Below are 62,330 nucleotides of genomic sequence, written 5' to 3'. Positions count from 1 at the left end.
TTCTCATAAATCCTAATTTACAGCTTGGATAACTATACATAAAAAAATCCTAATGTTTAACTAGGTGTGCTATAATTTTTAATCACAAATCAACAGCAGCTGAGAGATTCATCTCGCTCATGGTCCACTGACTTATGAATCATCTGTATATATTAGATGTCTATCCTAACCTGAGCAATGTATCCGTATGTAAACATTTCTTGGAAATATACAATATGTTCAGGACAGTGGGCACAGTTGAAATATTTGATGGTGCATCTGCGTGCTTTCTTATGCATGCTTATACAGTTCAAGTGTTGCAATACAACATCATGTTCTAGCACAAGAAATCCCTAAAAAGTATTCCCTGACGGGCTTTGTGTCAGGGATATGAGCCCAATCGAGATTGTTATGACTTGATTGAAGAATTTTGACCTCAGATGCCATAACATATTGCTTTTCTAGTTCTATGTCAGTGCAATTAATTTTCTTTAGCAATGTTTAAAGTTCAGCACACAATATGACACCACTGACAGGCATGATGGTTCTTGTGCAGCTCTTTGTTACATTAGTGAAATCTCTAATTTATGTATGCCTTGATTTGTCCCAGAGGCAGATTAAGTATCAGCACAGGCAGACAAAGTGTTAATAAGAGAAGTGGAAAGAAGAGTGTACTACATCAGTGGAAGGGAGGTGAGTAAGCCTGTGTGGTGGCCAGGTAGAGTAGATAACACAATAAAGGTGCATTAAGAGATGAAAGCAAACCAAGGGAGGTTTTAGCTCATGCAGTATGTGTGTGTGTGTGTGTGTGTGTGTGTGTGTGTTGGGAGCAAATGGTTAATCACTAGTAACAGGATTCTCATTATACAGGGTGTGCCAGCGCTCAATCCTCTTGTCCTTGTTCTTCAAACACTCATACCAGTGCTTCAGCCTCTCTCCTTTGGCAGTGATACCCAGCTGACACCCACCTGTCAGGGAGGAAGTGAGGAGTGAAAGGCAGCTGTTGGTGAGCAAGGGGCAAGTGGCAATTGTACTTTTGTTTCATCAAAGCAATTATGATAAAATATTTACCAATGTAGTCGTTGGACTTCCCAATATCGTAATCCCAAACAGAGATATCTAAAGTCTTCTTGGCTAGGTCACTGTGTTTAATCTCATAGCCAAATTCCTGAAATTTGATCAAGAAATTAAATGTTGTTGTTTTTTTCAGTCACTTACTAACATTTTTCATATTTGAGTCATGAATATATATATAAATTATATATATATATATATAAATAATTTGGGGATGTGGTCATTTTTATGAACTCTCTTACGAACCTCATTAAACTCTGGGTTTAAAGTCCTCTTCTTGATTTGTGTTTTGCACTTGGCCTTCTTCCCCATGTCAGGCTTCAGACATCTGGAAATGTAATATAATTAATGTATGCCATTTCTAGAATCATGCATTGACAATGTAAATGTACGTCTAATCCTGCTCTACTTACATTTTGACATATGGGTCAGAGTAGCCATTGGCATCCATGGCAGCCAAGTGGACACAGCGTACAACACCCACGAGGAGACGGTTCTGCTGGGTGCTGTACATGAGGGAGATCAGAACCCGCCCGCGCTCCTCTACCTCTCCGCCCTCTTTCCCCTGCTAAAATAGGGGAGTGAAAATAGTTCAGCAGGATGTATGAAAAGGCATTGCAAAAATTCTCTGGAGAAAACTGTCATGTTCAGGCATGCTTGTAAATAAAAGCATTACCTCATCTTCGTAGAGAGCGATGCCTCTGGCTCCCCCGGCTGTTGCAGTTTTCTTTGTCTGCGAGGGGGGAACGAGATTACAGCAGGTCACAACCCTGTATCCCAAAGATTATCTTTGGGATACAGGGTTGCAGGTCAATAAGAGATTCTGACAAGAAGAACAAAGCATTGTTTGAATGCAATTGACTCTCACTCACAGGGATAACTCTCTCCAGACACACGTTGAAGTTTTTCTTCTGGTTCAACTTCAGTTTCTTCAGCGCCACTCGGGTTTCCCCAATAAACTCATTATGACCAAACTTGTCCTCATCACAGACAGACATCCTGAAATAAAAAGAGAATCTAAATCACACAGACCTCTGACCCCTTTAAAAGAATCAACTAAGGGTACATTATGTTTGAAACATAAAAACAGGGTAAATGAAGACCGTCCGAGGTGTAGTATTCACCTGAGGGTCTTACGCTGCATGTCTTCATCTGTCAGGCCATGGTAAGTGAGTGTCTCATTCCAGGCAGGGTTGCGGGTGTTTCTCAAAGTCTTTGTGCGCAACTTGTTAGACTGTTAAATGCAGGTTAGATCAAGACAAGGTCATGTAAATATCTCTAAGCATGTTAGCGCAACGCAAGATCTCACACATCGGTGGTTTGTGCTGTTTTATCGCGGGAATAATCCATATGCTGCCGCTTCCCATCAAAAGCTGTTTTTCAGACGTGCCTCATTCTCCATTACAGCACGGTATAATTACACCACACTAACAATGTACCTTCATTACAGCTTTTGCAGACATTTTATTTACAATGTCTCCATATCTGTTTCTAGAGATCATCCACATGCCGATTTTATGTTGTCGTCAATTCAGACCACAGGGGGTCAGCCTTGAGCTAACAGAAAGGGCTGTCATCAAACCTAAGGGGTCTAAAATCACCCCCTGGTTTTGTTTTGCTTTGCAGGATATTAAAGTAATATAAATCGATAAAAGGAAGTAAAAGTCCTAATGTAGGAAATGTGCATATTGTACCTTACTAGCCCCAGGCAGCAGATGAAGTTTGACATAAGGATCTGCCAGTCCATTTGAGTCCATGGGCTTCAGTCCCTGAGGAGAAATGGAGCACCATGTCCATCACATCATCACGAACAGCAGAGAGCAATTAAGCTAAAGTGCCATTCAGGAGCCTTTTAGCATAAACCACTTGATTGTAATTGTGCTTTTGTGTGAGAGACTGCAAGGGATTGTGGTACCTTTGCTTTGAGAATGCTACAGTGGAGGCTGTTGCTTTCCTGTTCATAGAGCAGACTGAACTCTAGAGAGCCCAGGGTTGCTGAAAGAGACCCAGAGCAGTCATTACATTAGATTACAGAGAGGTAGAAGCTGTGTGCTTGAATCATTAAGAGTATAACTACAGAAAAATATTCTCTTGAAAATAAACAACACTTAACTTGAGAATAGAAGTGAGAACAACTACTAGCCCAGAATGGACAGAAAGGTGAAGTCTTGACCCTCACTCATGAAACATTCACACTCCTCTATTTACCTTAAGTTAACAGCACACACATCTCATTACAAAGCAGGGGCATATAATATAAAATAAACATTCAACTCTCAAAGGAAGGCGTTCCGAAAATAAGGTTCAGGGTAAGAAAAAAAAGACTGAAATGCTGCCCACACAAATTTCCATTTGCCTAGCTGTTGGGGACAAAATGATCAAATGTCATTTGTTAATTTCTCTTATATAACTGTTAATTTTTCTGGGCTGAGATTCACCCTCAACTTGATGCTCCAAGGACACAAATAACTACTTCCAAAACTAAGAGTCTACAACCATAAAGAATAAGCTGAATTAGCTCAACCACCTTTATCTAATGATCAGATACATGTAGTGATTGAATTCAACATCAAAACACACAATCCATAAAACCTCAAATTATGATGATCGAACTTATTACATTCAATTAGCGTAAGTTATACACAGCCGAGCAGAGTGACTGAAACCCATCAGCACCACAGGACCAAACTGATCTCACCATCACATCTCTCTAGAGAACAGGCACATACAACCATTTTCACTCCCTACACAAGGGATTGAATCAAACACAAGGGGCATCTATATCCTGTTAGCCCTGTTGTATCTCAAATTATTTTCCCAGCTCCACATTCCCGGACCTCAATAAAATAAATTAACACCCAATCCCCCAGAGAGAGAATAAAGGCCATCTGATGCTGCAGGCGCAGAACATGGATGGCATAGCACCATTCTTATCATTCAAATGGGATATGGGATATATGGAAAAAAAACAGTACAATTACATAGCTTATGTATCACTATTGGTTTTTCACATCTTTCTCTGCTTTAGTTCAATTCAATTCACTTTATTTTGTATAGCCCAATATCACAAATTACAAATTTGCCTCAGAGGGCTTTACAATCTGTACACATACGACATCCCTGTCCCAGGACCTCACATCGGATCAAAAATAACCTTGTTAGTTCCTTGGATAGTGAGCATCATGCCTTGATAACACATGATGCTTATCATTTGTCATTTTCTACCCAGCTCAATAGACGCTGCCAAAATGATACATCCTGTAAGCAAAGACTATTGGGCAATTTATAGATATGAATTATTACCAACAGACATAAAGGCAGAAATCAAGAAGACACAATACTGCATGGAAAAAAAACACCCTATCAGTAGCTGAAATTAAATGAAATAAATCACCTATATGTCAAACTGTGCATGAGTTGAAATTAAACTAGACACACCATCCATTGTATTCTATGAGAAGAGTGAGCAGGTGGTGTACTCACTGGCTTCATCCGAGTCATAGTCGTTGGCCTCCTCCTCCTCCTCAGCTGGGGGAGGTTGCTGTCGGGCAGGAGGAGCGCCGTAGGCAACGGGCTGCCTCCTGTCCTCTCTTGCTGCAGGAGGTGCTCTCTGCTCTGGAGGAACTGCACCAGAGGAGTAGGCCCCTCCATCTCCTGCCACTGGACCTACAACCACATTCAATTATCTGTGATTACAAAAAATAACACCACTATGGTTGCAATATTTGGTTAATGCCTGGGACTCTTTATTAGGACGTAAAGAAAATATAGTGTCCTCGCTGTCTCTCACCCTGCTGGGCCATGGTGGCTGATGCAGCAGGCTGTGGTCTGGAGCTCTGGACAGGAACCATCTTCTTCATCGCCACTGGGCTGCCCTGTCCCCCCTCTTCAGGGCCAGCACCGCCCGTGGCCATGCGAACAACTGATGGTTTAGGGGCCACAGGTGGGTAACCAGCACGGCCCTGTGGCTCTGGTGCTAAACATATGAAAGAATAGCATAATACAGTAAACCCACAGACACACACTATGCATGGGGGAGACGCGCATAATCACACCAAATCAGGCTCTTACTGCAGTGGAATCTGTAATACTCCCAAGTCTCTCTGGATACTTTTGATGTTGCAGCTTTTTCGTTGCAAAGGCATTGACCTACATACAGTACACTACAACAAGCTGTGGCAGCCTACAACTGTACATGCGGCAGCTATATACAGTAGTCTGCTCATCTGCTCTTCTTTTCTTATGCGGGAATCACATTGAAAGTGTAAAATGATGTGACCCATCATGCCGGCACCACCTGGAGGCTCATCCCATGTCACAGCATGCACCTTCCGACAGCTTAATTGAGCTCTTCATCCCCCTCCTCTGCAACAGTGGGCGGTACTGCCAAATTTGGGAAGCAGATAAAAGGTTTGAAAAGAGCAATGAGAGGCGGGTTGCAAGAAGACCTGTGTGCAGAAGCTGATCTAATGAGACTGAAGAGGTGGTGCTTTAACAATGCTAGTTGGTAGCTTTAGGAGTGGAATACAAATTAACTGCACGATGGGTCTTCCCAAATGTTGAATGTTGTCCCATTGGGTTTTTGTTGAGAATACCAATGTGATGCTAACTTCCAGGGTTGTCCTACCAAAATAATGTAATCCCTGCAGCACTCTCTACAATATGCCATTATACTATCAGTGACACACCATAGTTAACCACAGCATGTCTCCTAGCAACACAGGTCACCAGATGTCAGTCTGCCATGGGAAACGCCCACCCAGAGGCTTGAAGCGTTCATGTACAAAAATGGGTTTATCCCCTTTTGAAAATATCCTATTGTGTAAAATGGAAAAAAAATATGAACAATAGCTGAAGGGTTTATTTGTATCTCAAAAACGTGAAAGCATTCAAATTTCAGTTTGACTAAAAAACAGTCAACAGGCAGCACTGATCTCACAAAAAAATCTCACAAGCAGCTCGAACAGAGTGGCAGATCTTCTTTTAAAAGATTTCTAGATATTTAAAACTTGAAAACCTGAAATTTGCTGCAGAGAGGAAGGAGACTGACTCTGACTGAGGGTGATAAGGATCTGCATGTTCCCGAATGTCAACATTCAGAATAACTAAAAAGGCTTTAGCTGATCTACCTGGTTGGGTGACTGCCTGCCTGGGCTTAGAAGCTTGGGCCTCCTTAGGCTCTGCCGCTTCCTGGGCTCCTGGCTCCCTTGCTTTAGATAATGGCATTGGCGATGGCAAGAAATGTTTGGGAAAACCTTTGAAGAACCAGGCACCAGACCTCTTCCACACCTGAGAAATAAAAAAGATGTATGCGCGTTATAGACTTTCCACAAGACAGTTGAATTATTTGATTAGTTTACTGGTGTAAAACACTCACCTCTCGCTGTTCTCTGCAGATCTTGCAAAGCCACACAGCACGTGGCCGACTGCTACACTGTGTACCACACTTGGTACACATGTTCTACACGACAGGAGAACATTAAGATTTCCACCTGCTCGCCATTTACAATGGTTTTATAAATAGTCAGCTCATAGACCATGACCTATTGTGTTTCCTCAAGATTTGTTTGATGTGCAGCAGGGAAGCTGTTTTTTCTTTTGCTTGTAATAATTAGTGGACTCATTACCTACCTTTTTGCAGTCCTCACACACCACTGAGCTGACCCCAGGTGACCCAAACTGCTCCCCACACAGCAAACAGCGGGACTGTCCATCCCCACACACAGTCTTCTTCATGTCGTCCAGGCGATGTATCAAGCGCCTGCGACAACAAAGAGTAAAAGTATTTAAAATGTCACTGTTGGAGCTGTTTATTTGATATTCGTATTTAGTTATTTTATTGACAAGTAGTATTGTTTAATCATTCAGGTTGTTTGCTTATTTAGGTTAGATGTTTTGATATATTAGATTAGCGTTAGTTTTTTTAACAATAGTTTTGAGTTTTTAGTTTAATTCTTTGTTGTTGTTGTCTAGATATATTTGGTCTTTTGGTTCATTTGTTCGTTAATTGGGTAACACAGTGGGCACCTGTGGTTATATGTAGGAGTAGGCAGGTACAGGACCAGCATGCAGCTGGGTAGGCCTATGGTTTTTACCAGCGCAGGAGAGGCAGCGTTAGGAGTTCCTTTGTTCTTTTGTTTGTTTGCTTGTTTTGTTTAGTTAAATAAATTATCAGAAAAACGGAAATCCTGAATGGACAATGCTTTCTTTTGGCTGCGTAAACCACAAACCCATGGTGCGTCAGTGGCAATTTGATTTATGTTTGTTTTTGATTTATTGGACGGCCACTACAGTCACCGTTAATCATCCCAGGTATAAATGTATGCATGTCCTCAGTCTCAACAGACGATTTTTCTTTTTATACACGCACTTCGGAGAAACCACTGCATGTTTTACAATGTCTCACCCAATTCTCTCCTGCTCCATGGCCTCCATTTTCTCAGCACGGACAATCACACTGTTTATGATCTCTTTCTCTTCATCTGTCAGGTCTGGACCAGGACCAGGACCTGGCTGCACGGTCCAGTTCCCCCTGCCAGACAAACATGTTCTCCAGTTGATGTTACGCTGCTTCTGATGATTTTACTAAACGATAACCAATCACACATTTGCATACACGCAGCATCAACATATTACACTGCTTTCTGAACAGTTACATATCAGATATACATGATGCAGATAAGGGAGGTGGAGTAGGAGTGTGTCTACTTACTGCTCTTTATCACTGTGTCAAAGATCACGCATCAGAGGAATGCAAGTGAAACAAAGGAGAGTACAGCACGGGTTAGTAGACTCATAGTGAAGGTTGACAATACGAAAATGCTCTGACAATCATGCTTACCTAGCGTGCATAGTCCTCTGCCTGTCGTTGGACTGCCAGCGATCCGAACTGCTGCTCATCACTGTGTCCGTCATGCTGCCCAATCACAGTCTGCAGATAGACAGACACAAAGACATCAATTCAGCATGGAACAGCAGATTTTCCTGACATTAGTTTAAGAGCTCTTAATTTGGGTGGGAAAAGATGTTTGTTTTAATTATTTTATAAAGTTTGACTTGCGTGTTGTGTTGAGTCCACATTTGTAGCTATCCTCTATCCTTATCTCATACTTATATAGCACTGACATAACTGCCACTATGGGCGTCTCTCTCATCAAAAAGGATGTTGTGTGCAAATTTGTGAGCCACAACAATGCTGACCGGGAATTGGCAAGTCATTAGATACACTTCCTTTAATTGCTACACAGTGATTTAGTGCTAAATAAAATGCAGCCGATGAAGACCTCATGTTAGTGGCCATCTTAAGTCAAACAAACTAATAAATAACAAAGACATCTTTTTTTTAAAAAGTAATAAATCTTCCCTTCATCTACTTGTGTCCTATGAATTTAAGCCTTAAATATCTACAACATATAATTTACCAGTGGCAATGCAAGCACATGTCCTGGTGCCAGATTTACAGCCTAATCAGTACCATCTTCTCCTGCCAAGCCTGTTTTAATCAAATTCGTTCCACAGACATATTTAAGCAAGTAATGGACAGAGGAAAACACTGCATAAAAATATCACAAACGAAAAGGATCTGTCAAATACAAGCCTAAGCTATGCTTGGTTCTAACAGGGTTAGCGTCGTGGAGTGTGAGTAAGGGAACAAACCCCTCCTGTGCATTAGTGACCAGAGTGAAATTACACTGAAGTGGGTGGTGTGATTTCTTCCAGTTTGTGACTCCACACATATCAAAGAAACAGATGGTTCCATATCGCAGGCGTGGCTCAATTATGCCACGATACAGGAGGAGGAGGAGGAGGAGGAGGAGGTGAGTTTGTACTGACAAGGATGACTAAGAGTCTTTGTCTCCAGCATTTGTGATTGTGCATGATTGAAGCAGAGGCTTTTATCCAAAGTGATGTATTCACAGTTGACAACCACCTCTACTCTTTCTCTTAGGATGCTGGTAGGACCGGGTGTGTTGTCAGGTGTGATGGGGAGGGATGATGATCCATTTATAAGATCTGGGATGTTTGTGTCGTCAGAGTATGTGAAGTACTGGTGCAGGCTGAGAACTCAGCCCAGTACAAACGATGACAGGGGGAAACAGTGAGCTGTCAACTGGTTTTATTTCCCACAAAGCCCTTATCCATATGTTACACCAGCAATGTAATTTAATGTCATTCAATTATCAGATTGACATAATACAAATGATGTCAACACAAATCACTGAGGCGATTGCGTGTGTGTGTTTGTGTGTGTGCGCGTGTGTGTGTGTGTGTGTGTGTGCCCCTGTGTAATAGTCTTCAAGCCTCTGTCAGGCAAATCAGGGGAGTGATGCTGCAGCAGCCGCAGTCTGGAGGATAGAGCAGTGTATGTCCTGGGGGTAAGTGCTAGCAACTAGAGAAGAAAAAAGAGCGACAAGAGGATATAAAAGTCTCTCTGGAGCTTCACATGTCCAGAATTATGATGGTGCAGGACGGGGAGAGGGCAGGTTTTGGAGAGATACCGTAAGGAATGCTTAATGATAAGGCTAAAAGGAAAATCAATACATTTCACTTGTCCTCAGCTTTTCACAGCACTATAGAAGCTCGGGGAAAGTGAAGAGGGAGCGAAAGGGAGGGGTACACCGCCGTCTCCTTCATTCAGCTGCTCGTATTATGCTGCGTAACGACGTGGTACATACCTTTTGAGCTCTAATCTGTTGCTGCACTGCTTGCAGTATTCAAAGAAAATAAGCAAATGTGATGTGCTATCAATAGAATCTCTGGGTGTGTTCTTTTCTCTCTGATGCTGCATGCATCCAGCCAACAGTGGCAACACAGTCTTCAGGGAGCATTTTTTCATTTTCCACTTTTCCAGCAGTCTGATGGTTCAGACACTATGACTGTACTGCATATATCATATACACTGAAGTTCTCAAGCTTGGTCCTCACTTGCCAAAAATGTATTAGCATGCAGGAAATAGTCTGAAGGATTGTAGCCACAATCAGTAGGCTTTGATTCTTACAACATGGACAGGCTTGGTTTCACTTACTGTGCAGTCAGAAAGGGTTTAAATATCAGAAGTATTCGTATATGGGCGACTGTGGGTCAGTGGTTAGCATGACCGTCTTTCAATCAGGGGGTTGGCGGTTCAATCCCCACCCTAGTCGATGTGTCCTTGAGCAAGACACTTAACCCTGCATTGTTCCCTGTAGCTGTGTCTACAGTGTATGAATGTAACATGATTGTAAGTCGCTTTGGATAAAAGCGTCAGCTAAATGACATGTATTGTATTGTAAAGTATTCAAAATGTATCTAAAGTCAATTATAATGGAAAATAATGTCAGATTGAGTCTTGCTATTCTGCAGATCTGACATCACTGTGACCCTCAGACGATGATCCTCGATGCTCTTGAGTATATAAATGCAACTAATCTGCATCATCTGTGACTCTGACTTGGCGCAACAGTCATCTTGTACATATTTTCCTCCCATATAGGATGAGTCAGTCAGGTGGTTGATTCTTCTCTGGAGAGCAGCAGATATTTTCTTGTGGGTTTTGTATTTTCCAAAATGTCGTGACGCCTCTATGACTTGATGATGCTTTCAGCCGTGGCTGCAAAGTAGTGCCAAACAACCACACAACAATTTCTACAAATATACCGGGCATGAATATAATTAGATTATGAGTGAGATGACAACAGGAAAGACTGGAGGGAGAGCATCGACTCAAGCTAGTCATCTGTCCAATCATCATAAGTCATCCACGCAGCAGGATCTCTCCTCTGTAGAGTTTCTTATGAGGGTGGAGAGGACCAATATACAAAGCTGTGTCTCCTCCTCGGGCCCTTGGAGGATAGTCAATACAAATCTGCATCCTTACATCTTCAGGGATGTATGCATACACAGCTCCCAGAGCACACCCTACAGATTATACATCCATTTTTAGAAACCCAAACAAGCATTCTCCTTGGATACTTGAAGTAAATGCTCAGTGCGAGTAACTAGTCGTATGCAGAGACTAATGTTGTTATGTGACTTTTGATGGCAGGTGTATGACTCATTACTGCAGAACATATGACTAGGATAGGAGTAGACCTGAAAAAGAGAACGTTGGTATGGCTGACATCCTGTCCATTTTTCAAGATTTTGTTAATTTTGTTAATTGCATGTGGAAACAAGAGCTGAAGAAATTAAAGAGAGTGACAATGAGGCAGCATGCAGGACGTTGATGGATTGATGGTGAGCATCTCCTCTGTTCCGAGGGCAGCAAAAAACAATACGTAAAAACAAGGTTTTAATACTAAAATGCATCCCAAAAAGCAATTATTACTGTAGTGTGACTTTGTTGACTCCACCTGTACTTAGTAACATATCTAACATATTGTTATATACCCTCTTTTGGGTCTTATTTGTCAATGTATTGAATATACTGACATTGGAACACAACGTGGTACTGCACTTCAATTCCAGGGCAACAATTCCCTCGGCATCCTCCAAGAAGCACAATTAAAAAATGGGTTAATGAGAATAATAGATCAATGCAAAGTCCCACACTTAGTTTCACTTTAATTTATCTTTCATCAACCCTCCATTCGTATTTCCATGCCTTGGGCTACAACATACTTATGGAGATCGGATGTCGTCCTAAAGCTCTGCTGTACCCAATCATCCCCCAACACCCCTTATCGTTGACCAGCAGAGTCCCTGCAAGTTTACATCAGCACTTTCCTCCAAAACATTTTCCAAGGTGCTGATTCTAAGTAGATGTCAGAGTTCATATTCATGTCAGCATAGCATATCCACCCTACCAATGATCGAATACTCCTGGTGAAACCATGCATGTTCTTTTCAGGTTACTGTGAACATTAATGTTTCATCAGCGGTAATACGCCCTGCTTTTTCCCATTAAAGATCCAATAAGCTTGAAAACCATACACAATTTTTCACAGTGCTGCAAGAAAACTCGGCTATGACATTTTTTAAAGTTAGCTATTACTGGGCATGTATTGCCCTGTGTGACTTTATATTCACAATTTATCATGTTATGAAACACGGTTAAACCAAGCAACATTTATTTTTCGTTAAGCCTGGATGTTTGGTGTAACATTTATGTGATACTATGTCTTCTTCTTTTTATTATCATGCCAACTGTTTAAAAACATACATTTTCATTTTTGCTAAACAAATCTAAATAGCTGAGTTAAAGAAGAGAAAGAAAATAACATATTTAATTTCATCCAAATTTTTCTTCTTTTACCATCTGGTCTGGCATTAATTCAGATTGTATTATGTATTATGAAACACAACACAGGCGGAGATCCTCAGACAGGAGAATCTTGGCCGGTCTACAGTTTCAACTCAAGTCCTGTGGTGATCTGGGACATCATGCCTAATCAGGGAAGACTCTTTCATTAAAATCTCTTCTTCAGTCACATCTATAAATACAGACTTTTATGGGAACCGATCAAAAGTCAAATTTACCAAAATCTTTCGGACAGAGATAGGGCAATATTAAATAAAAATGTACATCATTTGCAATCATACTATGTCAACTTAGAAAGCAACATCTTATTGATAATTAAAAGGCGCAGGGCTTTTATCATTAAGAATGTAATGCAAAAATGCAATGCTCATTAATGTGTACTGTTATGCATATTGTTGACTTAAGAGTCATATACAGACCTTCACTAAACGTGAACTAGTTGACAGGCTACATGTCATCAAAAAAAGTACAACCAGCTGCTGGTGGTATGTGGCTCTACTGTCAAAAAGAAATTCAAAGTCTGTGCAGTTTTCAAACATATAACTGGTACCACCACACAGCTGACAGGGCCATAAACACAAGTAGTTCACTATGGATAATTGGAACACACCCAACCTAAATGGTTAGGAGCGGTAATTGTCACAAACATGTTTCACTTGGTAAACTAACCAACTCTTGTCAGTATTTCCGTTGTTGGTAGCTAATGCTTACACACCAGGCATGCAGGGCAAAAGGGGAGTTACGGTAGGAAGGACCAAATAACCACGAGGTAGCCTCCCACTCCCAGTTGCATGGCACAACTACATCCATCCCCCATAAGGGGACTGTGAGCCTGGACCTGGGCAGGATTGTAAAGCACTGCACCAAGAAGCCCTCCACTGCAGGAAGAAAACATCACTCAGCATTTCTTAATTATTTAAAACTCCGACCCACTATTGCCTTTCTCTGTAAGTCCCCTCTTTCCGGTATTAGTGCACGCTTTCTGTACTTGGGCCTGTATCAGGCGATATGTACAGAACAGTGGATTTGGGTAGGGAAAAAATTGACAGAAATTATTCCACTCTATTTTGGGAAACAATAAGGAAGCTTGTTGATCTTTTAGGTCTGTGTCATTGACAAATTGTTCATGTTTTCAGTCAGACAGTGGCGTTGACAGGGACCATCTGTGGAACCACCTGTGAGTGCTTTTCACCACTTGAATGCGTGAGTGTTGCACCGTTTCGAAAAATACACACTCTTGGCAGGCATGTCTGCAGGTCCCGCATCGCTATAGAACAAACAGGAAAGACCCTCCAGTGACAAGCATGCTGTTATCCTGCTAACACTGTTGGCCATGTCGGACCTCAACAGGGTGGGGGCTGTGTTTTTCATTCTTAAACAACTCACTGAATTAGCAGGCTATAATATGAGTCTCACGAGTAATCATCCTCAAATTTAGAAGGAACAAATGTTCCTTTAATCCATGCCTTATTTTAGAACTACAGAAGTAAACAGTTATATCGAACATGGATCAATCCAGCAAGAGTTTGCAGTAAGGCTCAAATGTGGTTGGCTGATGAGGATTCATCCCAGTAAGGCTGAGGACTTTGAGATCTGATATATTGGCCAGTCATGCTCCTTCAATTACCTCCCATCTTATCTCGGGGGATAAAGCACGACCAGACTGGGTCATTATAGTCACACTCACTATGCGTCAATTTCCTACAAACCAGAAGTGGCCTGCATCTGGTGGTCTGTTGAGATATGGTTTTTAACAGATCTCCTATCAATCCCTCAGTGTGACGGCTATTATTCTGCCTCTTTGTTGCTCTGCTTTGAAGATCTGGCACGGTTCAGCAGCTGGATATCTGACCCTCCCTCTTGTCCTACCAGCAAACGACAGGTACAAGGCCCCTGGGTGTTTTTAGAAAATCTCTGTTGGAAAACGAAAGCTTGTTCTAGTCTGAAAACACTGCACCACTAACAATAAGCTTCGGTCCAACTTCTGAGACAAAAACCCTGATAGGAAGCTTGTCTATGTAACTAAAAAAGCAACGTTTGTTTATTTAGACTTCACCCTGCAGCTTCTTGGACAATAGCATTATAGCTACTCTTTATAGATTCGACCACAACGCAAATGTATTTTTGTTTTTTAACTCCTTGCTCTCTTGACGGAACTTTGCTTAAAGGCTACATTAATTACAACTGTCTTTTCCAATATATGCCACAGTGTTTAGGCAGATCTAATCACCTGTTTCAGAGAGGATGGTGAATCATTTGTCATCGATCAGTGGATGAGAATTGACTCACCACATATACTGCTCGGGTTAGAATTTGAAGATGAAGCCACTCCCTTCTGAAGCTCGGCCACAAACGGTAGTATAATCTCTCTGATGGAAATTATTTTTTAAATTGCTCGAATGTAAGGCACAGAAACCAACATGTATTTTTAGTATAACATTTGATTTGGGTCCTAAGCTCCAAATATGGATTGTGAAGAGCACAGAGGAACATAGAGTCATACACCTTTACCAACTGTGGCCATGGTAACGGAAAGATCAGAAGATGAGAATCAGAATGATTAAAAGCTGCGTGCGTGCATGTGTGTGCACCAGTCTATATGTTTGTAGTAGACGATACAGTACCTGTGCCAAATTTCAAAGCTCATGCAGCGGAACGGGTCATTGTTGCAATAATAGTGTCCGTAGAGCATCTCAATTTGCAATCTTGCTTGGATGGTTGAAAATACAGAATGTTTAGAGAGGAAGACAAGCTGAAGACATGGGATTATGGGTACAGTCGCTTTGTATCCTTCAGTTTTAAATTATGCAGTTAGCGTGCAAAGCACTTACTCCATTCCTCCATCTTTTTTCACCTTTTCTCTTGACTAATTCCAGTCTTATATGGACAGAAAACAGTGGGCTGGCAGAGAGACTGAGTAATACACAGAGAGAGAGAGGTACCAGCAGAAGGGTGTCGTCCAATCACTACTGTGGTTGCTCATGTGAGAGAAGGCAGCTGCAGATATCTACCGTTCATTCAGTCTTTTCTCCCCTCCCCCATCTAATCCCCATGCTTCAGGTCTGTAGGAGGAGTTGGAGATGGTGGAACCAACTGAGAGGTGGATTCCCAGCTTCTTTTTTCTGTCCTCCTTCCATATTAACACCAAAATCAACACTCACTGCTCTGACCCACTACGTGTAATAAGCAGGATGAGATAACACCACAACAAGTATGTGACTGAATCACCTGTGCTATGGCACCGCTGGAGTTGAGATCTGCCCTGCCCACATCAGCATTTAGAGGCATAACTGATGTTTTCCTCTTAGTCTGCAGGCACATCAAGCCCCAGTGTACACTCCTAAAAATCCTGCAGCAACGCCCAGGGACCGCAACCACACAATGTCCCACATTATTTACTACGTCTGTTTTCTTATGTCAGATCTATAACAAGGAAGCACGCGTGTTTTAGGATTGCAGCCAGCAAAATGTCTTGTTTTAATTAATGTTAAGAGGGATTTAGCTAAACCTATCGAGCTACACCAAGAGTTATATTCATTGGCCATTCATGAATAAACTACTAGTACATTAGAGCATGCCGTAGTAAATCAAAGCAACAATTATAAATAAGGAGGTAATCAGCTCTATTAACACGTCTGTATGAATGACAGGAGCATTCTGCTGCAGAGCAATGCATCCAGTTAGACATGTTTTCACTAAAACAAAGGACTCAATCAAATGTTAATTTACATAATGTGTACCTCATATAGGTTAACAAGCAGCAGCTCAATTCGTTCTGAGTTGCAATGCATGCAAATGTTTCTTTTTTCATTCAAATGACTCAAAGTAACCGGCTCATAAAGGCATTCCATCAAATTAATAAATACAGGCAATAAAATGTGTTCCCTCATAAGAAATAATGTCATGCCCCTCTCTATTGTGAATGAAATGCTGCATTCATTCAACTTGTAAATGAGAATGTTCTAATGCACTGAGCACTAACCAAACGCAATAACATCACAGAGATTTTAGGTCAACGATGCAATGTTTCAAAAACCTTCGAAGAAGATCATACAGCCTACCTGAAAATCCAGCCCTGCTTTTCTCTCTCCTCCCTCTCGGGGAGCTGTCAGGGAATGATGCGGACTAAATGTCTGTGCAGCGCCTGGATACGACCACAGAGTCAGTCATTGCGCATGGTGCCTGTCACCAAAACCCGTGTTTTTATTTTTTGCCTGGAGTAGTAGTCTGTTGCTCGAGGCACAGCGGATCACCACAATGCGTGGGAACCCGTATTCTATCCTGCGTGGTGGATGGAAAGTCCTTGGTACCCTGGGAAGGAAACCCCTGGATCTGAAGTGATAACACTAATGCTCAAGTGGGCAGTCATCACCTGATCCGATTGTCTCTTTATAAAGCGCATAGTGTCTAAATATGTCCCATCATCCATGCTGCCCGATTAAGTCATTTTCTATGAGATTATTTATATGCCCTGTGGTGATTTGTAACTGCGCTTTATGGTATTTTAACATGCACACAATTATATGGTTGTTCCAAGTTTAACTGGGATTTAAATGGAACGGTATTGATTTCAAATGAGCTGTTGTCCTATTTTTTTCCTTAATTTTCCTTTTTATTTTGTGTTTATTAATAATAAACAAAAACAAAAAGAATAACGACATTTTAGTGATATTTAAACGAGGACACTAACATGTCGTTATTCTTCCTACACCACGATGAAAGGTGCTGGCACTTTCCTTCCAGCAGCAACTATTACATTTCCAAATGTAACCGCTGATATTCTAACACCAGCGTCTCAATTACGAGAGTGTATCGCCTTGATTGTTACTGTGCAGAGATAACGCCATCTATTGGATTGAGTGAGTACTGCACCAGAGAAAGGATGAAATGGACCTCTTTTGCTGAATAACATAACATATATGTCTGTGTAACATGGGTGCACTCGGCACCCAAAGTGCCAAAACACACTCACTGTCAAATACTTTAGATTTACATAATTATAGTAAGTGTTGTTTTCATTTACGATGCATATGTGCCACACCTACACATAGGAAAAGACTGGAGGCAAAGCAAGAGGCTACTCCTCTCGTACTTCCGTATTCGCCTCTCACTTAGAATACTCAAATTGTGAACGTTTTACTCTGATACATGTGGTCTACGCCATAGACTGCATATACAAATAAATATATGATTAATCTACCGGTATCTGTGTGTATGTGAGATACAAATATTTCTCAAAACTGCCTTTTCTCACGTTGTTTAACGAGCACCTAATACGCACGCGTAACATACATTAGCTGCCACTTGCCTAAAGTGGATCGCGAACCTGCCGTTATTTGTTCGACCGTTTAGATTTTACGTAGCTAAACTGGAACGTTGCATTTGAGGGGAACTATCTTGATATCGTGTCATCTTTTGTCACGTGATTGAATTTTGCCGCTGTAGTCACCTGATCGGTTATGTTGTTGCTGATAGAGAAACATGGCTGCCCACCTATCGTACGGTAGAGTCAATTTAAACATTTTGAGAGAAGTAGCACGAAAAGACCTTCGAGAGTTTTTGGACAAATGTGCGGGAAGCAAGGTAATGCAAACACAACACGTGAAACATGTTCGACGCAGTGACAGTTATGCACCCATGGATCAGTTCAGCTCGCCTCTTGTAGCGTTAGCTGTCAATGGTCGACACTCCTTGCAAAATACATTCAGGTTATTTTAAAAAGTAGTTATGTTTTGAGTGTGAATATCATTTAAACACTACATCTGATAATAGTTACAGGTGTATCTCCATGTCAGTTTATGTTTTCCTTTATGCTACAATTAGCTGAACAATTAGCTTACAGCTAAATCATAGGTGACACTGACAGCAAACCTTTCCGCATACAGGGGATTTTTCAGGATGTGCTACTGAAATACGTGGCTTTATGTTCCTTTGCTTGCAGGCCATCGTTTGGGATGAATACCTTACGGGACCTTTTGGATTGATAGCACAGTACTCTCTACTGAAGGTGAGAGCTTTCTGTGCACAGGTTTTGTATTGTGAAAGGAAGCCAGATCAAAGACACAGTAATTAATGTACCATCTTTAACACTGCTTGTTTTTTTTTTGTTAATCGGAGATCAAATGCATGCTGTATGTTTATTACTGTGTTTTTCAGGAACATGAAGTGGAGAAGATGTTCACCCTCAAGAGTGGCAGGGTCCCCCCTGCTGACGTCAAAAATATCATTTTCTTTGTTCGTCCAAGACTGGAGCTCATGGACATCATTGCTGAGAATGTATTCAGGTCTGTTTTTGTGTCTCGTTTTCAAGCCCCACAGTTTTTAACAATGCTTTAAGGGAAATCATTTGTTTATGGTATTTAACACCTTTCTCCTGGATTGTGCAACTTCAGTGAGGACAAGTTGCAGTCGTCACGAGACTTCCACATTTTGTTTGTGCCTCGGCGGAGCGTGCTGTGTGAACAGCGGCTGAAGGAGCAGGGTGTGTTGGCCTCCTTCATCAACATTGACGAGTATATCCTGGACCTGATCCCCTATGATGGCGATCTGCTCTCCATGGAGTATGAAAGTGCTTTCAGGGTGAGTTTAACTTGTACATTTTAGATCAACCATTGTGCTGCTCTATTAGGTATCTATGTGTTGTTATTCAGTAGAGATTAGATTTCAAATCAGCAGCAGTTCAATATCATGACATAATAAGAAGTACTGTTCAAATATGTAAGATCTCTTGAACTACATTTTTTAAATGTCACCCTTCTTCCAGATTTTTGAGCTGCGGTTTATTTTTTAACTGCGATAACCTTTAGTTTTTCTCCCTCATTTCTCTTACAGGAGTGCTACTTAGAAAATGACCAAACAAGCCTTTACCACACAGCCAAAGGCCTCATAAACCTACAGGCACTGTATGGCACCATTCCACAGATATATGGGAAAGGAGAGTGTGCTCGAGTGAGTATTGTTCCAAGTGGAATCATTATTTTAAACTGTTAATTGCACAGTCTCAGCTGCAACCAGGAGTTTGTTTGAGAAAGTAATTATCTGCTTGTTCTTAGCATGTTGCCAACATGATGCTGCGAATGAAGAGGGAGTTTGCCGGCAGTCAGAATCAGATCCTTCCAGTGTTCGATACTCTGCTCCTCCTGGACCGTAATGTTGACCTGCTCACTCCTCTGGCCACACAGCTCACCTACGAGGGTCTCATTGACGAGATCTATGGAATAACTAACGGTCAGAACAAACCTTTTGTTGACACCTCACTTTGTGTGAATGTCTGATATGAATGCACTGTCATAGTTATCTTAAGTCTGCTTATATTTGTGTGTTTATTGAATATCCTCTGCTTCTATTTTTTATCGACAATCCTTGTTTTTACTCCCTCTGACTCAAAGGTTATGTGAAGTTGCCTCCTGAGAAGTTTGCGCAGAAAAAGCAAGGTGAGGCGAGTAAAGATTTACCCACAGAGCCCAAGAAGTTACAGCTCAACTCGGCAGAGGAACTGTATGCAGAAATACGGGACAAAAATTTCAACGCTGTCGGAGCGGCGCTCAGCAAGAAGGCCAAAATAATTTCAGCGGCCTTTGAGGTTGGTCTTGCCTCATCGTTGCATATTTTCCTGCTCTAAAATTATTATAGTGTAATATTCATTACTATAATGTAAAAAGATAAAAGTTGTTGCAATGCCACATGCTTTCAGGGAGCTCCATTGGATTACCTCCAGACATCTCAGCTGATCTGGTTGTAATCTCTCTGGCCTTTTACCACAAAGGTCATAACAGAAATCCATGATGTTAGGGAAATGATGACAATCGCCTCAAGATAAGATAAAGTACTAGATCGATTAAGCCTTAACGAGACCAAGCAAAGTGCCATTCTTCCGATATTTTGATTGTAATGCACGCTATATTAGTACAGATAATCAAAGTTATGCACCATCGGAGGTGTTTCACCCTGGAAAGCAATGAGTATGAGCAGGCTCCTCTTTGCTGATGGAGGGTAAGACGCTTAGAAAGTAAGTAAGTAAGTAAGTAAGTAAGAAAACTGTAGTATCCAACTTATTATCGCCTCAGCAGGTAAAGGGATATTTTTCCTGTCTTTTTCAGGGGCGCCACAATGCGAAAACAGTGGGAGAAATAAAGCAGTTTGTGTCTCAGTTGCCCCACATGCAGGCAGCTCGAAGCTCGCTGGCCAACCACACTTCTATAGCTGAGCTGATCAAGGATATCACCAGTATGCAATAACCCCTTTCTTTTCCCCTTAAACTGCTTTATATTATATTCTGTTCGCATTTTAGACTCATTCTCACACCATATTTTAATTATGACCTAATAAAGCCTAAAACCTTCACACAATCTTTATTTGAAAAAAACATTTATTTATTTATTTGAAAAAAGTAACAATTACCATTTTTACTCAGGGCACTGTCTTTAGAGTAATGATTTTAATTCTCCATGGTTTTAAGAATCCCGTATTTCTTTGTTCTTACACCATTGTGTGTTTGAGGTGTCATCTAGGTTAGGTATAATGTCATAAAATCTAACTATAGTCTCATGTTTCAGCATCTGAGGCATTCTTTGATAATCTAACAGTGGAGCAGGAGTTTATGACTGGAGTCGAAACAGACAAGGTATTCTTCATCTATCTGTATATTGTTTTTCCAAAGGTAATCTGGCACATCAGCATGTGCAGAGATATACCATGGTTTCATTTGGTTTCACTACAGTTTATTGAAATCCTCAAAATAATAGGAAATATATCTGTTATTCAAGTTTTGTATCTTCTATAAAAGAGAAGTGATTTATATACTTTATCTTTGGGTGCACAAAGGTTCTGAGAAATGCTGTGTTACTATCCAGGTGAACCCATATATCGAAGACTGCATTGCCCAAAAGGATCCACTGATCAAGATACTGCGTCTGGTGTGTATGCAGTCTGTCTGCAACAACGGCCTCAAGCAGAAGGTGTTCGACTACTATAAGAGGGAGATTCTCCAGGTGAAGTCAAAGACACAAAGATTTATTTTTGGTGCTGGTGTTTTTTCTTTTTTGCAAATAATGTACATTTATTTTGCATCAACAAAGAAAAATATGTCACAAATGCAGTATATTGTGGCTTTATTCTTCAAAAATGACTTAAATGAAACTGGTAGTTGACGATTTCTTTAATAATACCTTGATCTTGTCTGTTCTGAAGACCTATGGTTATGAACACATACTGACACTGAACAACCTAGAGAAGGCAAGTCTGTTGAAGCCACAGACAAGCTCAAGGAATAACTACCCCACCATAAGAAAAACCCTCAAACTGTGGCTGGAGGACGCCAATGAACAGGTACACAATTTTAAAAAACGAGGATTAAACCCATGCACTTTTAAGAAGTACCTTGACCTCACTGCCTTTTGTTGTTGATTTCCTCAGAATCCCAACGACATCTCCTATGTGTACAGTGGCTACGCTCCACTAAGTGTTCGACTGACTCAGGTCTTGGCCAGGCCCGGCTGGCGTAGCATCGAAGAGGTGCTGAAAATGCTTCCGGGCCCACACTTTGAGGAGAGACAGCAGCTCCCCGCCGGCCTTCACAAGAAACGTAAGGACAAATGCAAACTGGGTCTGCTGTTTGTCCTGCTGCTCGGCAAACAGAATACAAGTTAATGACCTCCAACCTGCTCCGTGTAGATAAGACACAGTCTTTTGTTTTTTGTCAAAGTCAAACGCTGACCAGCAGCAGATTGATGGCACAAAGCTGACAATAGCACAGACACGCTGTTTGTGTCTGTGTTGAAGAGAAGGCGAGATGAAAAGCATGCTGTGCTTCATTTGTCAGTGACCACCAGGGCTTTCCTTCAGTTTCCTCCCATCTTTTCATATTGGCAGTGGAAGGTGTTACATTGATGTGAATAATGAATTTAATTATACACTCAGTTTGAAATGTGCTAATTAGAACAGCGAGTTTGGGCTTTAGACAGTTGACTTGTTTCTACATGCTTGCCTCACATTGGATATTAAAAGGTGATAATAAAGGACTGTAATCTAGGGGGAGAGTGAAGACTAAATTAGTGTTTTTACAATTTGGTGCTGTAATGTTCAGTTTAATTCTTGTTAAAGTAAGACATTTGCTGACAGTAATACTTAAATTAACGTTTACCTTTTTGTTTTGAGTGACATGCGTCTCCTTTTACTGTCGTACAGGTCAGCAGGGGGAGAACCGGACAACGCTGGTGTTCTTCCTCGGCGGAGTGACGTATGCAGAAATAGCCGCTCTTCGTTTCCTCTCTCAAATGGAAGACAGTGGGATGGAGTATATTATAGCCACCACAAAACTCTTAAATGGTACAACTTGGATCAAATCTCTCATGGACCGGCCTGAATCCCAGATCTCCTGAGTCACCTGCATGTACACCTGGCCACATCAAACAACCCCTCCAGCCATCAGAAAAACTCAGCAGCTGTTTTTTTGTATCCATATCCGTGTACTGCAGGTGTTGCATTGATGTCTGAGGAACAACAGGCTCTGTAAAGGTGCCCTGTGGAGTTTTCTTTACTCTGTGCTACTCACCAAAATGTGTTGTGTATCCTTGAGCACTGAAAAACCTGTTCAGTGCATTTGAAAGTTGATTTATTGAATATTTTGAATAGTGCATTGTTATATCCATGTTTTCTTGCTTGTCTTTGCTGGTGCTTTACTACGCTTTAACCACAAATCAGTGGAATAGTGTAAACCTGGCACCTGCAGCCTCGTGCATGTGCATGATACAAACACAATGTTGACCCACTTGTGAAAACATTGCTCCATAGTGCTTCTAGTTGTCAGAAGCACCACATGGTACCAAGATTATGTTTTTCCTGTCCTTGATTGGCACACAGACAATATAATATAGAGCTGGTTTAATGCAACTGTTTATCACATCCCTTTGTTCTCTGGCTATGTTTCCATGACTGAGGTCATTGCTCTACCTAGGAGGAACTGTAAATATGTATGTATGGTTTAAAACATTTTTGATGCTTGAGATGCTGTCATGGATAAGATAATTAAAGGTGCACTTCTTCAATGTTTGAAGGCTTTTGTAGGTAGCTTTCTGTGGCTTTTGCTGGGCTAATAATAGGTAAATAAAGTCTTTACTAACTGAAATTTGTCTTAAATGACCTGATCTTTTAGGAAACCATTTTCCTTATTTTTTACTAGATAATTTTCAGAAAGCTAATTGTGATAAGGGAGAGCAGATGAGGGGCAGGGATGGGGAGTGTATTCGTCAGCAGCGGTCCAGCTCTCTGAAGGAGCAATTAGCGCAGTAACAGGCCCCTGATCAGCCGATAATGGCCCTGCACTGTCTAGAGAGCTCAGCCCACGGCAGCCGATGATTTGACAGTGCAGGACACTGATTGAATTAGGAGGCCATTTGCTCCATGTTCCGGGAGAGGGAAACTGTCCTACAGGAGGGTGTTTGATCTCTGTTTCAGTCAATACCTTTTCCGTGCCTTACACTATGAACATAGGGAGACCTGCTGACAGCACTCCGATGTTTTGGTGAACGATTCTTGAGTAAATCTATGTTAATTTCCTCCATGTTGATTGGCTAGAGGACTTGGGAACTGCTTTGATTCAATGGATTTAAAATTAATTCTGTGTTTTTTTTGCTTGATGGAAAAAATCTGACACTAAAACCCCTTTGTGTGAGGAGCAGGTGCACTGAAGACTTAAACTCCCATTAGATCAATCCCAAGGGATTCTGATCTGTGATCAGTTATTGCCTTTGGCTCCTCCTCTGCCACAAGGGCTTGAAACGCTCAGGGCTGAACACACAAACTTGGACTTCAGGGCTGGAAGCACAGGAACCCACTTTATAATCAGTTCCTGTCTCAACAACACCAAGGTATGATTGGTTTAAGTTTGTATTACTTTATTTATTATTTCATATGAGATGTCTTTCGCTTGTTTTTCATTCATTCATGTGTGATTTAGTTTAGTTTTATATCTGTTAAACCTTTACCAGGACAAGACAACACATTTTTGAAGAAAACCGACTGCCTTGTATTAACATTATTGTAATGCTTTTGTATTAGCATGATTGTATTGAATATGATGAATATGATATGCTCATTTATTTGCAGGCTGCAACTTCTGTAGTCCGAGGAACATATGCTATTCAATGTTAGTCAGCATGTTATAGCTTCCACAAGTCTCCCTAAAAATAGCTTGAGAGTTTAAAACATCGTAGACGTGGATGTTCAATATTCTGTATTGTGTGTGACTATCCACAAACAAAGCAGATCAATACTGCATCCACTTAGTACAATTTACAGATAAATTATTAATAGTGGTCTTGTGACTATGCTGCCTCCTCAGCTTCTACAAGGCGAGGAACAAATCAACAACTCTCATATAAATAAACTTGAACACATTTAATAATACATAAAGCACTAAAATGAAAATATTTACAACTTAAGGAAGCATGGAAACAAAGAACATGTTTTAATGTTTTTAGTCCTATTTCATTTAATAAGTATTCATACTGTTAGTCTTGTCATGTGCTACATATTTTTTTAATTAACTTTCAAATGGGCCACCCTGTTGGACATTACAGTTTTTTATTTATTCTAAATTTGACAAACGTGTGTGTTTGCAGAATGGGTCGAGGTGGGGACATGGGACACCTGGTTCAACCTGGTCGCAGGCAGAAGACACAGCAGGAGCCTTTGGATGTGGACCCCTTAATAATCCGCTTCCTCCGGACGTTCAGGGAGGTCCTCAAATTTGTTCTATTCAGCTACACCGTGCTGTTTGGTGCTTTGCTCCTCGCCAGGTGGACCACTTACTTTATGGTGGGAAAGTGAAAAGGAACTGACTGTTGAAGAATAATCTGGTTTTCTGACTGAAGTTTACCAGGCAGACCTTGGGATTTGTATGCAGTTCCTATAAATGAATGTATCCACATACAACAGCTATACAGTTTGAGGGATCAGCTGGAGTGATCATGTTTTTGATTTGATTTGATTCACCCTCTGCAGTAGTGCTCACGGCTTTAGTGTATTTTTGTTGTTGTTAATAGTTCAAACAGACTTTTGCCGGCATATCTATCAACCATGTAATTTAGAAACTGTGATATCTGCTGAGTTGCAAAAATGACCACAGTGAAGCTATATAAAACATGTTTGTATGGTTGTGTACCATACAAAACCAGTATTGTGTATTCTTGATTGATAAAAGCTTGAATTGTGTGTTTTTTTCCCCTGGGAAGCACATATGAAACTTGAAACAAAACATCTTTATGTAAATAAGGAATATGAGCACGACAGTGACTAATATCTCCTAAATGAATTAGTGAATCAAAGTTGTCCCTTCTGATGGGATCTTGTGTGTTTGGGAAAGCTGAATCACCAGAAAAGCCCCAGGTTCCCAGAGGGCCTTAAAGTTTACTGCATGTGAATTCATTAATTTAATAATGTTGCAATTGTGTTATCGATTTTGTCAGCACTAGCACAATATAAACAGAAATGTATTGGGTCTTAAGAAAATACCTGCATTTTTTTCTGGTAGAGTTAAAATGTACTTAAGGCCTTAATCATTTCAATCCATATTGTCCACAAGGTGCATATTCCTAAATGCATTTGTGAATAGTCAAATTGTCCAAAACTGGGGTGCTCCCACGACTTTGGAGATAAAATGCCATCCAACAATGTACCCAGTTTTTTGCATCTCTCTCTCTCTCTCCCTTGTTTCCTGTTATCGATCTGCTGGCACTATCTTATAGTAATTATATGCCCAAAACAGTTATTACAAATGATTTGCCACATACCATAATAATGCACACAAAAGGATGGACAAAGAGTGGGATTGGGAGAGGGATGTGTCAATAGACCTTCTTCATGGACACAGAAGACATTTTGACATATCACAGGGGGAAAAGCAAAGGTGTAAATGATCAAAATGAATATTAGCTGAACTCCATTTAGCTGCTTCACTTGGGTCAAATTGGACATGCTGTATCATTGTCACACTGTCATGGTGGTTAAACACCTGAGCTTTTCTAGCTTTGAAAACTAAAAATGTCTCTTGTGACAAAGGTTGACAATGTGTTTGCTCTTGCTCCCCATTGCAGGTATATGTGCCTGAAGTTCTGTCTGCACAGGAGTAGTTAGTTTGTCATTGCTTTTACATATGCACCGAGGCGCCCTTTTCAGAGTGGCATCTTCTAAAACGGAAGTTCAGCAAGTGCTAGAAATTGCGGCAGATCCATAAATCCAGGAAGCTCATTGGTGGAAGTTGCAGGTAGAACCGGAAGTGCTTGGTTTTTTAGGGTGTTTTATGGGTGCAAACCAAACATGCAAACGATCGGATGTTGTAAATCTTCCGGAGCAGCACTCCAAAATGTATTTTTAATTATTGACATAACTACAATAGGCTATTTACTTTTCCACTTTAATTTTATCTTTTAAAAACAAAAACAAAGTCTAATATACCAAAGTCTATCTAAAATCTCGTTTTTTCTTCACTTTTGCTGTTAAACCAAAAATGAACCCTGCGTGCGCGTGTTTGTTCGATTTTATTAGTGGAACAATCCACACGGGCGGGGGTAAGACATAGGGGTTTTGGAGAAATACAAAGTCCTTATAACTTTTAATAAAACATTTAACGCGCTATAAATACATCAACAGTGTGCTATCCGGAGACAAGAAAAAGACCCACGTCGTTGACGGCTCAGGAGTCAGACAGATTAATATTTCATGGTGCACCCTCGGCGCTCTCTGTGTGATGCCCGATGAACGCCGCCCGCGTTGCGCCATTTTGAAATGCTGGGAGAGGCAGAGGCGAGGGAAATCTCAAAGTGGAGTGCAAAGTCTAACATTCAGTGTTCAGCATTATAGTTCACGTTATTTGCTTTAAAAGCAGTTTCGTGCTGTCTACAGCAACTGGGACGACGACTTGTGCGGTCCTTGCTGAGTTAATACGAGCAGCAGTACTGGTCTACTGCTCCTCGGCCAGAACCGACCCGGGTCAGCACTGCTCCAGTCCAGGGCCCGAGCCCGCTACACAGATACCCTCTCTGTCTGAGTCGCTCACCATGGCAGGTAACTACGTTAGAAAGACCGCCAGAGTGTCTGGTGCTTCTTTTACACCCACCGGTTCACGTCCCGCTCTGCAGGGACGACATGCTCGTCTCTCTGTTGTCGTTAACGTGAACAACCGCAAGCGAGCTAGCAAGTTAGCATACTTCCAAGATGCTCGTGTCATTGACGTTGTGAAAGGGAGAGTTTTTAAACACGTATAACCTGCCAAACCATCGCCTTTTGTTTGGGAATATGTCACGCAAGTTAAAACATGTAACATATGTGGGACATTGTTCTTATATTACTGATTTGAGCACCGGACTAACGCGGGTAAAGTTGTCTTTTATGGCGGTGTGTTACAACTTGTGTTTCATGTAGGAGCCGGTGGTGGGACCAGTGATGTGCAGTGGTGCTTTTCCCAAGTCAAAGGAGCGATTGACGATGATGTCGCGGAAGGTAAGTCCATGTGGTTGTTCACTCAACGTTAGCAGTTGCTAACCTGCTCATATACATATCGTATGCATGCTTGTTTTTTATGCTGGCTTTAAAGCTTGTGCTACACGTTTCGTTTGAACTGTCGTGCATGTTCTGAGTGACCGTTGTTCTAGAGAATTGACCTGTAATAAAAGGGTGATTGGTAAGGCACATACCAGATGATGATGCTGATAGTTCAGCAGGCCTGTTACAGCCGAGTAGAACTGTGTTCATCTATGTTTAGCTTAATTCATGTAAAATGTCACAACTTTTACAATTCCCCTGAGTGTGTGTGTGAGGGTCTGTGATTTTAATATGTGCATGTTTGGGAGTGAAATGCACATCGGACTTGAATAGTGGCAGGTTTTTACCTCCACTGGGCATGAGCATTTCTTAAAAAAGTCTAAAGTTTATTGAAGCAATTTGTTTATTTGGTTTAATGTAGCAATTGGTTTGCTTGTGTTGCACAGTGTGCACATAAGTCATACGTTCAGTTGATTGGCCCAGTCAAAGTAAAAGCTTCCCCCATAGCTGCCTTCTACTGCAAATCCAATACCATGGAGGTGAAAGGAAATTAGTTTGTGATGCTCAAAGCATCACAAAATGCCATGCCAAATGAACCATAATAATAAAAGTGCCATTCCAGAAACACAATCTTGGTTACTTGATAATTCAAATTAGGACATATTTAATTTAACTCTTTTTTTACCACAATGCAGTTCCCACTAGAAACCCTGGATGACAATGATGTCTGTGATTATCCTTACTAACCATTGTGTCTCGCTTGACGCTTGCATGTCTAGATATCACGAGGGACAAGGGAGGAAACATGACCATTTCCTCCCTTGTCTCTCGTGACCATTGCAGTGTTATGAATAATATTTACACAGTAGATAATTCAATTAGGTTAATTAACGCACAAAGTTGAAACAAATTAGAGCCCATGGAGTAGATTTTATTTACACTATGTATACTGTTTTTACTCTAACAGATAAACTAGTGTTGGAAGATAACCACCCCTTTTCCTATTGTCCAATGAGTTAATTCACCAGTGCCATACACACCTATGTTTACAGTAGATGATGACTTGGTGTGTGAAGGACTGCACAGTTGTTTACAGTAAGCTTTGCCTCGCAACAAGTGTATGTGTGATCCTCTCCTTGTGTCGGTACATAGCAGTGCACACACACAGGCTGAAAACACTACAATAGTTTAGTACTTTTGCTTTATATGAAAGTTTGTACGGTGTCGGATTGTATCAGGCACTTTGTGTGCTGTGTTAACAATACCATAGTGTATATTAAGGATTGCGCTAGCTCAGAATACAGCCAGCCTCTAAACAGGGTTTGATTGTAGGATTTGATGAGAATGCTTGCCTTTGAAAAGTCCTGAATAGCTGGCTAATTGTTGCCTTCCAATGAGTGTTGAGTAGACTTTTAGTTCCAGTGCACACATGTACGTCACTGCTGTGTTTTTTGTTTTTTTACCATGGTTGATGTGCTTTTCGAGGATTTGGGGTGTCATTTGCAGGAAATAACTAATTGAACCAGAACAACTTTGCTTACTAGTGCAACATTATTGTCTTATTATCTCAAATGTGCTAAACAGGCTCCCTACCACAGTAGCTAATACAACATGTGCACCTAGCTTTAAAAAAAAAAAAAAGTAAAATTTTTCTTATTGCACTACCTCATTGACAGCTGACATCATATCTACTGTTGAATTCAACCACTCTGGGGAGCTACTAGCCACCGGGGATAAGGGGGGCCGTGTTGTCATCTTTCAGCAGGAGCCAGAGGTAAGTTTTGGTGACTTATCTGACTAAACTCAATTTACTGACATTGACAATCGTTTTTCTCATTTAATAAATTCATAACTTTGTCAAACTGGTAGTACATTTGCCTAATTCAGAATTTAAGCCGATGATATGAAAGAAAACAAACATTGAATGTCTTCTGATCTCGCATAAGATGAAATGCTCACTTTTGCTCTCAGAATAGGTTTATTTCTAACATATTTATACTTGTTATCTTTCATTCCTAGAGTAAGAATCAGCCACAGTGCAGAGGAGAGTACAATGTTTACAGCACCTTCCAGAGCCATGAACCTGAATTTGACTACCTAAAAAGCCTTGAGATCGAGGAGAAGATCAACAAGATTCGTTGGTTGCCTCAGAACGCAGCACAGTTTCTTTTGTCTACAAATGGTTAGTAAACTAATATATTCTCATTAAATCTATTCACTGCTATAAGTGTCAGTTAGTTATTTGTATCTATTTTAAGCTATCCGTCTTCCGGAGACACCATTTGGTAGTTATTTAAAGTTATCTAAATGTACACAGTTTCTTTTGTTACTTGAGAGAAGTTCTGCATTATTTTTGCTCATTTCAGACAAAACCATAAAGCTGTGGAAAATTAGTGAGCGTGACAAGAGACCAGAGGGCTACAATTTAAAGGAAGAAGATGGGCGATACAGAGATCTCAATACTGTCACAACACTACGGGTGTGTATCATTTGCTTTATCACGGTCTGAGTTGTCAGTGGTTTTTGATTCATGCAGGCATATTGACATCGTACCAGTTGTAACTAAGAGTTGTAACTAATAACATTAACACATGTAGAATATTGTTAGACTTGTATACCAGTTTGGGGCAGTTCTTATTAAAATATAACAATCGCACAAACCTGAATTATAAAATAAATGCCAATATGATTACCACACATTTCCCCTGAAATTAATGTGATACTAATCCTGCGCCTCACCTCAGGTACCAATATTCAGGCCCATGGACTTGATGGTGGAAGCTAGCCCGAGACGGGTGTTTGCGAATGCTCACACCTACCATATCAACTCCATCTCAGTCAACAGTGATTGTGAGACGTACCTGTCTGCGGATGACCTGCGCATCAACCTATGGAATCTGGAGATCACCGATCGCAGCTTTAGTATCCTTTGTTCTTTCATTATAATTTCATTTATATAATTTCATTTTATTTTTATATCTCTCTCACCCAGTCCCTGAAACAACACTGAAACCTACTGCATATTTTTCATATGATAAAACAGTAAATTGATCAACCCCATTATATAGGCCATACAAAAAACGAGAACATGTCCTTATACTGGGTTAAATGTTTTAAGGCAGATACACAAGTACAAAATATATAATGTAATTGTCTACCACAGTGTCATAAATTCTGCTACCACCAGATGTCACCCAAACCAAGGACTTTTCAACTTGTATACAGAGCTGCTCTAATATACCATAGTATATGTTTGACAAAGTTTAACTTGTACATTTGATGCCAAAGTAGTTGTAAATGCATGTTTTAGTCCTGAATTGAGCTGACTACATGACTTTCTGTTGAGAAAGCCTGTCTTGATCTTAACCACACTTCTTCAGATATTGTTGACATTAAGCCAGCCAATATGGAGGAGTTGACAGAGGTGATCACAGCAGCGGAGTTCCACCCCAACCAATGTAACACTTTTGTCTACAGCAGCAGCAAGGGCACCATCCGCTTGTGTGACATGAGGGCATCAGCACTGTGTGACAAGCACGCCAAACGTAAGATCATTTAATTTAAGCTACAGTTAAATTGGCGCGTGCCTTTAAAATTAGACGATAGACAATGAAATGGGTTATATTTTCTTTATTTTTTGTTTCTCTGCTGACTTTAGTTGAAACAGCACTGTCTTCTACTAAAGTATAAAGCATATCAAGAGCCCGATAAATACCTGATCAGACAATTTCAATTGTGAGGTCAGACTTTCCGTAAAGGGTAGTGATGTTAGTATACATATAAAGCAACACAAATGTTGACTAGAGTTGCTTTTTAAGTCCTGTACATTTTGGTTGGGAGGTAGCATCCCAGGTAGCTGGTAGAATAGATGTATTTAGGATCAAACTTGGGAGAATCTTATTAGCTAAATGCCACGCCTGTGTGACCCTTTTTCCTGGAAAATATTTTTACTTGCCACATTCGGAAAAGCACAGTTGTCAATAATGGAATCAAAGATTCCTAATGTCCATTTAGTTGCTTTGATTTCAGGGTCCTGGTGTTCTGTATGCTGGCTCACTGTCACTCATAAATGTCAGGCTGTAATGTTACATCACAAGTAATGGCCGTTAGGCAGAGTATACTAATGACTTGCATCATTTCCTTTTGAAGAGTTTGAAGAGCCAGAGGATCCAAACAATCGTTCGTTCTTTTCTGAAATCATCTCATCCATCTCTGATGTGAAGTTCAGCCACAGTGGACGCTACATGATGACCCGAGACTACCTGTCTGTCAAAATCTGGGATCTCAATATGGAGTCCCGGCCAGTAGAGACATATCAGGTCTGTGACTGTTGCCATGTTTAGTGAAAAGTAATTATTGTTACATCAGTTTCTTTTCTATAGATAATTACACAGAAGTCATACTCAAAGTATGCTCTCGTAATATTATTTTCCCACTTGCCCAACTGTTGTTTGTAACTCCAACACCTCTTCATCACATTCTTTTAACAGGTGCATGAATATCTCAGGAGTAAATTGTGTTCCCTCTATGAGAATGACTGCATCTTCGACAAGTTTGAGTGCTGTTGGAATGGGAACGACAGGTGAGTCTCTAATCTATTATAGGTCTTTTATATCTGGTTCAATAGAAGCCCTTTTGGGTATTGGTCGATACTAGATGTCACCATTGTGAAGGCAACATTTGCACTTTAAAAGTGATCTATGGTTTATTCAGCATGCATTTGGAATCCCACCCACTTTAAATTTGCATGTGACATGCAAATGCTTAGATCTGCCCCATATTTGACCCAACTGAACTGGCCATCAACATTTGGCTTATCAATTAATGTGGTTACCAGCTCAGTGCAGAGCATAAGGCTGCAAATGATTCGGTCTGGGTAGCAGAGGAGCCTTCTACATATGTTCTGGTATCCGTACATAACCGAGAACAACACGTTTTGACTTTTTGAATTACTACCGTCGATTGTTATGTGTTGTGCCATCAATCACTAATGCCATGGCTCTCTGCAGTGTTGTGATGACCGGTTCCTACAACAACTTCTTCAGGATGTTTGATAGAGTCTATCGGCAGGACGTAACCCTAGAGGCGTCGCGGGAGAACAGCAAGCCAAGATCTGTCCTGAAACCTCGCAAAGTAAGCACAGGTGGGAAGCGCAAAAAGGATGAGATCAGTGTAGACAGTCTGGACTTTAACAAGAAGATCCTCCACACTGCCTGGCATCCTCTGGACAACATCATTGCTGTGGCCACCACCAACAATCTGTACATATTCCAGGAAAAACTGAACTAGCTTTTGTTGAACCGCTCAGATCTGTTTCGGCTTGATCCCCACTGATCTGATACACGTACACCAACAATATCTGTTTGTCTTTGCCTAAATCCCAACATCTTGATATGATCTGCCCTTGGTGAATTTAGTATTGAATGTGACTTACACTGTCAACAACAAACAGTATCATAAACACAGTACATCCAAGCAGGGCAACACAGGGACATGTTCTATGTGTATGACAAATATAAACATGCAGGGTTTGTAGAGTCCAGAATTTGGGATTTAGTGTCATGGGTTTTCTCCAGCAGGAGCACTCGGTTCACTAAGCTACCATTTGCAACTCCAATACATCCCAAACCAAAGGGAAATGTGTTTAACACACATGCTAGATTGTTTCATTATTCTGTTGTGCCATCTTGACATGATTCATGTATATGACATGGCTACCAGTTGTCAAGATTCTGTGGCTACCATGTTTTATTAGTTTGAATAGGAAATTCTTTCAACTGTTTATATGTCTTTCTGTCACCAAGTTCCTTTTCGTGCTGGCCTGAAACATCGCTAATACAAACTGTCAACACTCCATGTTTGCCCCAAGTATTTGTCAAGTTGCCAAGCTCACTCACCACTTCTTTTCTAATGTACAGTATGGTTATGCTGTTAAAGGACTATTCTCATATTTTATCAGGTTTTAACTCATTCTCTGCAAAAAGATTAACTTGTATTACTTCTAACCTTTGTCCACAGCTTACCAATGTTTATTAGATGGTTGATATTAATTTCTCTACAGTAAGAAAGTCAACTAACTGACACGCATTTCATCACAGTGAACCTTTGATTCATTCAAAGTAGTTGTTCAGTGTTAACGCAGTTGCATGCAGGAAAAGTCAAGCATACCTCAACATCTGACACTAAAAGTCAAGTTACCTAAAATGAGCAAGAAACAATGGTATTATCCTTTAAAAAAACATCCATGTTTCTAAATGTTCGTCTTCTGGAATAGAGTTTGTGATTAATTGTGCATTGAAATGACTACAATGGTCAGCAGAATTGTCTTCATAACTTCTAGTTAATGGCCCAAAAAAAAATGTGTATGGGAGAAAGAATCAAAACACCAATGTAGTCCTTTTTAACATGGTCAGTAGAGCGGCGTCGGGTATTGTGGAGTTAAATGAGAGCGAATCAAGTAACCAGTTCTAAAGACTCAAAGTGTTATTCATTTAAAGCAGACAAGGATACAAAAGCTTGTAGTCGGACGGGCAAAATGGCGTGACGTTGCCTAATTCTCTCGTGGTCGGTGGCACCAAAATAGAGTACTGCTGCCAACTTCCCCACAAAGCCGGTCGTGTTGTTGCAGATTGATCGATTACTTTAATCTCTGGATCGAGTTTCTGTTTTGTAATGTACCTGATGATACAAAAAAGCATAATCACTATAGCTGGTTTATTTTTGTATAAATGAAGGCAATAGGATTACAGTCTGATCACTGTATTTTCTTTAGCTGTCTATCTCGGACTGATTTGTAGATGGAAGGTCACCTGATGCGGTGACCTCTGTGTCATGACTGGGACATTTTGTTCATTCAAGCGGGTATTTCTTTAAAAGCTAGAGACTTTTGTGACCTCAAGGAGTGGGACGTTTCTCACGTGGGATGTCCAAAGAAAAGTACTTTCAGGTGTCAGTACCTCTGTAGTCATAAGCACTACAACAGATTTTTTTTTTTATTTGGCTGACTGTAAATGATGTTTATGCAGAACTTATTTGGATGCTTCGGAGTTAGATTCTGAGTTCATTTTGATCTAACGCCATGGTTTTTCTTCATTCATGTTTTTGCTCGCTGTGAAACATACCTTCATGGGTCTCAATGGGAAAGACATTTGAAATCAACATATGTCACAACTGTTATAGCTAGTTTTCCCTAAAGCTAGTCAATTCAGTTGACAATGCAGAGTTACTGATTTTGAATTATTGTATGAAATGTTGTTTTTCCTGTGATGCAGGGGGATACAGACTTGTTTATTTAACAAGGAGAATTTGTGAAGCACTTGGTTTGCAGATTGTTTAATGTAAGTGGTTAATGACTGTATTGAACATGGGGGAAAATACTTTAAATAATGAATTCTGATGTTTCTCTGCTGCATTTGGCTTCATTCACACGCTACCGATTTTCCCTTCTGGAGCCAACAGGTTGATTATAGCACAGCTTTCCACTCTTTTAAAATGATGTTTTGATGACAGATTAAGCCATTGGATCAGGGCACGAAGCGCATTTGTCCACTGGACCGTTATGTAAGTTAATGTGTCACTCTTACCGTTAAATAACTTATTTCCTATCACTAGGATGACACCATAATGACCTCCCATCTTAATGCAGTGGTGTTATGGTTGATTGCCACACTCTCAGGGCTCTGGGTAATGTCCAAATCTTTTATTTCAGCCTTTTTCGAAACTCCTTTTCTTTAGTGTCTGGTGCAAGTTTGTGTGAGGGTCAGTCAAGTACTATTCCTCATGTCATATGTATGAACCTGTATAATCTGGCACAGTTTCCCCATTTCACGGTCAACAAGGAACTGTCCATTCAAACTATGAGATCAGAGATCTCATATTGTTCTGTCATTCATTAAAAGGAAGCATTTACTCACGCTTAAATAACTATTGTTCTTACCACCTGTTGAAAAATGTTTGAAAATACAAAAATCTGCATATGAATGATACAAGACCAGAAGCGGCATGTTTTGTTTACGAAAAAGATTTTTATCATGTAAAATTGGCTTCTTTTTTTTTTTTTTTTTTTTTTTATAAAAAAAAAAAAAAAAAAAAAGGTGGTGCAGAGGTGATCTGAAGACCATATGAGTTTAAGAGCGATATTGCAAAACAGTCACTGGCATTCTTGAGAAATACCGACTCACTAATCTTCACGTTCCCCTCATATTGTCTTCATAGCTATCGTTTGAGGCTATGGTTTAAATCCACAAAGACGTTCAGAAGAACCCTAATGCCTTTCTTATAGTGTAAAGAAGACCGAAGATAAGTATTTTTCTTTGACTTTCTGGCGTGCCAGACAGGAGACAGCTCAGGGGAATTTACCACTGCTCTGTGATCAAAACCTCTTACCTTTTTAAAAAAGCAGCTTTTCAGACTTTATTAAAAACTGCCTTATTTACAAGTAGATCATACACTCTTTGAAATTCAAGTTGCTATAATGTTTTTGGATTGTCAGAAGAAACTTGCTCTCCACACACGGGATCATGGAAGTGCAAGGAAACAGCCTAAATTTGAGTTAAGTTAAAACAAAATGCACTTTTTATTTTTGTAAATGTCATTAATTTGTATGTTTTGATCATTTTTTTTCAATGGAGTCTTGAATAAAGATTGTGGGAGAGTTTGGGGGGTTAAAAACAACAAATGGTTCATTGTACAGCTATGTTTTGTCAAATGGAATAAAGAACAATTTAGATGAAAAATAATAAAGACTTTCAAACCTGATTTCTGAATGAAAGACCAATCTGTTCTGTGGTTTGTGTCCGATAGATTATGTGCTGTAAATGTGAAATGATTACATGGAGTCTTGCCCAAAATATGATTTGTTATTGTAGAGCTTTGTGTTATAAAATTGAATTTAAAAAAGCATGTGAAAACATGGCTAGGATTATATTAGGCCCATTGCATCACCAAGGCAGAGTCCCTGCTCTGCTTTCAAAGGGACACAATATTCTCAATTCCCTGCAGTGGTGCCAGACATTGCAGATCTTACTCAACTGATGTCAAAAAATGTACTTACCAGGATGAAAATACTGAAAACTGAAAATACACCAACCAACAAGAACTTTTTATGGAACTGGAGGAGGGGAGATGTATACTATAGACCCATCCATCTCTACAAATCTACAGGAAACACTAATAATGGAAATACCTGCCTCCCCACATTAATAGTTAAGTTCACCCAAGCACTTATTTGAAGAGCCTCACTATTATCATCTATCCTTAAACACTGCACAGACTCCGGGTGACTCGGCTATAGAGAGAGAGTGTCCACCCAGGTTGTGCACTCCAGCTCATCAGCTAGTGAGGACCTAATGATGGTGAACATATTCTTTGTGTTGTTTATGAATTATAAGACATTACATTACATGTCATTTAGCTGACGCTTTTATCCAAAGCGACTTTGGGGGTTCTTTTCACTTTTTTAGTGCATACATGCATAAGTTGTACTAAAGATCAATGTAAATATCCCCAAAGTCGAGTCATTTTCTGATGTGTTATGAGACTGAAAGCAATTGCCCATTACTGATATCCTTAGTCTGACTCTGGACTGATGTAGCGCATGCGCACATCGTAGTTAGTCTGCGTGTCATGTTGATGAATTCTAAAACTGGGTAGTCAACATGTCCACCGCTGCTGCTCAACAAAACAATAACGAGGAGCCCGGTCTTCACGGTATGTACCGCCGCCGGTGCTTCTGCGCTCCACGTTACAAAGACTATTTAAAATATTTCCAATGGGTGTGTGTGTTTTTTAGAATCTCCGTATAATCAAGATTTTATTGTAAAAGTTACGTCGGCCACGTTATTTCCTCTTCTTCTAGGAGGGGCGGAGGATGATGTTGATCGACGTCACCGCACTTTAGCCAATCGCGCTGCGATATATGTTTGATTGATGGAAGGGCAACCAATCACGTACAAAAGTCAGTCCTGGGCGGGCTCTAGCCAAAATGAAAACAAGTTTGTGACAAAAGACGAAATATATGTTGCTTTTATTTGATGCTTTTTAACGTTTTTCCAACAATGGGTCCTATCACTCTCACTCCTTCTGTAGTCGACTCGCCTTTTTATTCAACAGGCCACACAGTCTTTCTCTCAAAACATATATTATAAAGGAAGACAAAGGTAGGATGTTAGCCCAACCTATATACCATAGACTAACAGCTCCAAAACACATTTACACAATAAACTGACCAAAGGGGTGTCCAGGCTTGAATTGATAAACAATTGGACTAAAGCGTTTACTCAGACAGAAAAGCGGGGCGTGTTTTTTTATATGTGACAACATCACGGCTGCAACAGCGACATGTCTCGGCCAATTGTCTCACATTGCACTTCACAGTTATGCAAGACATCACATGAGAGCAGCATTAATGACAAACTCGTCTGTAGATGGATAATCAGTCATGTATGCGCGCGTCGACGAAATACATCAACTATATATTATTTTTAGCGAGGCCAAAAGGGAGGGTGGGGGGCCTTCTCGTGCTATCATGAGGTTTATATTGTGTGCTAACCCCGAGCCCGCTGGACATTAGAGATTGCATAACAACCGCCCGTCTGGAAAACAAACAAACATGCACGCTGTTTGTGGGGCAGTGGCCACAAAGGAATGCATGCTATCACGGATGCATTGCACAGACAGTTAATTTGAATGCACAGTATCAGTGATGCAGGAAATGTAGGTCAGCTCTTTCCATTTGAAAGGAGGCAGAGGTGTGTCTCTGGTGTACAATCTGCTAGGTTGTACCACAACAAGCTAAATGTCCCCCCTTCCCTCCTCTTGACCTTTGTGTTGCCAAGGCTCTTGGGTAGAGCTGGAGCTGAATGGGAACACAGGGACCCAGGCCTTGCAGGCCAATGTTCCAGAGACACCTGCTGCAGACCAAATAAATGCAAATGCTGGCATGAGTCAAACTCTGCAGACCTTGGAAGGGGTGCCTGAGACTGATGAAACACTGATTGGAGGACTAGAGCATGTGCCCTCATCCTCCTCGATCCACAATGGAGATATGGAAAAGATTCTCCTGGATGCACAGCATGAATCCAGCCAGAGTAGCTCCTCCTGTAATAGGTAGGAATAAGTGCCAGTATATGCGCTTTAAAGCTCAGGCTAGCATTTGGTGTCGTAATTTAATGATTTTTTTTATCCCAATATGTCGACTCAGTCCTCACAGGCCACCAAGTCCAGATCAGGATGAGGGGCAGATAACTTTTGATGTGGAGATGCTTAGCCCAAGAGATAGTCAGGTAAAACAACATATTTAAATGTGCAATCTCTTTTCAGGTCTTGTCATTTGACATTAAAACCTAATTACTGTGCCGCTATATTTGCAGTCAGATGACGATAGTGAAGAGAAGGACAGAGAGGAAGACATCCTGATGAACAAAGAAGTAGACTGGGTCGCTGACTGGTCCAGCAGACCAGAAAACGTTCCACCAAAGTAAGCAGAATCATTCACTAATGGTGGTTCAGGATATTGTTTTCTGAATTTAATTTGCAATAATTGACTGTTTGATTATTCCTTGCAGGGAGTTCCACTTCAGGCACCCACGACGTTCAGTATCTCTCAGCATGAGAAAGAGTGGGGTCATGAAGAAAGGTGGCATCTTCTCAGCTGAATTCCTCAAAGTCTTCATCCCTTCCTTACTCATCTCACATATTGTCGTTCTTGGCCTTGGGTAGGTCTGAATTCATGCAGTTCGATTGTCATTCAGGGACACGATGCAAGGCTCAGCATTGTATTGAAAAACAAAGTTACATCTTCTCAATCTGCACTGATGTTTTGTATTTGTACCACACTTGTCTTTTAGTGACTCACCATGTGCCATAGGAAAGGGTCAGTATTGTCATTGTGAATTTATCAGTACACTGCTATTTTGGTTTCCAAGATGACTGTAATTTATGTATCTGATGCCTGTCTACTCAGACCTGGGTCTCATGCATTCTTTATTTATAAAACAGGCTGGCCTGGATGTTTATGAACATTTGTTCCTTAGTTTTAATTGATCAACTGATATTGATGGATAGTTTTATCTTCTTCTAGGGTGTACATTGGGAAGAGAATTGCCACAGCCTCCACCAGCTCTTATTGAATAGAAGATGCAGCAGTGCCTGGATGTTCTCTTGTCTCCACGTCTCTCTGACATCCTCCTGTAGTCAAGCTGTTTTTCTGCATCAATTGTACCCCCACATTTCACTTCCAGTCAGCATTTAATTATGTCACATTGTAGATGTAGTTGTAGAGTTATACATATGACGTAATGTGGTTGCACTCCATCACATTTTGACGCAGGGCAACATTGTACCCAGCAGCTGTCACCAACTTCTTCCACCAGTAGATGACAGACCCTGTCAGAGCTGCAAAGTATTAGTCATCCTGTTCAACTAGAAAATATGTGACAAGGATTTGATGTCAGGTGGCTTAAGGGTTGAAGTGTTCTCTACTTGTTTTGATGTTATGTCATGAGAAATTTGGACTTTTCCGAAGTGGCATCTCTCCACTGTTGTCTCAGTTGGCAGAGTGTACGAACCAAAAATATGCGCCATATCCACAATACAACAAATTTGAATTGGCTCTGGGAACAGAGGGGACTTTTATCGCCTTAACTTTTTGAGCTAAACATTCAAGGTGCAGTTGATGGAGGGGAAACATATGATGCTGCACAGTGGGATTCATTTTTAAATCCCACACATTTTTGAGAATAGAAGTTGTATCATGTTGACTCCTGAGGGTTTCTTTTAAAAGCTTTGTTTGTTTGTTTTTAAGATTGTAAAGCTGAAACATTGATCTAGTGAGTAGTTCTTGCTTTTTACAGGGGGGTTGTTTGAGTATATTATGATAGAGCAACCTTGGGATGATGGCAATTTACCAGGCCATATGCTATTTTTATTTGTTTTTGCCGACATATCGTATTCTTTAACATTAATATAGAAGCAATGGCAAAGTGCCAAATTGTTTCTTTCACCACTGCACATTGGTGATTTATCTTAGACTGTTTTTTTTAATTTTCTGATATTTGTTTAGATATTTAAAGATGTAGATGTGAACAATAATTTAAGCTGTGATCTGCCCAATGTAATAGACACCTTTTGACATTATATACTTTGTTTATACATTGATATTAATGCATTATCATCATTACCTAGCTCTGTCGCAGTGTATGTAATGTGTTTTTTTCTGTTGTTTAATTGCTGAAGTGTCAGCAGAAACCAACACAGAGGAAAGTATTTCCAGGGGCCTCAATGAAGAGTTTTATCTGGCTTTTATGTAGATTACACTGTGCAATCATATCACATAATATGATACAATAAAACGTGTCCAGTGTGTGTAGAATTTAGAGAAAAACTAGAGGAGAATTTCCTGATGAAAATGCATGTGACATCTGTATATTGATGCTGATTGGATGAGTGGATGATTGTTCTGTCGTTTGTAATTGGATGACATTATGGAATCATATGAAAAATATCATTCACCATAATCAAAGTACTGGTTTGAAAGCTCTCAAGATGCATATAGGCTTTAATGCATTATATAACTCCTAGTAACTCATAAACTACACATGTCATCATACCAGGCTCATGTACAGTTAATCAGTATGCAATACATAACATTTTAAATAAAGTTTGTACTATATACAGCGGCTGAGATATAAATACAAAGAGTGGATAGAGCTCAATAAACCATAATGCATTATTTAAGGGACATAACTAATAAAATGTCAAATCATTATTATGGGCTCCATACAGAGCATTAATTCAATTAACACAATTTACATTTTGACATGGATCACAAAGAAAAAAAATGTAATTGCTGAATGTCAAGGTAAGTTTTCTGAAAAGCTAAATCACAGATGTCACAACTCGTACATTCTCGTCTAAATCCATGCCCTTCCCTTAATAGGTGAGGTTTAAACCGCCCTTCCAACTTAATGTCACTTTTTCTTAAACCCAGAAAATATTTACTAAGATGCATTGTACATTAACAGCTGGCCACTGAGCAGCTATGTGATGCATTTTTAGTTGCTTATAATCCTATCCTTGCGTGCCTGACACATTTTAGTCTAGTACGCTGTGGTCCGTCTGGTCAGATCTGACCTTTTTATTCCATAGAATTTAGTGTTGCCACTATGTTTTATCCACTTGACAGACCTAGCGATGCTTGTTCATAGGCAGGCATGCCCTGGTTAATAATAATGTCAAGTACTATTTCAAATGATATTCAATCTGCTCAAAAGCAAGGATCTAGGAATCAGATTAAAATCCCCATGGGAAGCATGGCATTAAAGTTCGACATTGCTTACACTTTTACATAATGTATGAATTATTGAAGTGTATCCATGTCAGACACAACTTAGCATAGAAGACACATTGCCCAGGATAAAAAGGTCGCCTTACAAGATGTGAATGCACCTGTAAAAAGTCTCCCCATATGACACTGACGATAGCTATCTTGTTTATACGAATATGTAATTCCAACGTTAATCGATACGATTTACGATTAATTCTTTTTACGCATAGCAATAGCAAACATACGTTTTCACAATTATGTTATTGCACGAGACGCTGTCGCACTAAATTAAACAGGTGATGCTTAACCTGTTTACCCCAAACTGATAATAACTAAGCAGGGTGGGGCAGTGCGCATGCGCGGTACCTCTTTGTGGCCCTTCTCTTCTTGGTGCTTGCCTGGTCTTCAGTGACCTATTCCAGCAGTAAATCCTAAGGATAGGACTGTTAGGCAAAGATATAACCACTCATTTGACATTATTAGTAAGGCTGCACTGTACAAACCTATCTTACTATAGGCGGAAATCGTCCGACAGGCACAGATCGCCCAGGGCGTCGACTGGCCAACAAGCAGAGCATCCATTCATCCCTTCATTGGCAGCTGAGGTGCTCCAGTCGAGCTAGCTAGCGTTAGCCAAGAGGTAGTGGGCAGCTGTGTCGGAGGGATCTTCAAACATGTCGGGTTACCAAGGAAAGAAGAACATTCCACGAATTACAGTGAGTATTGTTGTATTACGTGAGCAATATGGCATTTATCCTTCGGGTGTGGTGGTCTTTTTGTTTGGTTGTAACGTGCGCTGAGCCTCAGGATTAGACCAGAAGCTAGCCGACGCTTAGCTGTCGCGTCCATTCATTGACACGGACGCTTCAGCTCCACACACCGAGAGCCTGGAAGGAACGAGTCGTGTATCTCTATGCAATGCATTATCTGAGCTCCTTTAGCTGCCATTAGGAGCTGTTAGCTCTCCTCCCCTGTCTCCCTTACAGCATCCTCAGATTGCAGGGTGCAGCTAACAGGGTTAAGTGCAGCTTCCTTCACTGTCATCCCCTCATCTTTCATCCTCCATCCTCTGACATCTTGCTCCTCTCATTATTAATTAAGACTTAGATTTTTGCAAAAATGTCCAATTCTGCAGCTAGAGCAAGCTTGAGTTGTTTAAGAGTCATTCTGTTGCAAATTGGGGGTTTAACAGTATGATGTCTGTTTTGTTTTGTGGTGCAGCGTTTCAACCAGAAAGCCCAGTATTAAGGCCCTACAGTAGGGATGCCGGGATAGTTAAAAGAAGTAAAACCTCTTTAGTAAAGTAGGTCATTGGACAGCACCCATCCAAACCTTTTTTTCTCCTAAGCTTTCATCATGCAGCTGTTTTAGCCAGAGTGCTGAAGCATATAACGAGAAAAGTTTGATCATATAACAGCAACAAACTGTCCTGTGAAATGTCTTAGCTCAGGGTCATGCTCGGCTTTGCACTGTTATCTCTAGGACTCTTTCACAGGTTAGGCAGGGTTACAACACGACGTCTCCCCCAGACACCACTTATTAGTTTGGAATGAAGCAGATTCTGTAGTTTCACTCTGCTGAGCTTTTAACAAAACACATACATTAAATAAGGCTTTGTCCCTGAACAACAGTAACTCAATTCATTCAAACATACAGTTGTATCTAGTACCACCAAAGTACCACCACACAGTCAATTTATCTGTTAGCAGAATGACAGAAACATCATCTGACGTTATTATTTTAACGTTTGATGTTTTACTTTTTGTCTCATGTGAAATAACCAAAAGACAACAATGCAAATACAACTGGGATATAATGTTTTATTCATGCAGATTCTTGAGTTTGTCCATTTCTCTGTTTATACAACTATAGTTTGTAGTGCTACTGAATCAAATGAAATTGTGTCATACTGACAGGTGTTTTTATTATTTTGTACAGAAACACCTTTCTATGTGTGTTACAAACAGTTCCTACTTCCATTTATAGGACAACCTGCGCTCTTGATCCCGGAGCCCTTTACTAAGTACATTCACTTATTATTAATCAATTCAATTTTATGACTGTAGATTTCAGGATTAATCACGAGGGGACATTTTATTTGCAAAAAAGTGCATCCATCCATCATCTTTAACCGCTTATCTTGTTCAGGGTTGCGGGGAGCATTTTGAGCTAAGGTACCGTATGTGTCATCACTGACCACTCGGGCACAGAGAAGACGTAGGTTCTAAGACCAACTTATAATATAGTATAGTAATGGCCTCATGTCAATACAGCCATGACTCTTATACCTAATGCATTCCCGCTGTCCTTGTCCACCCACTCTGGACATTAGAAACAGTGTTTCCTGCTGTGAGGTTTGGGGTCAGCCCTTTGGTCTTCATTAGCTCTCCCGCCTGTCCTCAGAGACCCCGGGTAGCCTGCAAGAAATGTAGACCAGCCTCGTATCGTACATTCTCTTTTCATCTCACACAGGTTGAGTTAATTGTGCCAATCAAGAGAAGTGCTCTTACCCGAGGGCTTTGATCAAGACTGGCCTCAGATGAGGTGTCTATTATGTGTGAATAAATCATGTAGGATAACCCTCGTTATAGTTTCAACAGGATGACACTGTGGATTGCTCTATGGCTTGTGTGTGCAATGTGGTGACCATTAGATATTAGCAACTTCAGCAGTATTGTTGCTGCTTAACTAATAATTGTTATAATACTTTACTATGGAACTAAGTAGTGAACTATTGACTACAAGGGATTAAAAGAGATGAATTCTCACTCTTTTTTTAGGATGCTGGATCATTTTGTGGTTCATGGGTAATGTGAAATTATGTCTCCTCCTTTCAGAGTGACCGTCTCCTGATCAAAGGAGCAAAGATAGTGAATGATGATCAGTCATTCTTGGCTGATATCTACATGGAGGATGGAGTCATCAAGTAAGTATAATTTGAAGATTGACAACTCTTCAAATAATAGATTGGCACCTAACTCCTAGTGGCAGAATGGGAAGAGGGCCACCTATTACTTTGACTCATGCTCCCTTCATTAAGTTCTGTTATTTTCCTTTCATTTGTCTCTGTCAGGCAACTAGGCGACAACCTCATTGTTCCCGGGGGAGTTAAGATCATAGAGGCTCATGGGAGAATGGTGATGCCTGGGGGCATTGACGTGCACACCCGATTCCAGATGCCTGACCGAGGCATGGTGGCAGCAGATGACTTCTACCAGGGCACTAAGGCGGCCCTGTCTGGGGGGACCACTATGATCAGTATGTATTATATCAGACACATTCACGTGTGTGTTTTCAACCAGCTTTAAAGCACAGTAGTACTGTTGCAGAGATTATATCGTTGCAGATGTGCTTGCCGTCAAGCGTATGATCTGATTATGCAGTTAGCTTGTGGACCTTTTTAAATACAACATGTTTGTTTGTGTTTTATAGTTGACCATGTGGTGCCGGAGCCTGGTGGCAGCCTGATTGCAGCTTTCAAACAGTGGCGGGAGTGGGCTGATGGCAAGTCCTGCTGTGACTATTCTCTGCATGTGGACGTCACCGGGTGGAACAAAGGCACTCAAGAAGAGATGGAGGCCCTCGTGAAGGATCATGGTACGCAGGCAGAGTCCACCTACACGCACATCAAGTGTTTCTTGATGGGGAAAAAAAGTCAAGCACCTTTCACAGACTACAAAACACTAACTCAATGTTTCTGCTGTAATTTGTTATCCTTTTGATTTTACTTTTCCCATTTGCTCTGGGTTTTCACTCTTTTGCGCTCCTTATTCCACCTTTGGCTGTTTTCTCTCATAAGTTTTCTATCTTCAGGTGTCAACTCTTTCCTGGTCTATTTGGCTTATAAGGATGTTTTCCAACTTTCTGACTCTGAGGTATGCTCAGCTTCTAGTTAATATTAGCGGGCTCTAGTCATAGCATGTGTTTTTTGAGGCTGTTAGAAGTCTTTGGGTTAGACGACAGCGACCACAAGCTGACCCGCTTGTATCGTTTTCTTTTAGATCTATGAAGTGTTCAGTGTAATCAGAGACCTTGGAGCCATTGCACAGGTGCATGCTGAGAATGGAGACATCATTGCAGAGGTAACATAACAGAACCACCAATAAAGTATCAGCTGGCAACAGTTATTGCTATTTTCTTATTATAATGTTCTTGTGTGGACTTTTTAGGAGCAGAGACGTATTCTAGAGCTGGGGATCTCTGGCCCTGAAGGACATGTACTTAGCCGCCCAGAGGAGGTAAGAAGGAGCACTGGCTTCTCAAAAGAGCAAGAGTTTTGTGATTATGTACTTTAAAGATCAAAAGATTCAGGATACATTATAGGCCAGAAGAGACACTGCCAGAAGGCCAGTAAGGACACGAGGCATATGAATCTGATTTTGTGTGTCTGCAGGTGGAGGCCGAGGCAGTCAATCGATCTGTCACCATAGCAAATCAGACCAACTGTCCCCTCTACATCACCAAGGTGATGAGCAAGAGTGCTGCTGATGTCATTGCCCTTGCCAGGAAAAGGGGTAAGAATAGATTCTTTCTTTGCTATATTTCCTGTACTCTGTCTGTCTTTCTTTGCGCTGACAGCATCCTGTCTACTCCTTTTAGGTGCCGTGGTTTATGGAGAGCCCATTTCTGCCAGCTTGGGCACAGATGGTACCCATTACTGGAGCAAGAACTGGGCAAAGGCAGCAGCCTATGTCACTTCTCCACCACTCAGTCCTGATCCCACCACACCCGACTACCTCAACTCTCTGCTGTCATGGTAGGTGCTCTGTGCCAGGACCTAAAGATAACATGCCAGCATTTGACGAGTGTTACTGCAGTGTGCTGCATTTTATTTTGACCAAGCTCTACCGTTTACTTACACATACTTAATACAAAGATTGAATATTACATTTTGCAAAGCGTATCCATAGTCTTCTTGTTTTCTTTCTTCTCTAGTGGGGACTTGCAGGTGACTGGTAGTGCTCACTGCACTTTCCAGACATCTCAGCGTGCAATAGGCAAAGATAACTTCACCCTCATCCCAGAGGGCACTAACGGCACTGAGGAGAGGATGTCCCTAATCTGGGACAAATGTGTTGTGAGCTTGATGCGACCCACTTTTCACACATTCCAAAAATTCCTTTCACAAAGTAATTGAGAGCAAATTACCTCTTAATCCGTTGCATATGTTTAGATGCAAATATGTGATGTGTTTTCCTAAAAGGTGACTGGCAAGATGGATGAGAACCAGTTTGTGGCGGTGACCAGCACGAACGCGGCCAAGATCTTTAACCTGTTCCCTCGCAAGGGTCGTATTGCCGTGGGGTCTGATGCCGACCTCGTGCTGTGGGACCCAGATTCCACTAAGATCATCTCAGCTAAGACCCACAACCTGGTCAGATGGTTACTTAGGCTGTGTTGACTCTTTTTCCGAGTGTATATTAATGATTAGTGTCCCTGACATGTTAAAACTTTGTTGCTATTTTTTTACATGATGGGCTGCAATGCACATTGTGTGCATAGTGTGTTAAACCAGCTCTGTTATGTAATGTAACAGTATCATGAAGGAGCAGACAGAACAACAACTTTCAGTTGAGCTGCTGCACAACATCCAATTAAAAACCAGTATACTTTCTTATTCATCATAGTTCTTTAAAAAAAAAAAAATATTTATGCAAGTAACCATAACTCTCCATTTCATCGACTCAGTGTGTTTTTACTACTCCTGATCAAGCCTCTTCTTTGTCCAGGCTGTGGAGTATAACATCTTTGAGGGCACAGAATTGCGCGGAGGTCCTGCGGTGGTGATCAGCCAGGGCAAGATTGTGTTGGAGGAGGGCAGCCTTCACCCCACGGAGGGCTGCGGTCGCTACATCAGCCGCAAACCCTTCTCTGACCACGTTTACAAGAGGATAAAGGCTCGCAGCAGGGTGAGTTCTGATAGCAGAGAGTCACACCTCTGAGCAGACACAGTACATTCTTACAATACAGGTAGCTGGTGAAGTACACACAGTTTCTTGTCTGATGAACTGGCATGTATGTTTAGCTCACAGAGTTGCAAGGAGTCCCCAGGGGCCAGTATGATGGGCCGGTGTGTGAGGTGACTGTGACCCCAAAGGTGATGTCCACCATCTCCTCAGTGAAGACTTCCCCTGCCAAGCAGCAGCAGCAGCAGCAGCAGATTACTCAGCAGCCAGTGCGCAACCTTCACCAGTCTGGCTTCAGTCTGTCTGGTGAGTGAAAGCACACATTCCTTCCTGTCAGCTGGCCTTTGTTCACAACAAGGCAATTAAGTTATAATGTATTATATCTTTCTTTTCTTTTTAGGTGCCCAAGTTGATGACAACATTCCTCGTCGCAGCACTCAACGCATTGTGGCTCCACCTGGTGGAAAAGCCAACATCACCAACCTCGGCTAGGCTCTTTCCTAAACTGAGCTGGGGTGCAGGGCGACACGGGACCAGAGGCCACTCTGCTGTCACATCACATTTGGTCACCTCTGACTCACCCTCACCCCACCCACAAGCACTCCATCCATTCATATTCACACACTACCATTATGTCACTTTGTGCAACAAAAAAAGAGGAAAGCACTATTCCATACTGTTTCATCTTTCCTGCCATATTCCATTGACAAGGAAGGATCATGTGAATTGAAGCAGATTTTTTTTTTTTTTTTTTAAAGCCCAGTTTGGTTGTGGATGAAATTTATTTGTTTACATTTTTGTATAATTTTTGCTGTACATGTTTGAGCTGTTCGGTTGCCCTCTTGGCTCACAAAGTTAACAGAAAAGAAGAGGTTAGTTTCATGGGCAGGCATTTTAGAAACTGCAGGTGTTTACAATCTTTCTCAATGCGCTGTTCATTTAACAGAAGTTATAATGCGCTGGTGTTCTTGTGACTGCGCCACCATTAGGTGAAAAGCCTCCATTGTCCATTTTGTAACACTGTTGAGCTGTAAGGTTGATGTTTTAGTACTAAAATGTGACATTGTTGACACAAAAAAAATCAAAATACTAATCATGAAAGATCAGACTGAAGAACATGGTTTCTTCATCTCAACATCTAATGCTATCTGAAGTTTGCAGTATTTAATCTTTGTGTAGTTACTGTGTAAAACAGAACAAATCACCTCGGTCCTCCTTTTGAGTTATAGTTGCACTCTTCATTAAAAAATAAATATTTTTAAATATATCACGTTAACTCATTTTGGGAGACGCTGACTGCACTGAAAGGAAAAGAAAGCTGCTCATTCAACTCCGCCCTGAATATGGGTAGGGGTGGAAGAAATGGCTGGCACATAACATTTTGTCTGAGTCACGTGAACCTTTTCCCTCATCTCATCTTTTAGTTTTTTCCTCGTGTTTATTAAAAGGTTGTGAGGGCTAAAAGCTTCAAATAATCCGACCGGTGTGTATTGTTCAGGAATCAGACCGACACTACGAAGAAGCTTTGCTGACGACTGCTCTGCACCTGGTGCTATATGACCGTTGCTGTATATGTGCAGATGATGTCCACACCCACACAGCACTCACCATTTACCCAGTTTTGACAACATTTGTTTTGCACTCGTAAAGATCCAAATGATAAAAATATATGTGAGCTTGCAACTTTTTATTTGTAATGGATATGTCTGTATGTTTTAGGATATTTGTTGAATCAAACTACTTGCCTGCCTGTTCCGTAAGATATTGATAGCGCACTGTATCTATGAAGGCTCTCTTTAAAGAAGTAGAACCATGATCTTTGAGACCTGATGAAAAATGCTTCGGTATGTATATGAAATCCCCCACAGTGTGTTGATGATGTGTCCTCTGTTCTCGGTGTTAGTGTCGTGAATGACTTATCAGATATCCAGTTTCTCATTTCTTAGCCCCTCTACCTGCCCAACACTGATGACACCAGATTCATTCGAGGTTGTAACTGTGTTCACTAAACCACAGTCAGTTTCACGGCACTGTGCAGCCATACAGTAAAACACTGGATTATTTCTTCCTCATTGCCTTGTCAAGTGTAGGTTTTGTATGCCAAGCTATAATGTGAAGTGATTTACATTTGGGGAAGTGTCTTGGTGATGGTTATTGAGTTGTGATGTTGAGCACTGTTGTTGCCCCTCTCCCAGCAAGTGTGATACTCTTGGTCATGTATGTTTTGTAGGATACCAGGGTTTTGGGGGGGAAATCATCAGTCTTGTCAGCATTTTACCCTATTTGTGTTGACTTCAGTGGATTAAAATAATAAAAATTAAAGTTACGGTATTGACTGGTAATTATTATGCTAAATGTAAGGATACTGTCCACAAACATTTTGGTTTAGGTATGAAAATTAACTCTGAAAAACTGATTTTGCATGTTTGCTCGTTCAGCTGATGACCTGCACAATGAGTAATAGCTGGGGTGGAGAGTGGAGCATTGTGGCTACTTAACTTATGCATTTAGTATTTTTGAACTACTTCTACTCCTCTACAATTCAAAGCATTTGTCTGACAGCATACTGGTTTAATTGCAGATTGAGATTTTACAAACAATAACATGAGTTTCTAAAATATAACGTATTGTTACTTTTTAAATGTAAAGTGTTTTTTTTCTCATTATCTCCCGCTCAATGCGCTCCAAGAGTAAAACGTATCAGTATTAACAATCCAACATTACGATATTTAAAGTAACCCTCCACTGCATATTTTTACTTCCCTTGAATGCAACATTAAGATTGTTCAACTAGGGAGTGGATGTCATTGTAAACTCTTCATGAACTTCTTTGTACAACAAACATATCAGATGCAAATATTTTACAACATGTTTGCAGTTCTTTAATAATATGCTCATAGGGTTTTGTATGCATCATGAACACTTAAATGGTGTATGGTTACCTTTACTGAAGTAAAGGTTCTCAATCTTGGTCACATAACCAAATAATTGTAATTGAAGTTTAATAACTTATAATAATTAGGCTTTCACAGACATTTAACAATGAAACAGTTTGACCTTTAAATAAAGTTTCACACCACATCCCAGCTGTGGATGGAGTGACTGTAGATAGGCAGTGAGACACTAGGTGGAGACACAGTTGTGGCGCGCTGCCTCCCTGTGAGAGCAACGCTTGGATATTAAGACACTTCAACCACAGGGAGCTGCCAGTAAAATCAACTGAGCAACTTCACAGTGAATGCACACATCAGCAACAGCTCAGTGGCTAGTGATGCCCCCTGGCTGTTTGACAGTTGTCCAATTAGGACTTAGCATGATGAATGCACTGATTAAACCTGAAAGGGGAATCCTATAATGTCAATAACTTTAGCGTCACTGATGAGAGCTTTAAAGGGAAAACAAAATACGTCAGTGAGACCCGAGTACCCCTGGGTGAGGTATGTAAATATGAGAAGAGATTTGTCATCACTACAATACTGTCACGAACATTAATATTTAACTGTAAGCATTCATGATTAATTGTATTCCCCTTCATAGTCAATGAGTGTGAGCATTATCAGATTATTAAAAGAATACTGAGGAAATTAAGATTATTATTGATCATCTAAACATGAAAACATAAAATTAGGGAGTGCTGGTGAAACACCTTTGGTGTCTGTTCCAGTCTAATATATGACTCCTGCAAGGAGATATTGCATATCCTAATATTACATTTGGAAGATGATATATTTTTATGAAGCTTGGCAAATGTTTTTTTGTGAAGCTTGACTGATGTTTTGTTCATAATGCCACCACTTTCTATAGAGAGAGACAAGAGAGGGAGGACTGAACTCTGTCATCTGTACCATCTGTACAGTTTATTGCTGGAGCTGGTAGCTTCCTCTCCGAATGGCATCTGTGCAGAGATGGTGTGATTTAAAGGGTCACAGACATGTCAGTCAATGACAACGCGGACACAGACAAGCACTCTCGCTGCATTGCCATTCTCTCCCCTGTGGGTTAGCTGTTGACTCCACTACTGCACTTAACGCACAACTGCATCTCTTCCTCTTCACACTCGCAAAGGGAGTACATCTTGGTCCTACAGAAGGAGAAAATAAATCAATACAGTTGGCAGAGGATGTCCTCTTGCCCTTTGATGCCTCTTCGTAACCAGAGAGGCATTAAACGCACACTCTGTTTGTTCTCCTTTGCATTGGTAAACAGCACCCACACAGCAGATCTTATGAAGGTTGAGACTTTGCATATAGATGGTAACTAAAAATGTACTGAAACAAGGAGTACAGCCTGAGGGAAGAATGTTTGAGACCGTGTATGACTTAACTTGACATCTCTAAATCTGGGGGATTTTTTTAAGAGGCTTGTGGGCCGGTCAGGATTGAGGTCAACAACCACAAGGTCAGTTGAAATTCCACAGAAGTATATTAAGACATCCATCTGGCACTGCTCGGAGGTACGTAACATTGTAGACATGTGAATAGATTAACTGGACGTTTTCAGGGGGGATATATTCAGTGAATCACCCAAAAGAAACCACAGGAGTCCTAAAATGTCCTCATAAATCCCTTTTTTAGGAATATGACATACCAATTTATTTATCCGTTAGTTTTTACTGTGTACGGAGCAGTTTACAGACATTATTTTGACAACAGAAACAGCATTACGCAAACTTTGGAGACAACAAGAGCAGCACTGACCAGCATTTTTTTAAATTTTTGGTGAAATCATGCAATATATAAAATTCTCCTAATAACATTGTTAGGCATTTGAACTGCTCTTCGGTAATATAAAACATGTAAACATTTTGGTCTCTTTACTATGAGGAATTCTTCCTTTGATACACTTTTACAAAATTTGATACATATTTGCTTTATTTTCATCCCTTATAAGCTGTATTCTTCTATAGTTTGTTTTTAGAAAGCAAAAAGCCGTCTTCTTAAAAGGGTAGAATAAAATATGTATGATAAATATATATATTTATTTTTCTTTGATAATCGTACATCCAGGAAAGATCACAACATTTTATCAACTTTTTTAAATATAAAATTTCAAAGCAGCCACCATCCAATACAACTCAAGCAACGGTGCAAAAAGAAATATATATTCTCATCCATGACATTGAAAGAGGAGTCATGACTAATGGATGAAGGATTATAGTGGCTATACAGGCTCTCCTTTTTCTGACAGTGACAGTTGGTGGATTTTAATGGTGGGAAGGTTTCCAGCTGGAGGCGGCTGGTCGCAGTTGGACTCCTGCGGGGGAGTCCCACCACTGAAGACACAGCAGCAGGTCCGATGGAAGCTTTTACTGCAGAATTTGGCCACTTTATCCCTGCTTGTCTTGGCCGGTTTTGATCCACCTACGGGGCCTCCAGGAAAGACATTCCACTCCCTGCTGGCCCTGGAGGAGGGGGTTCTGGACAGGGCCATGGAGGAGGAAGGGCTGAGCCGACAGTGCGCCCCCTTGCTGTCCAGTCCCAGAGTGAGGGGCTGACTGTGACCCTGAGTTTGACTCTGACCTGCACTCAGATGATGATGGTGTGGTCTGGGGGTCTTTCTCAGACAGTGACCTCCGAGTAAACTCTGGAAAGCTTTCTTAAACTCCTGGTTGGAGCACGGGTAAATGATGGGGTTGATGCAGCTATTGAAGTAACCAAGCCAGAACGTGATCTTGAAGACAGTGTCCGAAGGTCTGTATGCGGGAAAGATGGAGCCTGTAGGAACATTAGGGCAATAAACACTGCATTAGCATGACAGCAGAAGGAACGACAATACCACCACTAAACTCTTGTCTGAGTTTGATATATTAGAAAACAAGGGTCTAAAAGCCACACATCACTCTGTGATGCGCTATAGGCACAACTGTAATTTAAGCTAAATGCTAACATCAGCTGTCAAACATGCTCTAAGTTACAATGCTATCATGCTAATGTTAAGCAGGTAATATTTTCCAAGATCCTTAGTTTAGCCTGTTAGCATGTGTTAGCAATTCGTTTTGCAGCTGTTTGGTATCCTCTAGAGACAAGCACATTACATTAATCCATCCAATAGTCATGATTCACTCTAAACCACAAATGTCAACCTCATGATGGCGCTCATAGAAGAGTCAAGGGAAGTAATAAGGATTCAGCTTTTAATGAGCATGAATGTCTGTTCAGAATTTTCAACTCAATGCTTTATACATCCATCTTTTGAATAAGTAAAATGTTTGACCAGCTGGTGGTGCTAAAGGAACATCAGGAGATCACGAAAGTTGTTAGGAGTCATCCTCTGTGCACCATGAATATCTGTACCAAATGTAATGGCAATCCATCCAAAGGTCTTTGAGATATTACATTTAACCTGCCAACCTGCTGGTGGCGCAAGCAGAAGGAAATCAGCATATCACCTCATCCTCTGAGGACCATAAACATCTGTAAAATAATCTTATGCCAACCCATCCAACAATTATTGAGACATTGGTAACCTGACCGATTAGATATTCCCATCCCTTGCCAAGCATGGCTGAAATCATAGCTACTTGCTCTTGTATCTGTTGCATCAAAGGTTGTGTTTATATCAAATAACAAGTGATCTGCAACTACTGAGTGAAACATTATTTTTCCGATTAACATCCACTTAATTTTAGTTTAGTTTAGACGAGTTTCGACTATAAAAAGCTCCTTACTTGCCATCAAGGTGAACGGTTTTATTAAAATTGCCTTCATAAATTGTGCTGCTTGTGAAGTATTTACATCAGAAAGCATGCGTTGGATCCTTAATGAAGAAGCAGAGAAAATGGCTTAACAGGCACATTACATGCAGCCCAGTTAGTCATTGTAAATGTGACTCTTCAAATGTGACTGCCAGTGAAACATTAGAATAATTAAATGGCTAATTTATTGTGTGACTGCACTATCTATCTATCTATCTATCTATCTATCTATCTATCTATCTATCTATCTATCTATCTATCTATCTATCTATCTATCTATCTATCTATCTATCTATCTATCTATCTATCTATCTATCTATCTATCTATCTATCTATATATCTATCTATCTTCAGAGGAAGAAGGGGAGAAGCTGTCTTGTAAAATGTTTTATTGGACAGGCTGTTTCCTGATGGTTAAACAGGGGAAAAATGAGAATGTGATATAGAGATGGATGGAAAGACGAAAATAACAAATTATTTTGTGCACGGCCATACAGCTCGTACATTTTATTCCCAGCTGTGCCAAAAAACTATTATTTTATAACCCTTCATAGAAAATGAAGAAAGGTATTGCAGCTGTTCAATATACAAATTGTTGTCCAAAATCAATAAAATATCAATGACTTGTATTGAAACTGTGGACTCCAATTGTTGTCTAATAACGCACAACGTGTTTTAGCTTGAAAGTCAATGCCACATATATTAAAAAGTAGAATTAAAATACATTTTAAAGCAGCATTACTGTAATTAACTTTTTTTGTAATTGGGGAACCTATCATCAAACAGTTGCCTATTTACACATCCTTCAGACAAAAAGCAACATTAGCAATCATTTGGAGTTGTTAATTTTAGCTGTGGCCTAAAATGGCATTGGGGAAATTGGTGAGAGTAAACAAAAAAAAAAGTAAAGTTGTGGACTTTGAAACCAAAACAATGATCTGATTGATGCTGAAACGTTTAGTGGAGCTTCAGGTGTGTCAATACATCCTGACATCGCTCTGGTTACAGGTGTAACAGAGTGCACTTCTGAGTTAAAACGTTAAACCAAAGGGCGCAGAAACACTGCAGTGAAAATGATCCTTTAATTTGTCTGAAATGTCAAGGAGTGAAGAGGACAATCCACAAACAAACAAAGAGCTGAAACAACTCATCATTTTACATTGTTTGACGAGATCGAATTCCCACAATTCATTTTTCTCAAAATAATGTTAAGGCGGTTGCAAGAAACCAAATCAAACAATCATGACTTATCCAGCTCTACACGACAAAACCAGAACATTGGTCATTCCCTCATAAATCTCTCATTGTCCAGAGACTTGCGTTATGCCGTCTGATGGCAGCATTAGAAAGGGAGTTTTGGTAAGCTGAGGCTTTTTCCTCATTTCCCAGTCAGGAAAAGCAAAAGCCAAATGGTAGAAGCTACATTTAAAAGAATGATAGCATTGAATAAAGAAAAAAAGCTCAGAGGGATTTGTGAGGGTTTTTGTCATATCTTATACTTGGTTGGATTTTCCTGTCACATTCCCATCATATTGACACCAGCACATATTTTTGCAAGCAATATGGTTTCCCCTCAAGCACACTTCAGGGACAGTAGTGGTGAGAACATCAAATAAAGTCTGACACTGATGGGATGGCTTTATCTGTCAGTTCCCGGCATTGTGATGAAGTGAGAGAGCAAGGAGCAGAGACATGACTTTAAGCTTCATTCAAAGATATCTGTTTGAAATATCTGTTGGTCTGAAGTGCTGTGCTTTTGTTTACATAGAAGAGACATCTAACATTTGTATTGGGCCTATTTATAGAGCATCTACCTGGCCGAGTCAAAACATTTACTACGCTGCTCAAGAGGCCACAAAACTTGCATGGATGACGGTAAATTCAGAGGGCGCCCGCAAAGGAGCAATTCAATTAACATCTTCAAAATCGCCAGCACTTAAAAACCTGGCAGCGGCATGATTCGATCTATAAAATGATTTAATGTAGAAGTCAAGTTGCTTTCTTGAAGTGGCCTGACTCATATGTGTGAGTGCAGATTATCAACTGTATGAACATGTTTATTGTTAATTTGAGCTATGAGCTAAGTGGGGCAGGCTCATTCACTACCATGCACTAAAAGCATGCGCGGCCGGCCGGCTTTGTCAACAAAGCTATAGGAGAAGCTCTGATAACAATGCACACAGAGGGAAAGCGACTTCATTTTCAGGTACATTACTCCACTACTTCTTTACATAGCAGATAGTTATTTGCTGGTATATTAATGCTCTTAACGACCTATGTTGCACCTGTAAATGAACTGTCCTGTGCATCTCTTTAAAGCAATAGTCACGTTGTGGGAAACATGTGCATTTTTTTGAGAGATTTCGATGAGAATATCTTTCAATATTAAACTGGTGCCAGGAGACCGTTTAACTTAGTTTAGCATACAGATTGGAAACGGGGGAACAGCTTTGCTCTGCCCAAAGGGAACACAGTTTGCCCACAAAGCTCACTGAGGACTTAAGTCTCCTCTTACCCTTTGGTTTTAGTAACATGCTTTAGGTAAGCTTTAGGTGCTGGTAGGTGGACATGAGGGAGAGTGACTACATTATATATATCTTTACATAACAAATAGTTGTTTGCTGCTATATTATTGCTCTGAATTTCAAGTTTAACTTGTTTAACAACTGTTAAAAAAACTGTTGAGCTTTGTTCAAACAAATGCTACATGGATCTTGGGCATCCTCTTAAATCATTGAGAATCACATACAAGATGACAATACTCACCGATGGGTAGCGCCAGGAAAAAGGGCAACCAACACAACACGAAGCAGCCAACCACAATGCCCAAGGTCTTGGCGGCCTTCTTCTCACGTGAGAACTTGAGCAGTCGTAGGGCGAAATGTGTGCGGCTGCGAAGGGACTCGTCCTCTAATACAGTTGTGTTGCCTCTGTGTATCCTGAGTATCACTCGCTCTGAATCTGACTTCTCTGTTTTGTGGCCCTCTCTCATGCCCCGGCTCTCTCTGTGAGCTACCACATAAACCCGACAGTACATGACCAGTATGATGGCCAGAGGGAGGTAGAAAGAGCCCACAGCTGAGAAAATAGCGTAGGCGGGCTCCTCCGTGATCTTGCAGATGGACTCGTCCTCAGGTGCCGGCTCTTTCCAACCAAACAAAGGTCCAATAGATATGATGATCGACAGCACCCACAGCAGCATCACTGCCAGCAGAGCCCTGCGTTTTGTCACTATGGATGGGTAGCGCAGAGGGTAGCTGACTCCAATGTAGCGGTCAACAGAGATCACACAGAGGCTCATGATGGAAGCAGTGCAGCAGAGTACATCCACAGCTGCCCAAACATTGCAGAAGGCCCGTCCAAACACCCAACGATCCACAATCTCAAAAATAGCAGAGAAAGGTAGTACAGTGGAGCTTAGCAGCAAATCTGCCACTGCCAGATTGACTATAAAATAATGTGTGACTGTCCGCAGGTGTCGATGGCAAACCACGGAGAGGATTACCAGGATGTTACCCACAATTCCAAACACAATGAAGACGCCAAGCACCAGGCCCAGAACCACAGCCTTGACCACATTAAGCTCTGGGGCTAAAACCTGGCTGCAGTTGGAGCAGTTCTGTGTTACAGGAGGTGGGGTCATGTTGTCCAGCACAGGAACCATCTATTCCAATACAAAGCTGATGCTTGACCCAGTCCTGCGCTGCAAAGGTGAACTGGAATCTATTTTATTTTGTTTCACAAAGGGACATAAGGGCATTCTCATAAAAGCCATTAGAGTAATGATCACATTAAGTCGGTCTTGTCACAACATCATTTGAATGGGGATGCCTCTGGCAAATGAGCCATTACATGCGTCTAGAAAAATAAAACTACAGGATGCATGCAGAATCACTGAGCGAGAAGTATAATATATGCAGACCAAAATTTAATGTGCTGAAATCAGGTAATCCATCTTCAAAATGTTAGTGATGTTGATACTTTCTGTGATTATGCAGCTGGTACAAAAAGCCCTGCTAGAAAAGCATTATGGATGGGATACACAGATGGGTGTTCCCATCTTGGAAATTGTTTGCACATTCTATGAACCAAAAACTGCAGTTTGGGAGCAAAAAAAAAAGTACAAATTTGAGCGAGAAACCACTTTTCTGGATAAGGTGGCAGGTGAGCAGTAGTCAACATCCAGGCTCTTCAGTATTGCACCCAGAGACAGATTCAGTCTCAACACAACAACAGGATACAGCAACACGATCCAGCACCTTTAAAAAGAAAGACAGAAGAATCTGCTTTGAGAGAATTGACACATCCATCACATTCAGAAAAACTTAAAATCATTCATCCTTGTTTTGTGTGTTTTTACATTTGTGCAGTTCTTTTCAACGTTACCACGGCTCAGATCTATCAAGACTGTGGGCGAGAGACAATGTCTGAGCCACAGCTGCTATTAGATCAATGTGTCCGTTGGGCTTATCGACTAAACACAATATGAGGTTGAGTAATAAAGAAATCAGAACCAGGACTGACCAGATGCTTTTTGCACTGAATCATCTGGGAAATAATTGAAACTCCAGATGGCATGGAGCCAAACCAGAATAGCTAGAGAGTCAACGACAGCCTCAGGCCTCACAACAGATAATATAATCTTAAGAAATCCAAATAATAAATCATTTAATAACATTTAGAGATGTTGGAAGGCACGTTTTTTGTTTCCTTTGGACTGAGCCGGTTTAATGCTAAGCTAAACTCATTGTCTGCTAGTTCTAGCTTCAAGGGTACAGCACTGATGTGAGAATGTTATTGATCTTCTCATCAACACATTTTCTAAACTCTACTATTTCCTTTACTTTTGCAAGTGTACCCCTGTATGTACTCCTGATTGTACATTGTTGTTTTTCAGCTTTGCTTTCTGTAATACCTACAATTTCAAGTAAAAAAGAAAACTTTTTTTTCCAAGCCAATATACTATAGGCTATTGTCATTGTTTATATAAATGTAAAAGATCTAGTTGCTCAGTTGGATTAAGTGACAATATTGTGCACTGCTCCTCTAGTGTTGATTGTGGCCTGAATCGCTTCCTCTGACATCAAATGAATGCTCTCTTCATTGACTTCAAAACAATGTCCATGTGAAGTCCTCCACATTGACAGATGTGAAATTAATCTTGTCTGAGCAGATTACTGACATTTGTAATGTGGGTGTTCCTTACCTAAACGTAGATTACATCGGACTAGTAAAAGTAGTGCAGCCATGTTGACGATTTGGGGATTTTGTTAAGCTGCTTTATTTGAGACTAAATTAAAAGTTCCTCTGAGTTGCCCTCTTTTTCTACTGAGTGTGTTCTCTCTCTCTCTCTCTCTCTCTCTCTCTCTCTCTCTCTCTCTCTCTCTCTCTCTCTCTCTCTCTCTCTCTATATATATATATATATATATATATATATTTCTATCTATCTATCTATCAATCTATCTATCTATCTATCTATCTATCTATTCATCCAACCATCCAGATTTATAATACTACAGACTGTGCCAATGAAACGTTGAGGCTGAAGGCATTTAGCCCCCCCCCCCCCCCACACACACACACACACACACACACCCCGCACACACACACACACACACATTATTCAGCACACACACGCACACACATACACACATTATTCAGCACCCTCCCTCCTCAATTGCTCCTCACTACACTGATAACGATTGGCTGACCTTTTCCTCTGTGCCTCACAGACCACTGCTCCCCACTGGATGTACACCTGTTTAGCATGTTTACAGTCTGCCTTCTCTCGAACTGTAATGGACGTTTATGTCTCTGGTTGGCTCCTCTGCCGGCATGGTGGCACAGCCTGCATTACAGCAGCCATCATAACACAGCTCCTGAGAGCTTCTCCTACCCACTCAAGTAGAGGAAGGAGGTGGGCTGCTGGTTCCTCTAATGTAATTATGAAAGTAAGAGTTTATTCACAAGAGAACTGCAGGAGCTCATTACACCATCTTCATTTTGCACTTTAAAAAAATATTAATTATCTCAGCATAAAATATTAAGTGTCCCTCCATCATTGAAATTGTTTCTTACTGTTATATTAAACATACTGCCTTATAATGAAATAGAGAAAATAAGGATTTTGATTTAATGTAAGACAAGTTCTGTCATATTGGCTAAACCCACATTGCTCCGGTTCTTTGTTTATTCGCTCAGTACTAAAGGCTGATGTTTATGTCAGTGACAGTAATGAGATGAGTATGACATTTGTGGTGGCTCAGTAAATGTATTTCATTAAAAATAAATAATATGGGAGTAAAGATTGAAGTGGTTAGTAATCATCATGTGTATCTTTTCTTTTATCAGAGAAAATGTGTTCAAATTAGAAGTCAACCAGAATACATGTCGGGAAGATTTCGTATGAACCTATCAAACGTAATCTGATTTATTCTTACTGCTCATACTTTACAATCATGAGACTCAAACTCTCAATACAATATTTGGGAAAAGTTAAAGTTTAAATCACTTCAGGATCCTGACTAAATTGCAGTTTGCGTTTGAGGAGTTGGAGACGCACACGGCTCCAGGTGCAGTAATGCACGGTGAGGCTCTTTTCCACCACGGATCCGTTTAATATTCATGCAGAGTATAACACACATCGACAGTGAGTGTTTTCCAGTGACAGAGCAGGTGTAGTCTAATGGGCGACTATACAGCTCTATAATGAATTAGCTGGATGTGCTAGATGCCTTGCTCCAGTCCATGTAGAAATAATCTGTCTTGAATTTTGACTTTTGTTAAATGTTTCAAGCATGTTTCTCCACCACAGAATATTCTACAAATATGTCTGTTTGCCAGACAGACACACAACAATCTGTTGAAGTGGCTGATGAGCAGCTGCAGCTCAGAGTTGAACAGGAATCCACAATTATGATGAGGACAGTGGGAGACTTCCAGCCTCTCTATGTCTGGAGCTATTTTAATTGGCCAGGAGTAAATATCCACTCTGGCTCTGTTGTCTCAGCCTCTTCACTGCATGCTGAGAAATCCCCAGCTCTGTAAGATGAAGCCACTGTGCAGGACTAGGTGATACCTGAGGGAAAGTGCCATCCACCTTAATAAAAATGGCGGAGACAGGGACTTGTGATAGTCTGCAGTCCTTGGAGACCTCACAGGGCATTTCTATGCTATACAAACACACTTTTCAACCTACAATGATACGGCATTCAAAGGATGTACCTCATCATATTTAAGATTTAAGTGAAAGAGATTGATTGAGACAAATTATGAAACAACAGAAGCGTCCCAGCCTTGTTCTTTTAAAGAGGCACCTCCCGACTAGAAACGCATCAAATTCGACATAAATCCCTGAATTGCTTTCCAAATCATAACTTACACTTACATTTAAAACATAAATGTCTAAGTTACTTTCTAAAATAGCCTTCTAAATTCTGAGAAATCCTTTTTTCTCATCAAAAGTCCACTCGTGCGGTAAGAAACAATAACATAATTCAACATCTGCATTACGCACACACGCCAAATTACAGAAACGCCTCAACTAAATGAGCAATAATTGGTAGCAAGGGACA

At 40.6% G+C, this 62,330-nt stretch overlaps 6 protein-coding genes across 6 annotated transcripts; 4 read left to right on the top strand and 2 right to left on the bottom strand.

The window, feature by feature from the left end:
* Positions 1-816: 816 nt before the first annotated feature.
* On the bottom strand, positions 817-7,503 carry LOC117735909 (rabphilin-3A-like). The gene is made up of 15 exons (XM_034540826.1): positions 7,460-7,503; positions 6,685-6,814; positions 6,431-6,514; positions 6,183-6,342; positions 4,844-5,029; positions 4,537-4,719; positions 2,969-3,048; positions 2,748-2,822; positions 2,178-2,287; positions 1,926-2,052; positions 1,730-1,786; positions 1,467-1,621; positions 1,300-1,381; positions 1,051-1,147; positions 817-947 (listed from the first exon to the last, which is right to left on the bottom strand). The coding sequence occupies exons 1-15, from the start codon at positions 7,486-7,488 to the stop codon at positions 817-819; spliced, it is 1,686 nt and encodes a 561-aa protein (XP_034396717.1). The 5' UTR covers positions 7,489-7,503.
* Positions 7,504-17,610: 10,107 nt separating this feature from the next.
* Positions 17,611-22,711, top strand: vps33a (VPS33A core subunit of CORVET and HOPS complexes). The gene is made up of 13 exons (XM_034542239.1): positions 17,611-17,876; positions 18,235-18,300; positions 18,450-18,577; positions 18,686-18,872; positions 19,125-19,241; positions 19,346-19,520; positions 19,682-19,875; positions 20,393-20,519; positions 20,849-20,916; positions 21,146-21,283; positions 21,483-21,620; positions 21,708-21,876; positions 22,479-22,711. The coding sequence occupies exons 1-13, from the start codon at positions 17,775-17,777 to the stop codon at positions 22,670-22,672; spliced, it is 1,803 nt and encodes a 600-aa protein (XP_034398130.1). The 5' UTR covers positions 17,611-17,774; the 3' UTR covers positions 22,673-22,711.
* Positions 22,712-26,607: 3,896 nt separating this feature from the next.
* On the top strand, positions 26,608-35,893 carry ppp2r2aa (protein phosphatase 2, regulatory subunit B, alpha a). The gene is made up of 10 exons (XM_034541457.1): positions 26,608-27,356; positions 27,714-27,791; positions 29,510-29,607; positions 29,853-30,015; positions 30,200-30,312; positions 30,578-30,755; positions 31,214-31,378; positions 31,983-32,152; positions 32,324-32,415; positions 32,843-35,893. The coding sequence occupies exons 1-10, from the start codon at positions 27,350-27,352 to the stop codon at positions 33,120-33,122; spliced, it is 1,344 nt and encodes a 447-aa protein (XP_034397348.1). The 5' UTR covers positions 26,608-27,349; the 3' UTR covers positions 33,123-35,893.
* A 1,543-nt stretch (positions 35,894-37,436) lies between these two features.
* Positions 37,437-41,506, top strand: bnip3la (BCL2 interacting protein 3 like a). Its single transcript, XM_034541185.1, has 6 exons — positions 37,437-37,541; positions 38,669-38,939; positions 39,034-39,115; positions 39,203-39,309; positions 39,398-39,547; positions 39,913-41,506. Exons 1-6 carry the CDS (start codon positions 37,490-37,492, stop codon positions 39,959-39,961), a joined length of 711 nt encoding a protein of 236 aa, XP_034397076.1. The 5' UTR covers positions 37,437-37,489; the 3' UTR covers positions 39,962-41,506.
* Positions 41,507-41,617: 111 nt separating this feature from the next.
* Positions 41,618-50,134, top strand: dpysl2a (dihydropyrimidinase like 2a). The gene is made up of 14 exons (XM_034541184.1): positions 41,618-42,872; positions 44,994-45,082; positions 45,230-45,414; positions 45,589-45,753; positions 45,970-46,031; positions 46,158-46,238; positions 46,326-46,394; positions 46,550-46,670; positions 46,756-46,912; positions 47,092-47,233; positions 47,360-47,530; positions 47,886-48,065; positions 48,182-48,368; positions 48,463-50,134. Exons 1-14 carry the CDS (start codon positions 42,831-42,833, stop codon positions 48,552-48,554), a joined length of 1,743 nt encoding a protein of 580 aa, XP_034397075.1. The 5' UTR covers positions 41,618-42,830; the 3' UTR covers positions 48,555-50,134.
* A 2,992-nt stretch (positions 50,135-53,126) lies between these two features.
* adra1aa (adrenoceptor alpha 1Aa) lies at positions 53,127-58,680 on the bottom strand. Its single transcript, XM_034541945.1, has 2 exons — positions 57,523-58,680; positions 53,127-53,776 (listed from the first exon to the last, which is right to left on the bottom strand). The coding sequence occupies exons 1-2, from the start codon at positions 58,418-58,420 to the stop codon at positions 53,223-53,225; spliced, it is 1,452 nt and encodes a 483-aa protein (XP_034397836.1). The 5' UTR covers positions 58,421-58,680; the 3' UTR covers positions 53,127-53,222.
* Positions 58,681-62,330: the final 3,650 nt, after the last annotated feature.

Source organism: Cyclopterus lumpus, chromosome 9 (genome assembly GCF_009769545.1).
Source record: "Cyclopterus lumpus isolate fCycLum1 chromosome 9, fCycLum1.pri, whole genome shotgun sequence".
Taxonomy (NCBI): Eukaryota; Metazoa; Chordata; class Actinopteri; order Perciformes; family Cyclopteridae; genus Cyclopterus; species Cyclopterus lumpus.
Note: the sequence above shows the minus strand (reverse complement) of the source record. Positions and strands in the feature narration are given on the sequence as shown.

What these genes read in the sequence shown, in the direction of transcription:
- bnip3la (XM_034541185.1), top strand. Translation starts at nt 37,490, where the DNA reads ATGTCCACCGCTGCTGCTCAACAAAACAATAACGAGGAGCCCGGTCTT. An exon ending in CGAGGAGCCCGGTCTTCACG is followed by an intron (nt 37,542 to 38,668) that starts GTATGTACCGCC and finishes TGTGTTGCCAAG; the next exon opens with GCTCTTGGGTAGAGCTGGAG. An exon ending in AGTAGCTCCTCCTGTAATAG is followed by an intron (nt 38,940 to 39,033) that starts GTAGGAATAAGT and finishes ATGTCGACTCAG; the next exon opens with TCCTCACAGGCCACCAAGTC.
- adra1aa (XM_034541945.1), bottom strand. Translation starts at nt 58,420, where the DNA reads ATGGTTCCTGTGCTGGACAACATGACCCCACCTCCTGTAACACAGAAC. An exon ending in TTTCCTGGCGCTACCCATCG is followed by an intron (nt 53,777 to 57,522) that starts GTGAGTATTGTC and finishes ATGTTCCTACAG; the next exon opens with GCTCCATCTTTCCCGCATAC.
- dpysl2a (XM_034541184.1), top strand. Translation starts at nt 42,831, where the DNA reads ATGTCGGGTTACCAAGGAAAGAAGAACATTCCACGAATTACA. An exon ending in ATGGAGGATGGAGTCATCAA is followed by an intron (nt 45,083 to 45,229) that starts GTAAGTATAATT and finishes TGTCTCTGTCAG; the next exon opens with GCAACTAGGCGACAACCTCA. An exon ending in GGCCCTCGTGAAGGATCATG is followed by an intron (nt 45,754 to 45,969) that starts GTACGCAGGCAG and finishes TTCTATCTTCAG; the next exon opens with GTGTCAACTCTTTCCTGGTC.
- vps33a (XM_034542239.1), top strand. Translation starts at nt 17,775, where the DNA reads ATGGCTGCCCACCTATCGTACGGTAGAGTCAATTTAAACATTTTGAGA. An exon ending in ACAAATGTGCGGGAAGCAAG is followed by an intron (nt 17,877 to 18,234) that starts GTAATGCAAACA and finishes CTTTGCTTGCAG; the next exon opens with GCCATCGTTTGGGATGAATA. An exon ending in CACAGTACTCTCTACTGAAG is followed by an intron (nt 18,301 to 18,449) that starts GTGAGAGCTTTC and finishes TGTGTTTTTCAG; the next exon opens with GAACATGAAGTGGAGAAGAT.
- ppp2r2aa (XM_034541457.1), top strand. An exon ending in GTTTCTTTTGTCTACAAATG is followed by an intron (nt 30,016 to 30,199) that starts GTTAGTAAACTA and finishes TGCTCATTTCAG; the next exon opens with ACAAAACCATAAAGCTGTGG. An exon ending in ATACTGTCACAACACTACGG is followed by an intron (nt 30,313 to 30,577) that starts GTGTGTATCATT and finishes GCCTCACCTCAG; the next exon opens with GTACCAATATTCAGGCCCAT.
- LOC117735909 (XM_034540826.1), bottom strand. Translation starts at nt 7,488, where the DNA reads ATGGAGGCCATGGAGCAGGAGAGAATTGG. An exon ending in TGCTGCCTGGGGCTAGTAAG is followed by an intron (nt 2,288 to 2,747) that starts GTACAATATGCA and finishes TGCATTTAACAG; the next exon opens with TCTAACAAGTTGCGCACAAA. An exon ending in GTCTGGAGAGAGTTATCCCT is followed by an intron (nt 1,787 to 1,925) that starts GTGAGTGAGAGT and finishes CCCCCCTCGCAG; the next exon opens with ACAAAGAAAACTGCAACAGC.